The sequence below is a fragment of the Mustela lutreola genome, chromosome 3 (genome assembly GCF_030435805.1).
Source record: "Mustela lutreola isolate mMusLut2 chromosome 3, mMusLut2.pri, whole genome shotgun sequence".
Lineage (NCBI taxonomy): Eukaryota > Metazoa > Chordata > Mammalia > Carnivora > Mustelidae > Mustela > Mustela lutreola.
The window spans coordinates 135,618,018-135,690,106 of record NC_081292.1 but is presented as its reverse complement, the minus strand read 5'-3'; positions in this window follow the sequence as shown (position 1 = coordinate 135,690,106).

Sequence of the window (72,089 nt, the reverse complement as noted above, 5' to 3'; positions counted from 1 at the left end):
AATAAGATCTTCATGCATTTCTCTCTATGAAAATTTGGCGTACAGATCTGATATTTAGCTAGTGCTTTGGCCTCTGGCCCTTCTGTGACTACTTGGATTGTGCTCGTCTTCCAAGGCAGTTCCTCCTCAACTTTTTGCTTGATAGGCATGTCCTGGGCATTTCTCAAACACTGAACTGTAGAGCTCATTTGTTAGAAGTTGTAGATGTGTATCCCAGGCAACAGATGCAATCTACCCTGTTGTCTTAGCAGCACACACATTTTAAGTACCACATTACTTTAAATCCTGTTAAGATCGTCTATTTTGGCACTGACCGACAGTAAGTACAATAACATGAAAAGATGCCTGTTGGCATTGCTTTGGCTTTACAGTCAAAGAAGACAAGGAGATTACCTTTCAGGCATTTGGTGCTGGAGTTGTTGATCTAATATGATCTACACAAGGGCTCATATAGGGCTGAATGTTGTATTAAGCAGACATCCGGAGCTATCTGGCTAGGAGAAAGCTATAATAAATGAGAACAATTTAGACAAAATTAGCATAGTTGTCAAAATGGTGCCGATACAGGTACAGTATTGGTTGAATGCTAGAATGTCACATAGCAACATAATCATACTAGTAAAGGAAGACAGTTACATATACCTGGTGGGAGATAGGAAATATCAGTGTTTATGCATCCTTTGATTGAATGGAATTTACTTAAATTACTTAATAAAACCCACAAAGTTTCACTTCAAGTATTTTGATATGTCATGGATCAGAGCAAGTAAAACAAAATGAGAAATAAAATGCAGTTTATAAATTTTATTTATGGGTTTCTGTTTCTGTGCTTCAAGTCAATAAGTATTTATTCATTTTTACACCTGTTGCACTTGCTTTCCTGTATTCATATATTCAACAGTATTTATTGAGAACCTCCTACATACCAGACACTGTGTGAGGGGCTAAGAAGCTTGCTAGCAAGCAAAACCAGGCATATTTCCAGCCTCTAAGGAGTTTTTAGGCTCTTTAGGAAGATAAGTAAATAAGCAAACAGTATTACAATTGAGGTAAGTGCTATGTATTGGGTACCTAAATGTTCATTAATAACACTGCATTACATGGGAGTTACATGATAAACAGTTTACTTGCCTATTTTACAGCTTACCATGGTTACTCCTTATGAGGTAGCAATCTGGGTAACTCCTCATGAACAGCAACTCAAGGATACAAATTTCTTCTATCTGTGGCTCCTTTTTCTTCCAGACCTTCATGTTTTCTCTGTTTAGCTGATGTATGAGGGCAAAGAATGGGTAGTTTTGTGTAGGACAGTTTTAGGGATCCGGCTTAGATCTTCTTCTATATACTTACTTCTATATACATTCTATTGAAACTTAAGTTGCATGATCATCTCTAACTTCAAGGAGAGGACAAAGTATAATTTAGAGGAAAAGGGAAATTATTAGTCTACAAAAACTTGTGAATAAAAAGAAAAGTATGCTTTCAGATGCAGGAAAGGGAAAAAAGTATAAGACATACTATGGAGTTCACTTCTGTTGGTGAAATATACAGATGAGGTATTAAGACTTTAATGAAATTTGTACATGAATGAAAGAGCATTAGAGAAGGAATCATTTGTCCTAATTAAATCTAATTTCTTTTTTATGTAAACAATGGAAATCCAAATCTTTTCAGTCTATGAGCATGGTGTATCTTTTCATTTGTTTGTATCATCTTTAATTTCTTGCATTAAAATCTTACAGTTTTTATTGCAGAGACTTTTCACTTCCTCGGATAAATTTATTCCTAAGTACTTTTTGTTGCTACTGTGTATGAGATGTTATTTTCCACAGATTTTGTTGTTACTATATAGAAATACAACTAACTGTTGTTGTATACAAATCCTGCAACCTTACTGAATTCATTGATTAGTTCCAATCGTTTTTTGGCTGACTTTGGCATTTTCTATAAATAAGGTCATATCATCTGCAAAGATAGTTTTACTTTTCTAATTTGGATGACTTTTATGCCTTTATCTTGCTTGATTGCTCTAGCCAGGACTCTTTTAGTACTATGCTGAGTAAGAATAGTGATAGTGAGTCCTCTTCTTGAAGTACTTGCTAAGGAAATTGTTATGGCTAGTTAGCATTACAGTTGGGTCACTTATTAGAGAAGTTTGTAATGCTCAGTTGTCTGTATGCCTCTCCCCCACTTACACACAGAGTTGACTATTTCCTTTTTCCTATCCAATAAGCCAACATAGCCAGTTAAAGATGGTTATTCCCATGATGAACTTTTTTTGGAAGAATCTGATCAAAAGGGCCTGGATCTACAGCCAAATCACTGCCCAGATCTAGCAATAACTGTTGATCAGAGAAACCCAAACATGAAGTCACACTTTGGTTATTTGGCCTGGCAGGTTACAGTCAAAACTCCTCCACAGATTCCTAAAACCAACCCACACAAATACATTTCAGAGCTTTCTTTCTTGGGGGCTCATGTGTTAAGTGGACTTGGAACTTGACTAGAACTAGAGCTCTTTGTGCCCTCAGGTCCCACTGGTGGTAGATGAAGCCTGGGCTAGCTTCAAAGTCCCTCCTCCATAGAAGAGTTGGCAGCCTTCATTGCATAGCATCATATATTGATAAAAAATACTTTTATGTCAGAAAAATCAGATTTTGGCTGGTTTCTTTCATTGTCAGTTGCTGGTGTGAGGTAGAAATAACTGGAGATAGGCTAGCAGAAACTACCAATCACTAAACAAATTTGTGCCTTTGTCTTTTCCAATATCTTACTAGGTTTTCTGAAAATGATATGAATAATATGTAATGTGCATATGGAGGAAGTGAATAATTGAGGATGGGTGCAATTTTTATATGATTAACATTTAGGGAAACAATAAGGATTTAAATAGTATCTTTCCAAGCATACTTTGCAGATGTCCTGCTTCCTAAAATCCTAAAGTGTCTAATAAAATGCATACTTCTGGGTCATTTCTAGGTTGAAGAGGGGAAACTCTGTGCTTTTGATCTGGGAACGTGCATGTTAAAGGATGGCTGATGGAGAGAAATGGAGAAAAATCTCAACAATGGTATTGAAATATATATCATCAATTTAATGTGCATGTTAAAGGATGGATGATGGAGAGAAATGGAGAAAAATCTCAACAATGGTATTGAAATATATATCATCAATTTAACGTGCATGTTAAAGGATGGCTGATGGAGAGAAATGGAGGAAAATCTCAACAATGGTATTGAAATATATATCATCAATTTACTTCCTTGTGCTTCCTAAAGTAATATGTCAGTTTACAAAATGAAAATTTTCCTAATTCCAGATCTGGATCTAATGAAAGACCATCTTTGTACATGAGGAGATCAAATATATAACTCATTCTTTCTTCTTTCTAACAACTAGTCAAAAATAATTGTCTACAGTGATTGCTGTTAGCTAGAATCAGGTGACATGAATTGTGTTTGGTATGTCAGAGGTCTTGTGAGAATCAGCTCTCAGGTATGAAATAGAATTGTACAGTTGCTGTCGGTCAAAGGGGAAAGTTTTTGCACATGGAATTTTGACATTGCTTCAAGTGTTGTATAACTAGTTACATTTAACATAGGTGAGGTTCAAGGGAAGTCTCATTAAAAAATACCAAAGCATTGAAATATCTCTAGATTATGAAAGATGCATATTGTGAGTAATTGTCCTTCAGGTGATTAGGAGATAGACAGTTGTCATGTAAAATCCTGATCTGATTTTATTAAGGAATTTAGAGGGGCTTATACATGAAACCCTGAATTTGTTGAAATTCTTGTAGATTCTGGGTAGATGCTAAGAGGTTGGTGACATTGATTTTTTTTTCCATTGGCTATAGATTATAGAAAGAATTTAAATACTTTTTGAATCAATGCTCAATAAAGCATGGCATGCTATCAGTAGTGGGCAGTTGGATGCTGAGACTTTCATGTTATTAAATGAAGCATTTAAAAAATTTGATGATTTTACATAGCAACACCACTTTCTGGATTCTCTTGAAAAATCAGATCATTTGCCACATTCCCTATGGCAGCAATCAGAAGTGACTTCTCCTCTGGATGATGAATTACTGTCCAGCAGGAACCAGCTTCACTCATGTATGTTACCTCCCTCTGAATTTGTGAACCCTCAAAGTCTGAGGGCTCTTATTAAAATGGTCTGTTTCCCAAAAAATAAATAAATAAATAAAGTCTGTTTCCTTCCTTCTAAACTTCTAGTGTCCTTCACTAAAGATCCTCTCAAGATGACAACTTAATCTCTGAAGGAAAACAATTTGACTACATCATTTTGTGAAGATACATATGCATAAGTAATACACAAAGGAAGATAATTACAGGCATATGTAATTCATATGGATTTGTCAAGCTTAGAAATTATATTGCAGTTTTCTGATTGGGATAAGGAACCAGAGTTAAGGGGCACCTGGGCGGCTCAGTGGGTTAAGCCTCTGCCTTCGGCTCAGGTCATGATCTCAGGGTCCTGGGATTGAGCACTGTATCAGGCTCTCTGCTCAGCAGGGAGCCTGCTTCCCCCTGTCTATCTGCCTGCCTCTCTGCCTACTTGTGATCTCTCTGTCAAATAAATAAATAAATAAATAAATAAGATCTTTAAAAAACAAAACAAAACAAAAAAAGAACTAGAGTTAATAAAATATAATAGGGGTGAAATGTGAAGTCCTAAATATATTTATGAATACACACATAAAAATACTTAAATACAAAATCAATTAGGAAATGGAGGTGAGAGAAATCTGATTTTTCAGTATTTTTATGAAAACACTCGAAGTAGGTGAGAAGTTCAATATACATCATAGTGATATGACCACTTTCTAAAAGATGTAAAAAGAGGTGCATTAATGGAAGTTAAATAAATATACAAATGATGGAAAATGTGGACTTTTTATTCCATTAAACTAGGTATGAAAGAATGTTTTCTTGAAGTTTTAAAAAGGCAGTGACCTTAGAGTGCCAAGAAATGAGAACAGATGACTGTGAAGAAGATGGGTATAAGAATGAAGTCTTAAAAGGAAAGACTGATGAAGCCAAACCAGAGAAGATGAAAGCAGGTAGAGGAAATAGGCAACATTTTTTTTTTTTTTTAAGATTTTGCTTATTTGTCAGAGAGAGAGAATGAACACAAGCAGGGGGAATGGCAGGCAGATGAGAAGCGGGTTCCCCACTGAGCAAGGAGTCCAATGTGGGACTCAATGACAGGACCCTGGGATCACGAGGCTTAACTAGCTGAGCCACTCCACTCAGGCATCCCTAGGCAACATATTTAAATTGTTTAATGGCTTATGCATCTCACCGCATATACTTGCATTCTGACATTCCAAGAAACAGAAAATGATAAAGAGTTGTATATTTTTTTTGGAATGTGGAAGAAGGTAAACTGCAGATCATTCAAACTAGTGACACTGACCATTGTGTATGGAGAACTAAAGAAATCTTCATGAATACATGGGTTTGGGGCCCCTTCCTTAAGGAGATGGAGTTTTCAAAGAGATCAGATAGACAAAACAGATTTGACAAGGTAACTTAATTTCTTCTATTTAAAATTTTACAAGTTTCTAAATAATCAAAAAATAGAAAAAAATAAACTACTTTAAATTCTATATTTTAGAAGAAAAATCACTGCCATCATTTTTGGGATATAAGCTTTCAAATTCCTTGTGAGAAATTATACATACAACTTTTATCAAAATAAGAATTTACCAAAAATACTTCCTATAATGTTTCTATTTCCACTTCAAAACACATTATAAAGGCTGTGTCTTTTCAAATCAGTAAATGTATGGTTTGGGGGTTTACTCATTTAGTTATTTGAGAGAAAGAGCACAGGCAGGAGAGGGAAAGGGAGAGAGAATATCAAGCAGTCTCCATGCTGATGCATAGCCCAAAGAAGGGCTCAGTTTCACAACCCTAAGATCATGACTTGACCCCAGACTGTGTTAGAGACTTAACTAATGATGCTACACAGGTGCTCCAATACATGTATGTTTAAATTATTATTTTAAAATAATAATATACTCTATAATATTTTTATATCATAATTAAAAACAGTATTCTTTTGTCATGAAAATTTGTGTAGTTTGCTATTATGAACAATAATGAAGTGATAAAATTATTTTGTCTAATTACTTATATATTTTTTAAAAATGGGATAATAGTATCAAAGGGTATGCATTTTTTTTTAGGAACTGTGATACATACTACAAAGTTCTCTCCAAAAAAAAATTTTTTTTTTAATTTATATTCCCACAATCTAGAAATGGAGACCATTTCCAAACATCTATATTAAATTCAGTGTTATCATTACATACGATTTTTCCCACTTAAACTTTCCCTTTTTTTTTATTTTTTAAATTAAACATTTTTTCAGTGTTCCAAAATTCATTGTTGATGCACCACACCCAGTGCTCCATGCAATATGTGCCCTCCATAATACCCACCACGAGGCTCACCCAATCACCCACTCCTTTCCCCTCCAAAACTCTCAGTTTGTTTCTCAGAGTCCACAGTCTCTCGTGGTTCGTCTCCCCCTCCGATTTCTCAACTCACTTCTTCTCGCCATCTCCAACATCCTCCAAGTTATTCCTTATGCTCCACAAGTAAGTGAAACCATATGATAATTGACTCTCTCTGCTTGACTTATTTCACTCAGCATAATCTCATCTAGTCCTGTCCATGTTGATACAAAAGTTGGGTATTCATCCTTTCTGATGGAGGCATAACAATCCATTGTATATATGGACTGTATCTTCTTTAACCATTTGTCCATTGAAGGGCATCTTTGTTCTTTCCACAGTTTGGCGACTGTGATCATTGTTGCTATGAACATTGGGGTAGAGATGGCCCTCATTTTCACTGCATCTGTATCTTTAGGGTAAATACCCAGTAGTGCAATTGCTGGGTCATAGGGTAGCTCTGCTTTTAATTTCTTAAGGAATCTCCACACTGTTCTCCAAAGTGGCTGCATCAACTTGCCTTCCCACCAGTAGTGTAAGAGGGCTCCTTCTCCACATCCTCTCCAACACTTGTTTCCTGTCTTGTTGACTTTGGCCATTCTAACTGGTGTAAAGTGGTATCTCAATGTGGTTTTGATTTAACATTTTTTCATGTGTTTGCTAGCCATTTGTATGTCTTCTTTGGAGAAGTATCTGTTCATGTCTTCTGCACATTTCTTGATGTGATTGTCTGTTTTGTATGTGCTGAGTTTGAGGAGTTCTTTATAGATCTTGGATATCCACCCTTTGTCTCTAGTGTAGTTTGCGAATATCTTCTCCTATTCCATAGGTTGCCTCTTTAGTTCATTGACTGTTTCCTCTGCTGTGCAGAGGCTTTTGATCTTGATGAAGTCCCAAAAGTTCATTTTTGCTTTTGTTTCCTCTGCCTTTGGAGACATATCTTGAAAGAAGTTGCTGTGGCCAATGTCGAAGAGGTTACTGCCTATGTTCTCCTCTAGGATTCTGATGGATTCCTGCCTCACCTGGAGGTATTTTATCCATTTTGAGTTTATCTTTGTGTATGGTGTAAGAGAATTGTTGAGTTTCATTTTTCTACACATAGCTGTCCAATTTTCCCAGCACCATTAATTGAAGAGATTGTCTTTTTTCCACTGTATATTTTTTCCTGCTTTGTCAGAGATTATTTGACCATAGTGTTGAGGGTCCATATCTGGGGTCTCTACTCTGTTCCACTGGTCTATGTGTCTGTTTTTGTGCCAATACCATGCTGTCTTGGTGATCATAGCTTTGTAGTAAAGCTATATTACTGAAATCAGGCAACGTGGCAATTTGGGGTCTCTTCTGGTTCCATACAAATTTTAGGACTGTTTGCTCCAGCTCTTTGAAGAACACCGGTGGAATTTTGATCGGGATGGCATTGAAAGTATAGATTGCTCTAGGCAGTACAAACATTTTAACAACGTTTATTCTTCTGATCCATGAGCATGAAATGCTCTTTCATCTTTTTGTGTCTTCTTCAATTTCTTTCATGAGTGTTCTGTAGTTCCTCAAGTACAGATCCTTTACCTCTTTGGTCAGGTTTATTCCCAGGTATCTTATGGTTCTTGGTGCTATAGTAAATGGAATCAATTCTCTAATTTCCCTTTCTATGTTTTTGTTGTTAGTGTATAAGAAAGCAACTGATTTCTATACATTGATTTTGTATCCTGTCCCATTATTGAATTGCTGTATGAGTTCTAGTAGTTTGGGGGTGGAGTCTTTTGGGTTTTCCATATAAAGTATCATGTCATTTGCAAAGAGAGAGAATTTGGCTTCTTCTTTGCCAATTTGAATAACTTTTTTTTTCTTTTTGTTTTCTGATTGCTGTTACTAGGACTTCTAGTACTATGTTGAACAACAGTGGCAAGAGTGGACATCCTTGTTGTGTTCCTGATCTCAAAGGGAAGGCTGTCAGATTTTCCCCATTGAGGATATTAGCTGTTGGTTTTTCATAGATAGATTATATGAGGTTGAGGAATATTCCCTTTATCCCTATACTTTGAATCATTTTAATTAGGAACAGATGCTGTATCTTGTCAGATGTTTTTCTGCATCAATTGAGAGGACCGTGTGGTTCTTCTCTCTTTTTTTATTGATTTGTTCTATCACATTGATTGTTTTGTGAATGTTGAACCACTCTTGCATCACATGGATAAATCCCACCTGGTCATAGTGGACCCTGCTTAAGAATGTTTGGATTAACCAGAAAATCAAAAAAGAACTTAAACAATTCATGGAAACCAATGAGAATGAAGAAACTTTGGTCCAAAACCTATGGGATACAGCAAAGGCAGTCCTAAGAAGGAAATACATAGCCATCCAAGCATCCCTCAAAAAAATTGAAAAATCCAGAATACACCAGCTCTCTGTACACCTTAAAAACTGGAGAATCAACAACAGATTAAGTCAACCCCACACCCAAGAAGGGAAATAATCAAGATTAGAGCAGAGACCAATAAGATAGAAACTAGAGATACAGTAGAACACATCAACAAAACTAGAAGCTGGTTTTTTGAAAGAATAAATAAAATTGATAAACTATTGGCCAAACTAATCCAAAAGAAATGAGAGAGGACCCAAATGAATAAAATTATGATTGAACAGGGAGAAATCACAACTAACACCAAGGAAATAGAAATAATCATCGGAAATTATTATCCACAGTTATATGCCAATAAGTTAAGCAACCTAGGTGAAATGGATGCATTCCTGGAAACCTACAAACTTCCAAAGCTGAATCGGGAAGAAATTGACAACCTGAATAGACCAATATCTAGTTATGAGATTGAAGCAGTGATCAAAAAACCTCCCAAAAAACAGGAGCCCAGGACCTGATGGAGTCCCTGGAGAATTCTACCAAACATTCAAAGTAAAAATAATGCCTATTCTTCTGAAGCTGTTTCAAAAAATAGAAACAGAAGGAAAACTTTCAGACTCTTTTTTTTTTAATTTTTAATTTTTTATAAACATATATTTTTATCCCCAGGGGTACAGGTCTGTGAATCACCAGGTTTACACACTTCACAGCACTCACCCAAGCACATACCCTCCCCAATGTCCATAATCCCACCCCCTTCTCATAAACCCCCTCCCCCCAGCAACCCTCAGTTTGTTTTGTGAGATTAAGAGTCACTTATGGTTTGTCTCCCTCCCAATCCCATCTTGTTTCATTTATTCTTCTCCTACCCACTTAAGCCCCCATGTTGCATCACCACTTCCTCATATCAGGGAGATCATATGATAGTTGTCTTTCTCTGCTTAACTTATTTCGCTAAGCATGATACGCTCTAGTTCCATCCATGTTGTTGCAAATGGCAAGATTTCATTTCTTTTGATGGCTGCATAGTATTCCATTGTGTATATATACCACATTTATTGGCGTAGAGTTGCTCATAGTATATTCTTATAATAGTTTGTATTTCTTTGGTGTTAGTTGTGATCTCTCCTCTTTCATTCATGATTTTATTTATTTGGGTCCTTTCTCTTTTCTTTTTGATAAGTTGGGCCAGGGGTTTATCAATTTTATTAATTCTTTCAAAGAACCAGCTCCTAGTTTCGTTGACTTGTTCTATTGTTTTTTTGGTTTCTATTTCATTGATTTCTGCTCTGATCTTTATGATTTCTCTTCTCCTGCTGGGCTTAGGGTTTCTTTCTTGTTCTTTCTCTAGCTCCTTTAGGTGTAGGGTTAGGTTGTGTACCTGAGACCTTTCTTGTTTCTTGAGAAAGGCTTGTACCGCTATATATTTTCCTCTCAGGACTGCCTTTGTTGTGTCCCACAGATTTTGAACCGTTGTATTTTCATTATCATTTGTTTCCATGATTTTTTTCAATTCTTCCTTAATTTCCCGGTTGACCCATTCATTCTTTAGAAGGATGCTGTTTAGTCTCCATGTATTTGGGTTCTTCCCAAACTTCCTCTTGTGGTTGAGTTCTCCCTTCAGAGCATTGTGGTTTGAAAATATGCAGGGAATGATCCCAATCTTTTGATACCGGTTGAGTCCTGATTTAAGACCGAGGATGTGATCTATTCTGGAGAATGTTCCATGTGCACTAGAGAAGAATGAGTATTCTGTTGCTTGGGGATGAAATATTCTGAATATATCTGTGATGTCCATCTGGTCCAGTGTGTCGTTTAAGGCCTTTATTTCCTTGCTGATCTTTTGCTTGGATGATCTGTCCATTTCAGTGAGGGGAGTGTTAAAGTCCCCTACTATTATTGTATTATTGTTGATGTGTTTCTTTGATTTTGTTATTAATTGGTTTATATAGTTGGCTGCTCCCACGTTGGGGGCATAGATATTTAAAATTGTTAAATCTTCTTGTTGGACAGACCCTTTGAGTATGATATAGTGTCCTTCCTCATCTCTTATTATAGTCTTTGGCTTAAAATCTAATTGATCTGATATAAGGATTGCCACTCCTGCTTTCTTCTGATGTCCATTAGCATGGTAAATTCTTTTCCACCCCCTCACTTTAAATCTGGAGGTGTCTTCGGGCTTAAAATGAGTTTCTTGGAGGCAACATATAGATGGGTTTTGTTTTTTTATCCATTCTGATACCCTGTGTCTTTTGACAGGGGCATTTAGCCCATTAACATTCAGGGTAACTATTGAGAGATATGAATTTAGTGCCATTGTATTGCCTGTAAGGTGACTTTTACTGTATATGGTCTCTGTTCCTTTCTGATCTACCACTTGTAGGCTCTCTCTTTGCTTAGAGGACCCCTTTCAATATTTCCTGTAGAGCTGGTTTGGTGTTTGCAAATTCTTTCAGTTTTTGTTTGTCCTGGAAGCTTTTAATCTCTCCTTCTATTTTCAATGATAGCCTAACTGGATATAGTATTCTTGGCTGCATGTTTTTCTCGTTTAGTGCTCTGAAAATATCATGCCAGCTCTTTCTGGCCTGCCAGGTCTCTGTGGATAAGTCAGCTGCCAATCTAATATTTTTACCATTGTATGTTACAGACTTCTTTTCCCGGGCTGCTTTCAGGATTTTCTCTTTGTCACTGAGACTTGTAAATTTTACTATTAGGTGACGGGGTGTGGGCCTATTCTTATTGATTTTGAGGGGCGTTCTCTGAACCTCCTGAATTTTGATGCTCGTTCCCTTTGCCATATTGGGGAAATTCTCCCCAATAATTCTCTCCAGTATACCTTCTGCTCCCCTCTCTCTTTCTTCTTCTTCTGGAATCCAAATTATTCTAATGTTGTTTCGTCTTATGGTGTCACTTATCTCTCGAATTCTCCCCTCGTGGGTCCAGTAGCTGTTTGTCCCTCTTTTGCTCAGCTTCTTTATTCTCTGTCATTTGGTCTTCTATATCACTAATTCTTTCTTCTGCCTCATTTATTCTAGCAGCGAGAGCCTCCATTTTTGATTGCACCTCATTAATAGCTTTTTTGATTTCAACTTGGTTAGATTTTAGTTCTTTTATTTCTCCAGAAAGGGCTTTTATATCTCTCGAGAGGGTTTCTCTAATATCTTCCATGCCTTTTTCGAGCTCGGCTAGAACCTTGAGAATTGTCATTCTGAACTCTAGATCTGACATATTACCAATGTCTGTATTGATTAGGTCCCTAGCCTTCGGTACTGCCTCTTGTTCTTTTTTTTTGTGGTGAATTTTTCCATCTTGTCATTTTGTCCAGATAAGAATATATGAAGGAACAAGTAAAATACTAAAAGGGTGGCAACAACCCCAGGAAAATATGCTTTAACCAAATTAGAAGAGATCCAAAATCATGAGGGGGGAGAAAGGGGATAAAAAGAGGTTCAAAAAGGAAGAATGAAAAAAAAAAAAGAAAAAAGAAAAAAAAAAAAGAAAAGAATTAAAAAAAAAGAAAACACCTAAGAAAAATGTAAAAAAGAAAAAATATATATATTAGATAAACTAGTAAAAAATCGTTAAAAAAGAAAAAGCTAACAGTTAAAAAAAAAATTTTACCGGAAGGTGAGAAAAAAAACAACAAAAAATGAAAAATAAAAAATTAAATTAACTGCAAGACTAAAAAAAATCACAGTGAAAAAGCCATTAGTTCTGTGCTTGGCTTTCTCCTCCTCTGGAATTCTGCTGCTCTCCTTGGTATTGAAACCGCACTCCTTGGTAGGTGAACTTGGTCTCGGCTGGATTTCTTGTTGATCTTCTGGGGGAGGGGCCTGTTGTAGTGATTCTCAAGTGTCTTTGCCCCAGGCGGAATTGCACCGCCCTTACCCGGGGCCGGGGTGAGTAATCCGCTCCGCTTGGGTTTGCTTTCAGGAGCTTTTGTTCCCTGAGAGCTTTCCGTAGAGTTCGGGAGGATGGGAATACAAATGGCGGCCTCCTGGTCTCCAGCCCGGAGGACCCGAGAGCCCAGGGCCGCACTCCTCAGTGTGCCCTCAGAGAACAGCGCCCAGTTACTCCCGTCTGCCTGACTCCGGCCGCGCTCCGAACTCACCGACCCTGCGACCGGTTCAAGGTAACACCAAGCTGCGAGCTTACTGTCAGCTCTGTCTCTGTAGCCAGCTTTCCCGTTCCAATACCCGCAAGCTCTGCGACACTCAGACACCCCCGATCCTTCTGTGACCCTGCGGGACCTGAGTCCACGCTGACCCCGCGAGGGCTTCGCTCCGGTTTAGCCTCTGGAGCGATGTCCCTCAGTGGAACAGACTTTTAAAAGTCCTGATTTTGTGCGCGGTTGCTCCGCCGCTTGCCGGGAGCCGGCCCCTCCCCCCGGGGTCTGTCTTCCCGTGGCTTTGGATTCACTTCTCCGCTGGTCCTACCTTTCAGAAAGTGATTGCTTTTCTGTTTCCAGAATTGCTGTTCTTCTTGTCTTCGATCTGCCGATGGATTTTCAGGTGTTTGCCATCTTTAGATAAGCTATCTAGCTGATCTCCGGCTAGCTGAAGTAGTCTCAGCCTGCTACTTCTCCGCCATCTTGAATCCTCCCCCCAGACTCTTTTTATGAAGCCAGCATTACCCTGATCCCCAAACCAGGCAAACACCCCACCAAAAAGGAGAATTTCAGACCAATATCCCTGATGAATATGGATGTCAACATTTCTCAACAAGATCCTAGCTAATAGAATCTATTTAAAACTTTCTTTGCTTTAACATATTTTTCTTATAAAAATTTTTATATTTTCACATATTTGACATTTTTTTTTTTTTTTTTGCTTTTCATACATTTAACTCATTAAAAAAAATTTTTTCCCCCTTAGGGTTTTTTTAAAATTTTAATTTAGGCTACTGACCCATTGTCTTTCATATAGTTAAGTATATTTTCTTTATCATTTACATTTCATATTTCAGACTTAATGATATTATGTATGTGTTTTGTGTGTGTTTAATAAATAACTGTGAAGGGTGCAAAATTTTATCCTGCTTGTGAGCTAATAAGTTAGGTTGCCACAATTTCATGGATGTTGGCAGAAGACATGAGACCTCTAGATCAGAGAAAAAGGATAGTTCATTTTTCACAGCAATAGCAGTATCCAAAATGTCAGCATTTTCCTGGGTTGATTTTTCTGAAACCTAATTGACAAGGGCCAGGTAATTAATGTTTGCACATGTGGTAGGTTTCATTACAGAATAGTACCCCAAGCTTAGAACATGGCAGTATTTCATAACAGCCAACAGGAAAATCTGCCCAATATTTGCCCTATAGAGAGCCATTATTATGCTGGACAGCAAACATACCTTGTCTTTATTTCCCAAAGCTATTGCTAAATAAATGCTCTTGAAAAGATGATTCATGAAAACTTGTCAGACCTCTGCTACCAAGACATGCAAAAATGAGAGACCTATGGAGTATTGTCTTATGCCATAAGAAGTTAAAATTTTACAGTAAAATTGACCATTCTTAAGTTTTTTTTTAATTTTGTTTTTGTTTTTTGTTGTTGTTAAAGAAATTATTTCCTCTTTGGCAAATGTTATTAAACTGCCGAATTGGAGAATTCCTACACCAGTGTTTCTCACATGTTACTACTGAGGTGTTGCAGTAAAACATGCCTGCTTCATGAATGAATTTTTAAGTCCCCCACTTCAGTTCATATTCAGGCAGGATATTTTTTTTTGTACTCAATAAAATACTTGTCTTAATGTGTAAATAAGTTTTCTCAAATCATCCAGGAAGCTGTTTTATTCATCTTTTAGCTTTGACCATTCTGACACACCATATTATTAAGGTATATTTAGTACCAACTATGTGTCAGAAATTGTTCCAAGTGCTTTTCATTTAGTCTTGGAATTATTTAAGGTAGGTACTATTTTTACACTATTTCCAAAATAGGAAACTGAGGCTAGGTCAACAAGTAATTTGCTCAAGATTAAATTCCCAGCTTTGATAATTATAATCATAATTCACCTGCATTCAAGAAATTTTTTCCTCTTGCTTCATGTTCTTAGAAAACATGGATGGGGTGCCTGGGTGGCTCAGTGGGTTAAAGCCTCTGCCTTCAGCTCAGGTTATGATCTCAGGGGCCTGGGATCGAGCCCCAAATCAGGCTCTCTGCTCAGCACGAAGCCTGCTTCCTCCTCTCTCTCTCTGCCTGCCTCTCTGCCTACTTGTGATCTGTCAAATAATAAATAAAATCTTAAAAAGAGAAAACATGGATAAATTTTCTTACTCAGTTGATCAGAGGTGATCTGAGGCAATGCTGACTTTGTGTATATCTATATTCCATCTAAGAATGTTGTAAAAGCAATACATCTTCTCACGAGGAGGAAAGATGCTCACTTGCAATCTCACTCATTCACACATACCCATATGTAAAATACCACACATAATTTCAGGGGTTTTAAAATTATATATTTTACTTATTTATATTTTATCAACATTAATAACCTGTTAAACTTAGTTACTTAAAATATTTTTACTTAATCCTTTAGTACCTTAAAAACTCCAGGCAGAAAATATTTTTTAAAAATTTTTATCCAATATACTTATGTAGAAAATGGGTAGTGAGAAGAAAACCAGAGCTTGAAAGAACATGGAAGACTGGATTATTTGGCTTTTCCTCCTCTATCACAGGGAAACAGAATGAAATCTGGTTAAGAGGATGAAGTTTGGAGTCAGGCAGCTGGGATTCAAATCCTGGCTCCATGAAAGAGTTTTTTTTAATGACTTCAAGCTATTATACAAGTTGATCATGAAGAATGACTAGAAGAAGGAAGAAAACGTATGAAGGAGAGTAAAAATAGTTATTCCAGAGAGAAGATTTTATCCCAACTTAAGAATTTTCTAAGAAACAGAACCATGAGAGTAGAATAGGCTGCTTTCTGAAGAACTAGCTTGACCTTGGGAGGTGGCCACTCGATGATGTAGTCATGTTTTCTTGGCAAGTGGGGTACTTAGAAAATTGCATTTGAATTATCACCTGCTAGGAATGTTGTTAGGAGGATTCTTGATTAATGGGAAGATGTACTAGATGAATTTTAAATCTTCCAATCCAAGGTTTTATTATTTGGGTTGTTTTTCTTGGTCTTGTATCGAAGTATAATTTGTCTGACTTACTCCATATTTTCTCAAAGCCCACGCAAGAAGTGTATATATTTACTAAAACCAAGTCAATATTACATGAACCAAACATAATTGCAGTCTCAGAAGTTCTTTATTGCTTTTACCAAGATGCTCAGTTTACTTTGATTTCATTATTCATAAATTTTAGTGATCTTTGCATTTGCTTAGAGGAGAAAGATTTTGCTTGTTTATCCCTGAATCTTAGAAATGTAGAAGATAAATAATAAAAAGCATTGGGACTTGACATACTTGTTGGTATTTGTGTTTGAACATAGATTTTTCTCTTAAAAATAAGTGAATTGTAACTTTTGTAAGGGATAGCATAATTATCAATTATTACAAACTTTTTTTAAAATTTTTTATTTTTTATAAACTTATATTTTTATCCCCAGGGGTACAGGTCTGTGAATCGCCAGGTTTACACACTTCACAGCACTCACCAAAGCACATACCCTCCCCAATGTCCATAACCCCACCCCCCTTCTCTCAACCCCCCTCCCCGAGCAACCCTCAGTTTGTTTTGTGAGATTAAGAGTCACTTATGGTTTGTCTCCCTCCCAATCCCATCTTGTTTCATTGATTCTTCTTCTACCCACTTAAGCCCCCATGTTGCATCACCACTTCCTCATATCAGGGAGATCATATGATAGTTGTCTTTCTCTGCTTGACTTATTTCGCTAAGCATGATACGCTCTAGTTCCATCCATGTTGTTGCAAATGGCAAGATTTCATTTCTTTTGATGGCTGCATAGTATTCCATTGTGTATATATACCATATCTTCTTGATCCATTCATCTGTTGATGGACATCTAGGTTCTTTCCATAGTTTGGCTATTGTGGACATTGCTGCTATAAACATTCGGGTGCACGTGCCCCTTTGGATCACTATGTTTGTATCTTTAGGGTAAATACCCAGTAGTGCAATTGCTGGGTCATAGGGCAGTTCTATTTTCAACATTTTGAGGAACCTCCATGCTGTTTTCCAGAGTGGCTGCACCAGCTTGCATTCCCACCAACAGTGTAGGAGGGTTCCCCTTTCTCCGCATCCTCGCCAGCATCTGTCATTTCCTGACTTGTTGATTTTAGCCATTCTGACTGGTGTGAGCTGATCAATTATTACAAACCTTTATAAAAGTTTAGTTAATACTATCGTAACTGCTTCTAGCTTTTTAATTCTATACATACAATTTTTATAAATAAAAAATTTCCCAAAATGATCTAAATTATAATAAAGTCTATTATAATAAAGTCTATGGTTGCCACTCACATAACACCAGGAGTATTAATATTTATTATGGTATGTAAAACAATTGGGATAAGGTTGATTAGTATTTTTTGTAATGCAGTTGAAAAAACTTTTTAATAATTCTGCTATATAATGCCAGATATATGATATAGATCAAAAGATCCTAAAAACTAGTTATTTATTATTTGCTCATGTGAAGTTGACATTTCAATTGGTTGTCTTCAGTGTGTACTATGTTAGTCACAGTATTTACAACCTAGTTCTCTTGCACCAGTTTAATTTTCAAGTGAAACAAACTTATGTATTTCTAACTAAAATTGATTCTTCTGTAATTGTCAATCATGACTTGATTTTCCATAGAGAGTCTCCTTATTTCTTGTTTCAGTCAAAAGCTACAAAGAGCTATTGACTAGAAAATGACTCGAGCTCCAAACTTGTAATGGAACAAGGGAGAACTTAAAGGAAAATATTGACAGAAAGAGGTGTTAGAAAATTCACACTTCTGTTGCTCTCATACTAGTGGTTTCCCAAAAAGGGTCTGTGTGCAATAGATAAGAAATTTGTGGAAGAGAAAAATAAGCATGACCTATATAAGTTGGTGACTTCACTGCTCTGCAGAAGTGATAATACTATCTTCCAGACCGGGTTATTTTAGGGGAAAGACTAACTGTGAAGATATTTTAATTTGAACTTTCTTTAGTTCTCATAGCTGTCTAACTAGTGGCACATAATAAATGATATAAAGAGATGCCTTTGGCTGACAAATTTTAAGTACTTAGATTTTTAATATAATGATATTGGCCTGATAGAAATCACTGTAACTTGTTAATGTCTTCTAAGTTAGGAAGGTCTAGGAATCTTTCCAGAAATGATCCATATGCATTATACTATGTTGGGTAAATACTAGAAATAGTCAAATGGGTCCACAGATCTATATATCTACATAGAACTAGCTTGTTAATTTGGAACACAAGCAAACTGATTTTTCATGACTCAATGAAAAGTCAAATATGTGCATTTTCAAATACCCAGAAACTATGGGCTTGGGTATACATGTGTATGTGTGTATATAAAAGAATATGTCCATATTTTATAGGGTAGATTTGAAACTAAAGATGACTCAGACTGTTTTTCAAAACTGCTTTATTATAGAACTCATATACCAGAAAATTTATGCTTTTTAGGTGTATAACTAACTGATAGTCACAGAACTATATAACTGTCACCACTGTCTGATTTCAGAACATTTCATCACCCATTAATAGGCATTACCCATTCCTCCTCCCTGAGGCCCTGGAAATTACTAATCTACTTTCTATTTCTGTGGATTTGCCTATTCTGAAAATTTCATATAAATGGAATTATACAATATATAGCCATTTTTGCCTGGCTTCTTTGATTTAGCCTAATGTCTTAAAAGTTAATCCATGTTATATAGCATGTATCAGTACTTAATTTCTTTTTATGACTGAATAATGCCACATTTATGGATATATAATTTTATTTTTTCATTCACCAGTTGATAGACATTTCAGTTGTTTCCATCTTCATGGATTCTGTTGCTATGAATGTTTATGAACAGGCTTTTATGTGGACACTTTGAATTATCTTGGGTATATACCTAGGAGTAGAAGTGCTAGGTCAAAATTACTTTTTGTTCAACAATTTAAGTAACTGCCAAACTGTTTTCCGAAACATTTTTAGTGGTATATAAGGGTTCTAATTTCTCTAATTTCTCCACATCTTCACTAACACTGGTTATTCACTCTCTTTTGTAGTTAGCCATCCTAAGGGTTATAACAGTTTTTGTTTAGTTTTTGTTTTGCCTTTTGCTAGTGACTAAGGATTTTTTTCTTCAATGTGCTCATTGAAGAAATGCCTATTTAAATATTTTGCCTAGGTTTTAATTTGGTCATTTGTTTTTGTAAGATCTGTGTTATAGGAGTTCTTTCTATTTTGTTGATAACAGTTTGTTACATGACAGGCTCTGAAAAAAAATCACTTACTTGAAAATGTCCTTTTGAAGCATAAAAGTTTTTAATTTTTTTTGAAACACATGATTCATTATCCTCAGTGCTCTGAGAATCAAATGACAAGCAATAATGGGTTTTTTTAAAGGCCGACATCTGAAAATGCTGACTGGGGCAGGAGGAAGGTAACAGGCTAGAACAGTGCTTTGCACGTAGTAAGCACTATGACATTTGTTCAACTGAAATGATTTGAAGTTGAAGATCATAATATATTTGAGACTTGATAAATCCAAGTTAAACTGAAGCTTTAAGCAATTCTTTTTGGCTGGCTTCTATTAAGTCACCTTGTTTTCTTATGACAAGCACCCCCATACTTTAAAAATCATTTTTAATCCATTTGTGTGGCTTTATTTGATATACGTAGTCTTATTCATGTACTGTCAAATATAGATTACAGTAAATTACACATTTTATTACTGCTTATTTTTATTTGAAATACTGATAAGTCAGAAGGATTGAAATACTCTCATAAGATGGAAAAAAAAAAAAAAAAACCAACCCTCAAGTGTTTAGTAGACACAGGTCAACTTCAAAACAATCTTAGTTTTCAACATATTTAAAACAAAGCTTATTTTAAAAAAATAAAATAGGTAAATTTTTTATGTATCTTTTTGGAATCTCAGTTTTTAGAATTAAGCAGTTTAAACCAATTAAAGCATAAGTGATGGTAGTACTGGAGCATCTTGTGGTCTTTGAAACTGACTTCATTTTGCTCTTTTTAAATGGGAACAGCATTATTGTGGAGAATTCTTAATTTTGACAGTGCTGAAAGACTGATCTTGTTTTGTACTTGAGATCATGCCTTACAGCCTGATATTTTCAAGGACTGCTCCTATGTGGAGATGCAGATATCAAACCCTTTAATGCTCAGCAAGGATTGGAGTGTTTTCACAGGTCACTGAGCCACATTCTCCCAATAGGTAATCTACTTTGGACATGTTTGCATTAAGCATGTGTTTTTCCAAGCCACCAGGGTTAGTATTTAGTGTGAGTATTGGAATTTTTGCAGTGAAATTGTAGTGGTTTGAAATAATACCAAAAACTAGACATTATTTAACAGGAAGAATTGGTTCAATAAGCATTTATTTAATCTCTAGTTTATACCAGGTCCTTTCATATAATGCACTCAAAAGATTTTTTTAATCTTCACATAGCCCTCAGCAAGACATTATTAAATCTGTCTTGCAGATGAAAAATTTGTGCCTGTGAGAGGTTAACTGATTTAGCCCAACTCCCATTTATGAGCATTGAACCTGAATGGAGGGGTTCCAAAGACACTCCTTTTTTCTTCCACATCATGCTTACTCCTGGTAAGGGAAGGAGTTAATATGTTTGCAAAAATACCTAATATACACTGAGTGGTAAAAATGAAGGATCTAATCAGGGTGCTAAATCTTCAGTGTTGGCAACCTTGGTTCCACTTTCATGCTGCCCAGTCCAACAGTGTCTAGGACTCTAGTAGTTGAACTGCTTTACTTAGTAGGCAGAGCTGATTTCCTTCCATTGTCTGTGTTGCCCTTTGTCACTGATTCAATTCCAACAATTTCCCATGTTCACAGTTCCCAAATACTACACAAAAGTTCAAAGAGCCAATGACTAATAAATACTGGTCCTATATCACTCTTTTTCATGCAGTAGTGTCTCAGTGTTGGGTTTTAAATTTTGTTCAAATTGCTACAATTGTTTTCCTTGTGGTGCAAACTTTTAAGAGTAGGTCTTAAAACTTCCAAATACACATTATAATATTGAGGGGCACCATTTTATAGAAAACATCTCAAGAACTTAGAGCTGAAAGTTTGGACCTTTTGACCATCTTCATGAATTTTTCCCATTCCCCACCTCTGACAACAACCAATCTGTTCTCTGCATATGTTTGTTTTTTTGTCTTTTGTTTGTTTGTTTTTTTGAAGGAGTTCTTGATATGTTTTGGATATTAACTCTTTATCAGATAAGTGATTCGCAAATATTTTTCCCATTTAGTAGTTTGCTTCTTCATTAGGTCGATAGTTTCCATTCTGTATAGACGCTTTTGGTTTGATACTGGTTTTTTTTTTGCTTTTATTGCCTCTGCTTTTGGTGTCCTATCCCAGAAGTATTTGCTAATACCAATGACAAGGAGCTTACCACTTACCTTTTCTTCTGGTTTGATGTGCCATTCAATGCCTCTTTTTCTTATGGAATATTTATCCATGAATGTAAGTGGATATTAAAATCTGTTAATTTCTGTTTACATCTGTTAATGTTTGCTTTATGTATTTAGGTGGTCCTATGTTAGGTGCATAAATATTTATAATTATTAAATCCTTCTGTTGGATTGATCTTTTTATCATTGTCATCATTTAATGCCTTTCTTGGTCTTTTGTCAGAGTGTTTTTGTTTTTTTTTTTAAGATTTTATTTATTTATTTGACAGAGATCACAAGTAGGCAGAGAGGCAGGCAGAGAGAGAAGGGGAAGCAAGCTCCCTACTGAGCAGAGAGCTCCATGTGGAGCTCCATCCCAGGACCCTGAGATCATGACCTGAGCTGAAGGCAGAGGCTTAACCCACTAAGCCACCCAAGTGCCCCAGGTGTGTGCTATAAAGTCTATTTTGTCTGATACAAATATTACTACCCCAGCTTTCCCACCCCCACTTCTATATTCATAGAATATCTTTTTCCATCTCTTCACTTTCAGTCTGTATGTGTTTTTAGGTCTGTATGTGTTTTTAGGTGAGTCTCTTATAAGCAGCATATTCATGGTTTTGTTTGTTTTATCCATTCAGTCATACTGTGTCTTTTGATTGAAGCATTTAGACCATTTATACTTAAAGAATTTCTAGGTATATACTTAATACTTTTTTTTTTTTTTTGAGCTTGTATCTCAAAAAAGCATGGTTTCTCTTTTTCTTTTTCTGCTTAATTGGGACAAGATGGCTATAGACAGCTAGAGTTGGGTATTTTCCCTCCCCAGTTCAGTTAGGCTCTGATAATACTCCAGCAGATGAGGCTCTAGGTAACTGGCTTCCCCTGAGGGCAGGCCTTGTTAAGAAAATCAGAGTGCTCTGGTGTATGTAACAATTTTCCTTTTCCCTTCCCCCTTCTATTAGTAGGATGGGGGTTTTCTTCAGTATTTGTGAGAATCTGGTCATACCCCTGGAGCAAAATCTCAATGTTGTGGCTACCCCGCATATTATTGCTTCCTCCTTGAGTTTTTAACTCATACTTGTCCACACTGAGCTTCCACAATTTCACAGTAGCATTTCAAGTTTTCCTACCCTAGCAGTGATTCCTGTGGTGGCTTCTTCTTGTGAGTTTCTTTTCTGGTAAGTTGGTTCTCCCTTATATGCTCCTGTCCATCTCTAATCTCGGAGGCAGTGATTTTCCCGGAATCCCTCTCTTAGATTCTAGGAGAGTTGTTGATTTTTTATTCTGTTTAGCTTTTTACTTTATGTTAGGATGGAGTGGTGACTTCCAACCTCTTACATATCAGAAACTGGAAGTTCTTTTGTAATTTTTTTTTAAGATTTTATTTATTTATTTGACAGAAAGAGATCACAAGCAGGCAGAGAGGCAGGCAGACAGAGAGGAGGAAGCAGGCTCCCTGCTGAGCAGAGAGCCCGATGTGGGGCTCCATCCCAGGACTCTGAGATCTCAACCTGAGCCGAAGGCAGTGGCTTAACCCACTGAGCCACCCAGGCGCCCCCTTTTGTAATGTTTAAAATTAGGAAGTGTGAGTCCTCCAGCTTCATTATTTTTATCAGGATTGTTGTGGCTACCTTTGGCCTTGACTTTGGATATGAATTTTAGAATCACCTTGTCAATTTTTACAAACAAGCCTGAAGGAAATTTTGATGAGAACTGTGTCGAATCTATAGATACATTTAGTGACTATTACCATCTTAATATAATTTGATTCATGAAAATGGGATATATTTCCATTTATTTAGGTCTTTAAGTCTTTAATACTTACTAATATTTTTCTGCTTTTACTGAGATGATGCTACTGCTTGATTTTGCTAATGCCCAACCTCGCTTCTTGAAATAAATACCATTTGGTTATCAAGTATAACTCTTTTAATGTTTATGGGTTTGGTTTACTAGTATTTTGTTGAGAATTGTGTTTATACTCATAAAACCTGTTGGTCTATAGTTTTATGGTGGTGTCTGTTGTTTATCAGTGTTATACTGGCCTCATAAAGTAAGTTGAGAAGTTTTCCTTTATCTTCTATTTTTTTGGAAGAATTTATGACAATTGTTATTGCTTCTCTAAGTGTTTGATAGACTACCAATAAAGTCATTTGGGACTGGGCTCTTCTTTGTGGGATGCTTTTATTAGTGTTGTTGTTATTACTATTATCTCAATTGCTTAATCTTTTTGCTTGTTAAAGGTCTATTGCGATTTTTTTTCCTCTTAAATCTGTTTCAGTACCTATGCCTTAGTAGCAAATTTTTTATTTCATCTAGGTTATCTGATGTTTTGGCATACAATATGTCATTGCATTTCCTTGTAGACCTTTTTATCTGTAATGTCAGTAGCAATAACCCTTCTTTCATTTCTCATTTTAGTAGTTTGAATCTTAAGCCTTATCTATACTTGGTATGTCTTCTCTTTGGTAGGTCTAATTAAATACTTGCCAGTTTTGTTCATCTTCTGAAGAATTAACTTTGGGTTTTCAGTTTTTCTATTCTCTACTTCACTTATTCTACTGGGATTTGTATTTTTTCTCTTGCTGTAGATTTAGTTTGCTTTGCTTTCTCTAGTTTCTTAAGATGAAAGTTTGCATTATTGATTTGAGATTTTCTTCAATAGCTGCAACTCAGTCATTTTTACTGCAACTAAAAGAAAGTGTTACAGAAACTTCCTGGTAGATCTGGAAAAAGTGTTACTCACACTAAATGATGGAATAGTTTGTCTTGGGCAATATGATTACATATGAAAACTACAAAATGTAAATATGGAAGCTTCTAAATCGGCACTATGCAAATCATAAAACTGGTTGATTACATTTGCTTCCACAATGCTCCTTTAGGTAATACAAATATAACTGAAAATTACCTGTTGTCTCCCTTACTATTTATGGTATTGGCAGTTTCACATTAAACCTACAGAAAAGAGGGGCACCTGGGTGGCTCAGTGGGTCAAGCCTCTGCCTTCAGCTCAGGTATCCCAGGGTCCTGGGATGGAGCCCCGCATCAGGTTCTCTGCTCAGTGAGAGCCTGCTTCCCCTTCTCTCTCTGCCTGCCTCTCTGCCTACTTGTGATCGCTGTCAAATAAATAAATAAAATCTTTAAATAAATAAATAAAACTACAGAAAAGAATGGTTTTTGAAAAATTACTTTAGTAGAGAAATCAGTCTGTTGGCCAACAAAGTTGAAATGATCCTAAGCATTTATTTTAAAACTCTTGCTCTTTTCATTGTTTAATCATTTTTTCCTGTTTAAAGATTTTTTAAAAATATTATGGAATCAGAGTATTAAAAATTGTGCAAGGGATTAGTATTTGAATATGTTGTTCTTCACATTTTTTCATATCATAGGTATAAGAAGTGTGAATGATATAGGAATAAAACTTACTGCATTAGCCATGACTTTAAATAGCCTCAATGTACATACTCAAATTTTTAATATTTAAATAACTGAAAGCATACTTTTCATAATCCAAGAAGACATTCTAGAACTTAGACTATAGTAATAAGAAGATGAAGTGTAATTTCTCAGGTATGATATATTTACCACATCAATATTATTTGAGAACCAAATATGGGATATCAATTAATGGAACAGAGGACAAATTTAATTATTTGCAAGTGAAATAGAATAGAAAAACAATGGTGTGCTTTTCAAATAGTCTTGATTTAAGCTCTAATAAAACTAAAAAGAAGGGGGGGGGCGCCTGGGTGGCTCAGCGGGTTGAAGCCTCTGCCTTCGGCTCAGGTCATGGTCCCGGGGTTCTGGGAACGAGCCCCACATCGGGCTCTTTGCTCAGCGGGGAGCCTGCTTCCTGCTCTCTCTCTCTCTCTGCCTGCCTCTCCACCTACTTGTGATTTCTGTCAAATTAATAAATAAAATCTTTGAAAAAAAAGAAACTAAAAAGAAGGGTATTTGTGGTCACATGACAATAAGTAAAGTGATCTTTCACATAGGAATGATAACAAATGTACAACAGTAAAATGCAGCCTCATCGATGTGTCAGTTTTGCAATCAAAAGATCGTTTTAAAAATGTGTTATCCTTTAATTTTTGACAGTGAAGATAGCACTGGCCTACTAAACTCTTAGTGAACTGCAAGATAACATACATTTATTATAAAGAAAAAGAGCTGATGAGTCTGTGCTTAATTCAGTAGCCAGAACAAAAATTTACTATTGCTGGTACTCTTTCAGATGAAGAGGAGGTAATCAATGGAAAAGAAGGCAGATTTGTATATAACACTATATGTGAAGTTTAAATCTTCATGAAACTACAGACAAAGGCCTACCACAGAATGTATATACTTTGATTTATATCTTTTTTTTTAAATTTGGGCATTTACAGCTACAAATTTTCTACTATGTGTTACTTTAGTTGTTGTCCCTTTGTTTGGCATGTTGTTTTTGTTCTTATTCTTATCTAGTTATTTTCTAATTTCCTTTGTGATTTCTTCTTTGACCCAATTATTTAGGCATATCTTATTTGATTTCCAAATATATGTGAAGTTCTCAAATTTCCTTTGGTTTTGATTTCTGATTTCATCCATGTGATCAGAGAACAGGTTTTGAGTGATTTCAAACATTTTAGGTGTATTGAGGCCTATTCTAATGGCCTAATAAAATGGTCTGTCCTAGAAAATGGCCCATGTGTGCTTGGGGAAAAAATGTGTATTTTGTTGCTGAAAGAGTGTTTCATAGAGTTCTGTTTTATTTGATTTACAGTGTCATTGGACTTGCCTATTCCTTGTTCCTTCTATTAAAACAATGTAATAGAATACTTATTGAAAGTGGGATATTGAAGTGTCTATTACTGTTGAATTGTCTATTTAATTCTATTTTTGTTTTATACATTCTGAGACTCTAGGTGCATATTTGGTTAAATTATGTCTCACTAGGTATTGACCCTTTTATCATTATGAAACAATACTTCTTGTCTATATTAATTTTTATCTTAAAGTATATTTTGTCTGATATTAATATAGCCATGTTAATTCTTTTCATTACTGTTGGCCTGGTATGCCTTTTTTCATCCTTATTTCAATTTATTTGTATGTGTGGTTTTCTTCTCTTTCTTTCTTTCTTTTTTTTGGTTTGGTTGTTTGGGGGGGGGGGGTTGTATTTGTATTTGTTTTTGTTTTTTCTTTTTATACAGAGGGAGAGAGAAGTAGGGGAGAGGCAGAGAGAAGGAGAGAATCATAAGCAAGCTCCATGCCAGTGTGGAGCCTGATGCATGGGGCTTGATCTCACAATCATGAGATCATGAGCTGAGCCGAGATCAAGAGTTAGGTGCTTAACTGATTGAAGCACCCAGGCATGCCAAACTATTTGTCTTTTAAAGTTTCCTTTTTAACAACATATAGTTGAATAATACTGTTTTTTTTTATCTACTTTCCTAATTTGCTCTTTGATTTCTATATGCTTTTTTAAAAATCTGTTCTTACATGTTTTATGTTAAATATTTTCCAGTGCATCCTTTTAATGTCCTTGTTTTAAAAATTTTTTTCTTAGTGGTTGCCATAAGAGTTGTAATTAACATGTTCACTATAATCTAGTTAAAATTGATACCTGCCTTATAGCAATTTTATACATAAACTTTGCTTCAGTATGTCTATATTCCCTTTACCCTTTGTGCAGTTGTCATTTTCATACATTAGTTTTTTGCACATCTTTGTGCATTGCAAACATCAACAGTTTTATGATTGCTCTAGTTAGTTGCCATTAAATAAGGTAAGAAAATAAAACAAAAAATACACTTACTCTTTTATCTATACCTATATATTTAATTATCTATATATTTACCTTTTCCTATGTTCCTATTTTTTGTTGTAGCTTCAAGTTTCTTTCTAATGTCCTTTTATTTCAGCCTGAAAGTCTCCCTATATTTCTTGTGAGACAGGTCTACTAGCAGTGAATTCTTAGATTTTTGTTCACCAACAAATATCTTAATTTCATTTTCGAAGGGTAGTTTTGCTTATACCAAATTCTTGGTTTCAGCATTTTGAAAATGTCATTCCACTGCCTTCTGGACCTTTAAAGTTTAAGATAAAATTTTTTTATTTTACTATAGGTCCTGTGTACAAGATTTGTCATGTCTTTTTTGTTGCATTTGTGATTTTCTTTGTCTTCAGCTTTTAAACATGTAACTATGATGCATATAAGTGTGGGTCTTTTTGACTTTTATTCTACTTCAAGTTGGAGTTTTTTGGATAGGTAAACTAATATTTTTAATCAAGTTTGTGGAGTTTTATTTTCAAGTATTCTTTATGCCCCTTTCTCTTTCTCCTCTTTTTTATGACTCTCATTTTCATGTTGTCCCACAAGTCTCTGAGTCTTTGTACATATTTCTTTGTTTCCTTTTTATACTTCAGACCAGAGTCTCAAGTGACCTGTCTTCAAGTTTGCTGATTCTTTCTTTTGCCATCTCCTATCTGTTGTTGATCCTCTTTAGTAGTTTTTATTTTAATCATTACTTTTTAATTCTAGTTTTCTATTTTTTTAAATGTATACCTCTTTATTGTTTCTGTTTGGTGAGACTGTTTTCTCATATTTCTCTTCATTCTCTAGACATAATTTCCTTTGTTCCTAGAACATATTTAAAATAGTTGATTCAATGTGTTTGTCTATTAAGTCCAACATCTAGGCTTCCTTAGGAACAGTTTGTATTAACTTCCTCTGTGTATGGGATATACTTTACTGTCTCATTGCATGTCTAATAATTTTTCTGTTGTTGAAAACTGGACAGGTTTAATACATTTATTCCAGATATCAGATCCCTCCTTCACTAGTTATCTATTTGTTTGTCCTGAACTAATTTTACACAGTTGTCCCTGATTGTTTTAGCTAAATACCCCCAAAGAATGAGTTCTTCTCACTGAGCAAGTTCTAAGTCAGGTCAAATAAAAGTAAGTCCTGTGAGTACTGGTTTTCAGAGTACTGCCAGATTATTCAACTGACCATTTTCTGAGAATGGGACTGTTTAGGGAGCTCCATAATCTATTCTTCCCCAACAAGTGGCTGCTGGGCTGTTGGTTATCACAGTGGATTGGAAGGCTTTTAGACTTCATGTGGATTATAGAGATAGAGAAGATGAAAACAAGGCAAATTAAAGATATCACAAAGCAAAAACATAAACAGGAAACCTCACAAAGCTTACTGCTTTTACCAAGATGCAGCCAGTTTTCTTGAATAAATGCTCCCTGGATTATTGCAAACTATTGGTTCATTTTCAGAGTTCTAAGAGTTGATTTTGAGTTTCTTTTCTATTCTGATTGATTTTTTTTTGAAAATTAGAGTTGGAGATCCTTACTCTACTATTCTAGAAATGCTTCCTTTCACAGACATTTCAAGTAAAAATATTATTTTTTAAAATGTGTCACAATATAGTAAATGTTGAATTTAAAATATTGCTCATACAATTGACTTGAAAACTTAGAGACCTAATAGACTATAACACACAGGAATTTGGTATATAATGAAAGTGACATTTCTAATCTGTGGAGGTTAATGAATTTTGTGATAACATTGAAACAGTCGGATACCTAACTATAAGAAAATAATACATTATTCTGATCTTACATTCTTTATCAAAAATAAAATATGTGCTTTGTACATACTAAAATGAAAAGTGAAACTATAAAAGTACTAGAAAACTATGGGATTTAAAAAAATATTTCTGGCATTAGAATACCTTTTTAGGAATGATCTCCCCAAAAACCAAACAACAACAGAACAACAAAAATCAGAACCCATAAAAGATTGGTAAATTTAGTTATCCATGCATAAATAAAAATCACCATAAATTCTAAAACTAGTACTAAATTAAATACTTTAATTCTAAAATTAATACTAAAAACAGTGGTTGTTCTCTGGAGTAACAAGTGAATGACTAGGGGATAAAGATGAGAATTACATGCTTTCCAGTAGAGATACTTTCATGCTTTTGAATGTTACATAAAATTGGCTACTGCCTATTTTCTTAAATAAAACAATTAAAAATTCATAAAATTTGCTATTTTTTGTCACTGTGCTATTTTGACTTTCTTCATATTGATTATATGTATGACAGCAATATTTTAAACATTTTCACATGATAGGATTATTTCAAGTTCAATTTTCCTCTTTTAATCTATTCACTCATATATCAGTTATAGGATCATATATAATGCATATATTTTTATATCACAAATATATTTTGTGTCATGTGTTCAAGTAAGGGACTTAAAAATATCCTTGTATACAGGGTATTTATCTTCATTTACATCTTTTTTTCCCTCCTCTTTCTCAGTAAACTTTAAAAAGGAACAGATAAGCTCTGTTGATCTACTGTATACCAGGAAGTATGAAAAATCTTCCCTCTAACAGGGAGGTGAGCAGTATGGTCTCTTGACTCAGATTAGTTTTTGTGAACTCATTTGAGTTCTTCAGAAATATCCTGGTGGTTCTTCCATGCCCACAGAGGGATGCATTTCTCCATTCCATTGGAAATTAAGTGTATCCTTATGACTTTGACCAATGAAATGTGAGAAAGTATATGTTATTCTGGTCAGAAGCTTCAGGTATCCTGTTCCCTTTTTCCTGCCTCACTGATAGTGGACACATGGCAAGACAGCAACTTCATTAACTAGGTCTCTGAATGACCACCAAGAGTATGCTATGCCTGCTGACATGTAGTATGAGTCAGAAATAGACTTTTAATATTTTAACCCACTGTAAATTGGAGGTGGTTTTCCCAGCATAACTTTGCCTATCCTGATGGATACAAGTTCAAATCTCAGTTCTTCTGATAAGTAGCTCTGTGACCTAAATGCAAGTTGGTCTGAAGCGGAAGACACAAAGTAGAATTATTTTATTTCACTGTCCTCTTTTATTAGAAAATTGAAATTGAGGCTCAAGACCATACAGCTACTTAGTGGATGAGCAAAGACTAAACGCCAGGCCTGTTCCCTCCCAATCCAGTGCTTTAATACCTATTAAAAGACATTTAGTGACCTTAGTAATGCCAAATAAGTGTCAGAATCTTTATTCTCAGCAAGATTGAGGCAAGATACTCTTCACTCATTTTTAGTGCTTCTGGAAGTTGACAATTAATCTAAGGCTACACAAGAACAGTGAGAATTGTCTATTTATCTCTGCATTTTATGATTCACTAACATTCAGGTTTTATGTTGAACAGTTATTAAGATGATTCTCAAATATATGTTTCCACTTGCTGTTGACAAAGTGAAATTTCAGTGTTGTCAGCTTGTGAAACTTCAAATCCTAGATGTCAGGCAATGCATCAAAACCTAATTCAAAAAAGACAGATATTGCTTCTTGTATCAAAATGTGTTTAAAACCATTACATACACTACAATTTTCTCCAAAGAGTTCAAATTACTCCTATTTCTAAAATGACATCTAGGGGTCATTCTGTTTTATCCAAAACACATATAAACTCTTGTAAATTTTTGCTTATTTAAAATACTAAAAATTAGACGAATTTAAATATGATACTTTGGTCATGATTTTAATTTTTGACTTGTACTTAATTGATGTGCTGTGGGCATTATATTTACTGCATTATATTTTGTCTGCTCCCACCTTAGGGTAAAATTTGCTTAAATATAGGAGGTATTATAAATGAATGCTTATTTTCAGTTAACTACAAACAGCATAGATATACTAATTCCAAAAATATAATGCTGAAAAATAAGTAAAATGACAAGAGCTTACAAAAATTGAGATTATACTTTTTTTTTTTTTTAAAGATTTTATTTATTTATTTGTCAGAGAGAGAGAGAGAGAGCAAGAGCGAGCACAGGCAGAGTGGCAGGCAGAGTCAGAGGGAGAAGCAGGCTCCCTGCGGAGCAAGGAGCCCGATGTGGGACTCGATCCTAGGACGCTGGGATCATGACCTGAGCCGAAGGCAGCTGCTTAACCAACTGAGCCACCCAGGCGTCCCGAGATTATACTTTCTAAGTGATTCCAGGCTGAATATGGAGACAAGTTCACTTAGTAATTTAATACTTGCATGGCTAATACTCCAAGCACTATTCTTGGCACTAGAATAGAGCTAAGAACAAAATATCAGCTCTGTTGTTATGAAGTTTATATAATAGTGGAATAAACAGATCCTATAAAAGTATATTAAATTAATTAATAATAAACACTAGGAAGAAAATTATAGAAGAGTATGGGGATAGAGAAGGGTTGTTTTTTGAATTGTCTCTTAGGAAATGGCATTTGGGTAGGGATATACATGAAGTGAGAGAATGAGCCATACTATTATCTGGAGGAAGATTGTTTTAGGAAGTAGTGAATATGAAGATCCTAAGGAGGAAGAATATTTGAAACTTGCAAAGGGACCAATGAAGTTTCATGAGCAAAACCAAAAATGACAGAAAATGGGAGGAAGATGATAGCCAAAGCCAGCTAAGGTAGGATCTAAAAGGCTGCAGTAAAGATTTAGGAATTTATTTTGAGTGTTAGAAACCTACTGCAGGTTATCCAAGATCTGAGTGATAGGGCACAATTTCCATTTTAAAAAAGATTTTTCTTTTGCTACTATGGGGAAAAAAGACTACTGATCGACTAGAGTAGAAGTTCTCTTGGAGAACCAGGTAATGAACCCAAGAGAGAGATGGAGATCATTTGGGTTAGTTTGGAACAGGAAATTATTGGGATGTAGTTCTAACTGGATTCATAAGATGGAATGGAAGAAAAATTATGAGACATATGGAGGAATCAAGGGTGGCATCAAGGTTTTTACCTGAGAAATTGGATACTTTATGGCAATAACTGATGTTACAGGGACCTTAAGAAGAAGAAGTTTGACAATGGCAGATGAGAGAATCAAGGCTCAGTTTTGGATTTGCTAAGATGGAAGTGCCCATTAGACATCCTAGAACAGTATGAAGATTCAGAGGTAGAGTTTGCTCTGAAGATACAAATTTGGGAGTCATCAGCATTAGAATGTGGTCATTGGGATGGATGAGATAAGAATAAATGACACTGCAGAATTTTAGGGTTGGGGAGATGAACAGGGTCCAGTAAAGGGGACTGAGAAGTAGCAGCTATATGAGCAAGGAAAAAAATCAGGAGAATATGGTATGCCAAATTCCAGGTTTAAAAAAAAAAAAAGATTTTTAAAGGAGGAAGTAGTGATGGGCTGTACTAAATGATGCTGAGAGTTTAAGAAGGTAAAGCAAGATCAGAAGTTTAGGAAGAAAGGAAGATTGGAAAGGGATAGGGTTAGAGAGGAGATTGGGGGCTTCCTTGGACAGATCGATAGCACGCTTTTATGATAAGAGAGAGAGGTTATGATGATGTGATGAGGGAGAGGAGAGGAAATAATTGCATGAGAAAATCTCTGGAGTAGGTAAACACAGGCCCCAGTATGTGAGGCAAGATGGCCTGTAAAGGACACAGTGAATCCTTAGTGTCAGCATGGAGGCAGAGTACACATGGCTACAGATGCTGGTGGGGCAGAATTTTCAGTGGCAGAAGCATAAAGAAGACCTCTTCCTCCTCCTATTATTTACTTATATATTTTTGGTGGAATTAGAAGAAAAATCATTAGCTTTGAGTAAACATTTTGACTTCCTCCTGAGATTTTTATTAAAGTTGGAATCATGTCTTCTCTATCTTCTTATCACACATCTGACCAAGTGTCTGGCACACATTAAATACTTCATGAATAACTATAAAACCAAATAATGTCTAAAATAACTTTAGTCTTCATCTTCACTTAATATGTAATTTCAACATACTTACATTTAGGTTTATTTCATTGGAGTAGAGTTAAGGGCAGAGTTTATGGAAGGTTGATGTTGAATATCTGACTCAAAGCCAGGACCTCTGCTGACATTTATTTTACTTTAGAAGTAGAGGAGAATTGATTGTCTCAGGGTAGTTACAGATTCTAGATAAGGAAAACATTCAGAGAAATATACCCAAATAGCCAGTATTTATCTGTTTTACACTAAGACAAATGTTTAAGTGACTGAGAACATTGTCAATGATGGCCCTAACTCATAAAAATATATGAACAATTTTCCAGGTGAAAGATGATGGAGTCTGAAAATTTCAGCCATTTTGAAAAGAATCTCAAAAAAGAGTGAGTAATCATTGTATACATTTTTCTATGTTGACTTTTTTGAGTTCTCTAACAAAGATTTATTAATCCACACTTGATATTTTGGTCTGGATAATCCTTTATTGTGGGGAAGATTGGAGGGACCTGTTCTTGGCATTGTAAGGTGTTTAGTGGTTGATTGGCATCAGTTCAGTAAATGGCAGTAGCACCTCTCTCCCAAATGTGACAATCAGCATCTCTAGACATTGACAAATGTCCTCAAAATGGGGCAGGGGATGATGGGCAGTTTAGGAGAGAGAATTGCCCAGGTTTGAGAACCACTACTAAAACACACAAAGACAACTTTCCTCGGGCTTTTGGCTGGTTTATTCTAGATATAGGTTATTTTTTCTGGTGTGTGTGTTGGGGGGGGGTTGGCAGGGGAGGTCTTGACAGTTTTTATCTAATTAGCTTGTTGCTGTGAAGCTATTATCGTAGGAACGGCAATTGAGACTGTTAATTCTCATTTTGCATGCATAGAGTACCTTCATCCTGGGTACATTACAAAATATTTGAAGCTAAATACTCATCAGGAAGAAAGTAGTCAAAACTATCATGTGGAAAGGGATTGCAATTGCCAGAAATACACTTTCAGAACTCAGAACTATGACCAATGGTGCTAATTATAGAGAGACATTTTGATTTGCGATAAGGAAGATGGTTCTAATGATCAGCAGTCTAAAAATGAAAACAAGCTGCCCCAGAGTTCCCTTTCAATAGAGTCAATCTATCCAAAGACATATGGTAATATTTTGGGAATATTGCAGAGGGAATTAAAGTGCTGGTTGGATTTGAGGTCCTTTTCAATGTTGGGAGTTCAGAATGAGTGGGAGGGCCATGGAAACACCCACAATGAAGTTGCATCAGACAAAAGGAGAGAAGAAAAGGTAGGTGAGCAGTAATGGGAAGCAGTGAAATTAAATTAGTTTCTGATGTGTAAGATGTTTATCTGTGGGAGGTTAGTTCAGGGAGGATGAAGGTAGGTAAAACTGCATGAGCATCCTCATTTTTGAGATTCTCTGCACTCTAGACTTAAAACATGGGGCCATGCTTTGAGCTGTCTTGATGGTACCTCAGGACCCTACTTTAAATCCATCCCCACTCCTTTACGGCAGCTTCTACCACTCTCAAGAGTTAGCAGTATGGGCATAAGAATCCCTTCGAGTGCTTGTTAGGCACACATAGTTATAGGAACCACATGCAGAGATTCTGGTTCCTTAAAGCCTTTGTGAACTAGTGATTCTGCATTTTAAACAGGCACCCTTGAGTATTGCAGTGCAGCTGGGCCTTTGGACAACATTGTTTTGGAAGGTGTAGTTCAGTTTGCTTTCTGACTCCTACCCAAGCCCTGTAGATTTTGTAGTCTTTCCCAGGAAAGACAGATTTCAAGGAGAGTTAAACTACCTTAAGTATTGAACCTCTAATCTAGCCTTTACTGGTGGTATGATTTTCCCAGAGTTAAGCTAGAACCCAAAGAAATGGAAAAATATATTCTTTCTATATTTTATTTTTTAAAAATAATATATTCTTTTATATATTTTTTTGATCTGATGTGTTTCTTTGGGCATAGAGGAGGGGAAAAAAAAACAGAAACCAGAGTTTATTTTCTGGTAATAAAAAAATATTTCTGATACTCTCCCTCCTGAGTCTATAAATTCCCAAACTCAAAAAGGCTGATAGTACTAAAAGAAATAAGTCAGTTTAATTTTAAAAATAATTTAAAAAATAAGTCCGTGTAATTAACTGCAGTCCCACTGAGGCACTAATGACATAGCATCTCCCTAGCTGGGTTCCTCAATGATAGTCTCATTTGAAAGAAATTTCTGGTGAATCCACCAGAGTGTCAACTAAATTGGAGTGATTAGAGGTTTATGTCATAGTTTAACAACTTAGACCAACACCAGCACGTCTTCTATTTTTATATTCCTGGAGTGGACAATTTCTTATGTCTTAGGCAATGTGAGTTTGATACCCAGGTATTATCAGAAGACTCCAATGGAGAAAGCATCTCTAGATATAGTCCTTCTGTGGTTTCACGCCCAGTGATTCTGAACTGTGATCATTGACTTGTGATCATTTTCCTGTGACCCTCCCTGTATCTCCATTAGAATTTCAACTTTGTTACCCTGTTTTCCTGATTAAACTTAATTTTGACCTTACACCCTGATCGTTGATCAAGCTTGAAGAGCTGTAACCTATCACTGAACTAGACTTAACATACTTTTGTGATACAAATGGAAAAAGTGAATACAGTTACTGTCTCTTATTTTCATATATCATTGATTCAGAGACAGACTTACCACGAGGCTAATTAAGCTTCAGCTCTAGGGCTCTTATTTGCTTGGGCCTTTTCTAGGACTGTAGTGGCCTTGGTAGTGTTTGTATATGGCCATATGGTTTTATAATATTGGCAAAGAAAGATATTTTGACATCTACCCCTTTCAGACTGTTGACTCCTTCCACTAGAATGCTCCTAAATCCATTCCCTCTTGTATGACAGTGTCTTTGTGACTATGGAAATTTTGGAAATGTAGATGAGATGTAGAGTCATGAATACATTTAGTTTGGATAGATGTATTTTTATTGTTTGTAGTTGAGGGTATGTATTTGAGATATAGTTACATCCATGACTCAAGATGGCACTAGCTTCTAGAAGTTACCCATTGAACCAACATACCTGGCACTGTGTCAGGAAGGTGCAGGTCCTATCACAATATGAGCAGGTCCCACAGAAGCTGTCATAGTACTTATGTGGGTGGCTTAGGATAAATAAAATTAGATGTGCAGAGCCAGAAGCAGTCTGTGGTAAATTTTTCCAAACAGCAGATATGTAAAATTGGAAACAGAAGATTCAGTTCTCATTGACATCAAATCTAAACAGAAGTTCTTTCCTGTCAGGAATACTCTCAGTAATGAATACATACAATCACAAATGTACTATGCATATAATATTTCAAAGAGATCACAAAATTTATTAGAATCCCTGATAAGAGAGCATAAATCTGAAACAGCAAACAAAGAATACATCTAAATATGAAGGACCATGTTTTATACACTTCTATTATAAATAATAAAAAACATTACAATCAGCTATGCTAGAGGAAAGGCTAAATTGTCATTGTGCTTTCTCTATGGAAATAACATAAAATGATGGCTATCTAAAAGGGTAATAAGAGTATATATACAGAAAAAAAATTTGGAAAAATGTCTTTAACTTCTATGTCAAGCACTTACAGCATTTTCCTGAAACGTGTATGCTTGTGTTGTCAGGTTTTTTTTAACTTGTAATTTATTATTATTTCTTTCCTTAGTCTAAATATATTTGTATTTTATACTAAATTATGTACTTATAATTTTATATTCTTTTTCTAAAAGAGGTATCCAAACTGTAAGGTTTTAGTCAAAACCTAGATATGTTTTCTGGTTGTATTTTCTGACAATTTTCTGACTTAGTTTCTTATAAAGTAAAAACTGCTTGCTCACCCCTGAATGGTACTTGTGCTGCTAATAAATATTAGCCATGGAGAAAATCTAGATGCCTCAGGAATTTTCTGAAAACAATCATTTCAAATGTCCTTCTCTAAAGTTCCACCAAGACTAGGATTTGAGTGCCACAGGAAATTGTGGCATTTGCGTTAATAATTGTGTATGAAATTTCATTTATATAGGGCTTTATAGTTGATGGACATTTTTATTTACTTTGTATCACTAGATACTCAAAACAACCTGTAGAATACCACAAAATCAGTCAAGTATGGAGCACTTCTAGAATCTTGGTTCCTAGCCTAAGGTGGTGATTTCCACCATAATAAATAGCAAGGGGCACACTGAAATTTTGAACAAATCTGCCAGTTTTAGTGACAAAGTGTTAAATCCTTTCCAAATGGTATCAAGTAGATCTACTTCTCATGTCAAGTGTGATCCACTTCTCTGGCGTAGATACCAATTACTGTGAATCTCTGACATTATGTCTATAATCATGACTGGGAGGAATCTGTTGACATTTTATAGGTGAAATCAAGATTGTATGATTTGCATAAAAACACATGTAAATAAATACTTCATGGGGAGAAGATGATGCTGTATAATGTTTTATAGCATTAGAATGTCTTCCCTGTTGAATCCTTCAGTTGCTTGTGGGAATGCCTGTGTCTATGAGAACAAGATGGAGGTGAAGGGATGAAATGGAGGAACAGAATATACCAGGCCCCTAACAATGTCTCGGACCTTTAATATCCTTCTGCTTTCCAAATCACATAGTAATTCTTTTGCAGTGTGTTGATTATCCTTGGTCATGGAGATTTTGCATAGCATTGTCACCTGATAGTAGCCCCCTCACCTTTCCCCATCTTCCCTGGGGAGCTATCTCTCCGTGCACTTTTTTTTTTTTGGCACACTTGAAGGCAGTTGATAGTATTGATGTTTGCATGTTTTTATCACTTGTACTTTCTTGTCTGAATCTCAGGGAAGATGTCTACCCCTTAAGAAGAGTCGAGCTTTCTTTTTCTTTTGAAATACCACACAGTGTCTATGAGCTTAGCAGGATTTAATCTACCATGCCACTAACCAAACTGAGTAAAATGACAGATGCTCCTGATAAGTGAAGGCACGGAAGAAGAGAAGAGAAAGCATCAGGGTGGCCATCTATCTAAAATACTAAAGAAAAAAAGGCATGTAAAAGTCAATCTGATGAATGTACTAGTAAAAATGGTTGCCCTGTAGTATCCCAAAGTTGTGAGATTTCTGGAAAGCTATCACTTTCTCCCTGCACTTCCTGTTCCCATTATGAGACTTAATCTCTGCAAGGAGATTAGATGGCTCTTTTCCCTCCAAACCTATTGTGTACTCTGTGACCTGGCCTCCCACTACTTTCCCTTGTCTTTTCTCTGCTCTACATACTTTGTTCAGGTCAACTTTCCAAAATTACTTCCCCATTCACCTATTCCCCTGCAGAAAACAGCTCCTCATTGATGAACACTTTAGTGATTATACTTGACAGGCCTGCAAGATCTCAGTGATAAAGTACCACATCTGTCTTGCTTAATCTCTTTAATTTCACCATATCATCCAACTAAAACTGGAAACTTCTGTTCTTTGGAATTTTCTGCCTCTCCTCCCACACCCAAGACTTTGCCCCTTCAGCTGCCTAGAATATTCTGTGTGTCTACATTTCAGACAACCTTGTCATTCAGGCGTCTTAAATATTGCTTCTACTAAGAAGTATCCTTTAAAGTCAAATAACTGTTGGTTTCTCGTGCCACAAGACACATTGTCTAGCTTTGGAGATATCTGTGTACTTGTTTTATTTCTATAAGAAGACTGTAAGAGTAGGGAATATTGGAATATTTGTATCAGTGATTTATAGAGTACCATGTGAATATTGGACATTCATTATTATTGATATATTGTTTACAGTTAGCTGTGAAACATGAACCAAATGACTGGGGCAAATCTGAGGAAAGGAGGCTGCTCTACCAATTGCTGTTAATTTAGAAAGAAATAAGACAGTTAAAAACAATCAGAAAGATGAAACAGGATTAACTAATGCTGTCTAAAAATACTTTACCCATTTCTTTTTTAAATTTATTTTTATTTTATTTTTTTTATTTTTAAAGATTTTATTTATTTATTTAGCAGAGAGAGAGAGTGATCACAAGCAGGCAGAAAAGCAGGCGGGGGGTGGGGGTGGGGAGTAGGCTCCCCACTGAGCAGAGTGCCTGATGTGGGGCTCGATCCCAGGACCCTGAGATCATGACCCGAGCTGAAGGCAGAGGCCCAATCCACTGAGCCACCCAGGTGCCCCACTTTATCCATTTCTTTTCATGCACATTCCTAATAATCACTCCTTATATTCTGATACTTCTACAACTCCTTTCTTGCTGCCTTTACCTTTCAAATCCACTTTGCACAGATTTTACCCCTACAATGTGGGAGTTCACAGAAAGGCAGCTGATATAACGAATTGTTATAGTACACACTCCCCCCACCCACCCACCAAACACACACTCGGCACTGGAGGTAATCCTGCTTGATCTGATGTGGTAATTTTTGTACCCAGTGGGTATATTCAGTAAAACGTCATTCGTCTTGAACTGCTGGTCAGCATAATCCAAGGTCAGGAAGGGCAGCAGCTATGGAACATTTTCCATAAGGGACCAATGCCACATATTTAACTGAACTTATAAAGTAACACTATGGCCTAGAAAAGCAAAAATTTCAAATTGCGATTAGCTTCAACCTTCTGTTTCATATCCTTTACCAGATAGAACAGATTTCTGAAGGTAATAGATACATTCTAAGACCTCACACTGGCATGGGCTATATAAATTTGTGCAGGTCAAAGTCATATTGTTTATAGTTTTATATTTAAGCACACCCCCTCCCTCAGTTAAAGAAGCTTTTAAGCCCCAAAAAACAAGCTTTAAGCCCTAGACTCTAGGTCTGCTTATATGCAAGGTCCTGATACTGCTAATCCTCTGAATTTATAATAATTGGAAAGGAGTTATGAACCTTAAGTCTTTATTTTAATTGAGCAAAAGTTCCCATGGGCTTCCCTTTTAAGGTTTTTTATTCCCCTTTTGTCAAGGCAAAAATACAACAGAGGTAAAAAAAGGACACAGATTTTCATAAAACATCAATTAGACAATAGCGGTTTTTGTTTTGACTAGGAGCAAAGTAATAATTGTATTCAAAATTTGGGAAATTATTTCCATGTGATTATATTGAATTTAACATTAGAATAGTACACATCAGGCTGAGGACCAGAAGAAGAAGGACAGACAAAGGCAAGATATAATTTCAGATACAGGTATTGTCTGGACCCAACTGGACATCGTTGTGGACTTGGAGGCAAGAAGACCTGACACAGATGTTGATGATCATGATGCCTCTTGCGATGTCAGAAGGCATGCCCTTTGTGTTGGCCCAGGCATCTTGTCTTCTGCTGACATCCACAAAACTACAGTAAACTGTTGGCATGCAAATAGGGTGAAACTTGAGATATTCACAGCCCTTGACACTATTATACCCTGACCATGTAAAACTTAATCATACAACCAAACAGAAAAGGCAACACCTAATAAGTAAAGAGTAGAAAGTAAAATATAATTCTACTAACTTTACATCTTAACTAGTTAAGAAATTTAAAATAGAATTTTTTTTTACTATCAGATTTTCAAAAACTAAAAATATCAATGAGTTGAATGTGAAGAAGAGCTGGAGAAATATCTAATCTCCTACATTGCTGGTGGGTGTAAAATAAACCATTCAGAAAGACATTGTATTAGTTTATTTGGCCAACCATTCTACTTTTGAAGTCTATCAATAAGAATAAAGTCAATAAATGGGCAGGAGACATGAACAGACACTTCTCCAATAAAGACACACAAATGGCTAAGAGACACATAAAAAAATGTTCATCATCACTAGCCATCAGGGAAATAAAAATCAAAACCACAATGAGGTACCACCTTACACCAGTTAGAGTGACCAAAATCAACAAGACAGGAAACAACAAATGTTGGAGAGGATATGGAGAAAGGGAAACCCTCTTACACTGTTGGTGGGAATGCAAGTTGGTACAGCCACTTTGGAAAACAGTGTGGAGATTCCTCAAAAAATTAAAAACAGAGCTACCCTATGACCCTGCAATTGCACTACTGGGTATTTAACCCAAACATACAGATGGAGTGAAAAGAAAGGGCACATGCATCCCAATATTTATAGCAGCAATGTCCACAATAGCCAAACTGGAAAGAGCAGAGATGCTCTTCAACAGACAAATGGGTAAAGAAGTTGTGGTCTATATACACAATGGAATATTATTATTACTCAGTCATCAAAGGATGAATATCAACCACTTGCACTGACATGGCTGGAACTGGAGGGGATTATGCTAAGTGAAGTAAGTCAAGCAGAAAAAGACAATTATCATACAGTTTCACTCACATGTGACACATAAGGAATAGTGTGGAGAACCACGGGGGAAGTGAGGGAAAACTGGGAAGAAATCCGAGGAGGACAAACCACGAGGGACTCTGGACTCCAGGAACCAAACTGAGGGTTATAGAAGGGAGGGGGGTGAGAGGATGGGGTGACTGGGTGATGAGTATTAAGGAGAGCACGTGTTATGATGAGCACTGTGTGTTACATGTAACAGATCATTGAACACTACATTAAAAACTAATGATGTACTATATGCTGGCTAATTGAACATTTAAAAAGTCCCATGTATGTGCATACATACCTATATTCACATATGTAGACCTATACACATATATGTATATATGTGCATCTATTAGTGTGTATGCATGTGTGTTCATATGTAGAGACTGTTTACAATTGCAGTGTTTATCAGAGCAAAATCTGGAAACAACCTGGATGCCCTCTAATACAGGAATGTGTGGATAAAGTGGCTTATCCATTTCCTGATGTAAGATGCAGTTATGAGAAAATGCAGGATCAGTATATGCTAACTTGGATGTTGATGAGATATTAAGTTAAAAAATATGCATGACAGGAGAACTCCAGGGGTGCCTGGGTGGCTCAGTCCGTGAATCATCTGCCTTTGGCTCAGGTCATGGTCTCAGGGTCCTGGGGTCAAGCCCAGCATTGGGCTTCCTACTCAGCAGGGTGTCTACTTCTCCATCTCCCTCTGTCCCTCTCCACTGCTTTTGTGCTCTCCCTCTCTCTCAAATAAATAAAAAAACTTTTTTAAACATTTTTTTAAGAAAGGGACTCCATTCTTACTTTAAAAAAAAAAGTATAATTATACAGTTACCTTCTTGTGACTTGTCACAATAAGCAAGTAAAGTTTCAATTTTATTTAACCCAGAAGTGACTGCATACTTTCTTTCCATGTTATGCAGGAAACTAATAGTTTACAATGAGTTAGCTTCTCAATTTTCAGAGCAGCTTGGTCCAGGCAAGAGTTTAGCTTTGGAATCTGACAGACCAGAGTTCCCATCTCGACTAGAGAGCTGACTGAGGGAAGTTGAAAAAGTCATTTGGTCTTGCTTAGACTCAATTTCTTTAACTGTAAAAATAGAAATAACAATAGTGCCTATCTCACATATTTGTGAAAAATAATTTTTAGAAAGTATATATCTTAGCACAGTCTGTCATAGTCCATGATGGTGTTGATGATGAAATGGAACACTTAACTTTTATGGTATGTTTGGGCTCAATATATGGGAGCTGTTTCTCTTGTCTTTTTTTTAATGGTAGATTGCTCACCTTGCTGACTATAAAGGGATGATGGTATCTCAGATTTTCATGTTATTTCTCTATGCAAGCCCAAACAGCAATTGAACCAAGCAGGGCCTTGGGGTATCTGTAAAGCTGTATGCTCATTTTAGTGGTGCTTACCTTCAGTGAAGGATATTAGAACTGTAGCCAAAAGGTGTCTTAATGTGTGAGGAAAACCTCTAGCAATGGGGCTCAGGGAATGAATATTAGCATGTTTACAATTCACTAACTAAAGTAGCAGTTCTATTTTGCAAATGAAAAATAATCACCCCACACCTTCCTTGAGTAAAAACTACAGTTTCATGTCAAGCTAAATGCAATAAGTCTCTTTAAAAAAAAAAAAAATTTAAAAGGCAGTCAGCCAAGCCTTTACTGCAAGAACATCAGAGAAATGAAGCAGCTGAGCTACTTATCCTCTGCCTAAATTTCTCAACGATCGAGTGCTCTAGCAAAGAAGCTATTTATAGGTTCTATGTCTCTTTTAAATTTTTACTTCATAGGGATCGGGCCATTTTGTTCAGGATTGCATAAGCTGCCAGTGGAACATGGCTTTGCATTAATCAGGCATCTGATTATAATCCTGAAACTATTTAAGTATTAATGGTTTCCCTGTCAGAATTTAATGAGCATTTCCTTTGGATTGATAGTCTCCGTTGCTTTGTTCATTTACTTAAAGTTTTCGATCACCAGTTTAGGCAAGATGTGAGTATTTGTTTTAAGGCTATTGGGATGACAGCTGCAGGGGACAATGGAACAATTAATTCAACTTAAAATTCAAACCTGGAAAGTTGACGAGCTAAAGTATGAGCACAGAGGTGCCCCTGGAAGCTCTGTGTGGCAGGGTGCTGAACTTCCTGTGACACTGGGAGATCCCGGAGAGCAAGGATGGTGCCACAGGCACTATTCTGTCCTTTCAGTACCTAGAGCAGGCCTGAGGTTCTAGCTCCAGAGGAGGAAAAGGGAAAAGGAAATCCCTTCAACATGCAGCAGAGCAAGACACTAGCTAAAATGTTCATTTCATGCTAGAAACAAGCTGTAGATTCATTAAAGTGCCAGAGCTTTGATCAAACCTTTTCTAAAATCAACATATACACGATGAGTTAGTTCATACAAAATAGAATGTCAGGTGTGGATAGAATTAGCACGAGTGTCCTTTTTGTCTTACCCACTTTCTTTCTTAATCCCTCCAGGGACAATTTCAGCAGATATTGAAAGGGAAGGCACATGTGCACAGTGCTAGAATATTTCTTATAAGGGGCTAAGAACGTCAGCAGGGATTTCAAGGTCAGATATGCCTTCTTCCATTTTCTGGGGACACTGAGTGTAAAACACGGTTTATAAAATGCACCAGTTTTCAATGCAGTGTTTTGCTTTGGAGGTGTACCACCTAAGCTTTCTAAGGGAAAATGCTATATACTAAGGCCAGCTTTCCTGCATTTTTAAAGATTTTTGAATATAGTAAATCTCAAAGCTTCTATTTTCAACATGAAAAATTTAATTAAAATATTTTTCAATACACAAGGCTATATGAGATGCCTGGAGAACCATAGAAATTTCAAGTTCTGTGGTTTAAATGGATATAGAGGCGGAGGAAGAACCAACAGACAGACAAATTTATAAATAAAGTAGCATCACATGGCAGTTAAGGCCACAGACTTTTGAGAGAGAATGGACACTTACAATATATCTGTTCTCAAATTCCTTAGCCTCTCTGTGTCTTCACTTTTCTTATTTATACAATCTGAGTAATGGTGGTATATTTTCTTTGGGTTGCTTTATTTATTGTTTAATTACTGTATAAAGGTCTTAGAAATATATCTTTATATTAAATAAATCTTAGTTACTGGAAGAGAAATAAATGTTAGAAATAAAGACAAATATCAAAATGGCAATTGCTTATTAAATGTGCTGAGTTTGTCTTGCCTCTAACCTCCTAGAAGGAGAAGATGCTTATAGTTCTTCCATAGGGCAAGTCAGAAGGCCCTAGATGGGTAACTGCTGGTGCAGATTCAAGGACTTGAACAGGTACAGGATGCGGAAGTCACAACCATCTCCAGGGATTTGGTGTTGCGATGCAGCAGTCACTCTTGGGAAATGCCTGACTACTCTCCAGAGTCACTGTGCTAGCCACAGCTGTAGCCTGACTCAGGAAAGGAAAGTGCTGGTAGTTCTCTTGTGTTTTGTGGCAGTCATTTCCCATCTCCCCTTCTCAGGAATATCTCCAATATGACAAAGCAAAGCATATTTTTGTCTTCAGTTGATTATAGATTCGGTAAATGTCTACCACAGTGAATGTTGAACTGAGCAGACCCTAAGAATGGACAGAGAGTGAGAGCTGAGGTTTCCACAGTTCAGAAGCATGGCTAGCTGCCCCCAAAGGAAGTCAAGTTTTGTTTACGCTTTGCCTTGTGAGGAAAACTCAAAGGGGACAGATTCAGACAGTGACAGGGCTAAAGGGCAGTGTGGTGACTTTGAAAGGCACGTAAGACCCTGCTATGCAGTAGTTGGGATTAGTTATCATTGTTGACACCTGTTGATGTTGTTTGAAGATTTTTAGTCCCCTTGGGTATTTCTTCCTCATTTTCACCCCAATTCTAGTTCCTGAGTGTGCCAGAAAAAGACTTGGGAATCACTAGAGTGAGTGCCAAAGATTTCAGGAAAGGTTTCTAGGTCACAAAGGAATCTGTGGTATGTGAATGTAGTCTTTCTGCACATTGGTTGGAATATATGATGTTTTAGTACTAAAACACCAAGTTTGAGGTAAGAGCCTTTAATATTCTCTGAACCATTTACAAAAGAAGTAGTAGAAAAATAATTATAAGCAATTGTACAAAGGTACATAAAAGCTCAGAGATGTGGAAATAAAGGAGGGGTGGGCAGTTAAGTAGTTTCCTAAAATCTCTATTAAATTTTTGTCCTAGGTAATTTTCAGTTAATAGATTAAAGGATTTTTAAAAATATACCTATGCCCAACTCATAAATTTTTATTAATTCTGGTAGAATAGACAATGATACCCATAGGAATGAATAGTACCACTTAGCAATTATTATTTTAAGTTTATTATTATTATTATTATTAGTAGTAGTAGTAGTAGTAGTAGTAATCTCTACACCCAACATAGGGCTCAAACTCATAACCTTGAGAACAAGAGTCATGTGTTCTTCTGACTGTGAGGCCAGTTACCAGTTATGTTTTAAATGGGATTAATGGCAGACATCCATTAGTTGACAAACCAGAGGCCTTGCATTTGCCATAATTTTGGGGAAAAAAAATGTCCTGAACAAAATTGTGGTTATTTCTTCTTCAGTAGAAAGCTTAGTATTGAAATTTCTATTTATGTTCCCAAATCTAAATTTCCCTTTGAAAATTCCTAAATAATATCTTTTATTAATATAAAACTGTAACTCTGTTAGAAACCTGAAATATATATACGGAATATATATGTCATAAATATGAAAAATGGAAAAAGATGGTGTGTTTTATAGCCATTAGAAAGATAATATATGAGAATATATTTATTGCTCTCAGAGCAGAAAATAATGACATAGTAGGTGGTAGGGATTTGAAAGGATGGAAACTGCAACTAGACAGCAGAAGGGCTAGTCAGAAACTTAAACCTAAGCAGGTCATTAAACTTCATTATGTTTCAAATTTTACCTGTGTAAATGAGAAGGCCAATATCAATTCAGTCATTCCCCTGATTCAGTGATAGAAAATATATGACCACACTCTATATGACACTGTTCATCCAAGCGTGATCCTTTGGGATCCAGTTCTTACCTTGATATTAATATTTAGGTTTTAAAATTTACTTTATTACACAAGGGATATCTGAAAATATGATCATAGAAATTCAAGAATTACCATACTATACAGAGAACAGAATGGAAGACCCTAACTCCCTTACCTCCAATCTTCCTTTCTCTTCAGTGGTATCACTATGAACAGTTTGATTTTCCTTTTGGAAGTTTTCTAATCATATTTGTAAAAATGTATAAGAAATGCAGTTTTATTCCATATAACTTCAATCAAAAAGTTATATTTCTAACTCCCGAATTCAGTTTACTGAAACCAAAGTTTGTTTGTTTGTTTTTTTATCTCTGTCTTTCCTCCTAGGAGAATGTGACATAATTAGCCCACCAGTTGTCTCAGGTAGAGGATTGATTGTGAAAGGTTAAAGGAATCTGGGAAAGATGGAGTGTGTTTTTAAACTCACAACAAGGACAACAGCCATATACAAATGAATGTATTTCAGTTGTCGTAGTCACAGAACCCCATTGTGTTAACAAATGGGAAATAACACCTCATGGCAGCCAATCTAAAATAATCTCTGCATGACGAGTACCCCTGGCAGATCTGCCAAGATGCACCGATTCTCAGTGTGATCACATAGATTTCATCGGTCACAAACAGAGCAAAGCACATGATTGCACCACAAATGGTGACTGTGCTGCCAGCCCGGAGAGCGAGCTCAGGCACCACGATAGCGAACTATCACACCTGCCACTTGACAGGTGTGCACTAAAATTTATGAAAAGCTTTTCTAGCCAAGCCATCGGGCTGCTGAAAAGAATGGTGGATGCCTTGAGCCTTGACATTTATTACAGCTTTGCCAGCATATCTGTCTTGTAGAGTGTGATTTGAAAAACGATATGTCTAACCATGATCTTAATAAGCTCATTTGTTCAGGATCTCATTGTACTTGTGCTTGCTGATAGAAGAGGAGAGGGCCAACAATATAAATAACAGGCTTCCTTGCGAATGGCTTTACTTATTTCAGTGTGATGTGTAACATTGCCAGTTGCCTATACCAAGTGAGGAGTTACAAGGCTGCTTGGAAATGTTTCAAACTGAGACTCCGGTTGTTTAATAATCTTAATTTCAGTCAGTATTGTCAAAAACATGGAAATGAAAGCACATGATAAGTATTCTGGTATAGATGCAAATTTATTAATATTAACCAGGAAAGATCTATTTTTCAATAAAATTTAAAAGAAAACTACAGTTTTCATACTATCCTATCCATTTATAAAGATTCAAAATACTTTCTGTATTTCCTCATTTATTAGCAAAATAACCTTGAGTGATAAAGATGGGGCAGTGATCTTCCTCAGTTAGGATTAGCAAGAAGATTGATAAAACACTTAAAACTAGTTTTCCCAGGTCTGTACAATAGTGAGCACACACATTTTTCCATTTTTAAGTATACTTTTCTCTCGATAGGTATAAGCCTTAAATTACACACCTGTATTTGAAGACCTTCAGTTTGATCATTGTGTTTGCATATTAAAATACAATACTTATTCAAATGGGGTGAGTAAAATAGTACTTCAGAAAGCATTATTATGTTAACATGACAAACAATATTTCTTATCTTGTGGAGGAGCCAGTCTTGTTTTTCTTTCTCTGCTCACTCTTATCAAAAGATACATTTCAATTAATGAAATGATTACTTTCCTTTTCTTTTCCTGCCTGCCTCTGTGCCTCCAAATCCTAGTCCTCTTGGGGATCAGCTCTCCTGGTAAAAATAAACCAAGAAATTTTTAAGAGCCCCAATTTTAAAATACATAAACAGAATTAGAACAATGATATCATTGTTAGAAAAGAAGTCGAAAGACTGCAAGGAGAAAAAGAACTAAAGCTCTATGCAAATTCTAAAATTTCAATAAGACAATGTCTAGGAAATAATACTCTAATGAATTTTGGAAGAAGTAACAAACATCAACAGAAAACTGAAAACCCTATTAGAATTTTCAGTTACCTTAGAGAGAAGGGGTAGAAAAAAAGGATCCAAAGTAGAATAGTTTTACTGGGGAATTCTTCCATATTATCCAAGGGACTGAAGATCACCTTGGTAAATTCTACCAGTATATGCAAAAGGATGGAAGGCTACATGATTCATCTTATGTTAACCTGATAATAAAAATCTATAAAGATCGTACACAGAAAAGCACCCATCAGTTTTCTGGTATATACATGAATAAGTATGCAAAAGCCCAAAATACAAGCTGAATCCAAAATAACTTTTTGAAACATTTTTTCTTATAGGAATATGACTACTAAAAATTAATATGTAATTTTATCAAAAGAAGAAAACTATTTTAACCTCAAAATACTAAAAGCATTTGATAAAGTCCCAAAGTCCATTTTTAAGCCCAGCTCAAATGCTTTCTCTTTCAAAAAGCCCTCTTTGATTCCTTTGGCTGAAAGTAATCACTACTTTGAAATCTATCACTGTATTTATTTCTTGCTTGTGACACTTTTCATCCTCTACATTGTATTATAAATAACTGTGTGTATACTCCATGTGATTTACTTATCTGTAATTGCGAATGGTAGAGAATATAGAGAATATAGAGCTACCCTATGACCCTGCAATTGCACTACTGGGTATTTACCCCAAACATACAGATGCAGTGAAAAGAAGGGCCATCTGTCCCACCACCCTGACATCATGACCTGAGCTGAAGGCAGAGGCTTAACCCTCTGAGCTACCCAGGCACCCCTTCTGCCCATTTTTTGACATGATTATCTGTTTTGTGTGTGTTGAGTTTGAGGAGTTCCTTATAGATCTTGGATATCAACCCTTTGTCTATAGTGTCATTTGCGAATATCTTCTCCCATTCTGTGGGTTGCCTCTTTGTTTTGTTGACTGTTTCCTTCGCTGTGCAAAAAAGCTTTTTATGTTAATTAAGTCCCAAAAGTTCACTTTCGCTTTTGTTTCCTTTGCCTTTGGAGACCTATCTTGAAAGAAGTTGCTGTGGCTGATGTCTCAGAGGCTACTACTTATGTTCTCCTCTAGGATGCTGATGGATTCTTGCCTCACATTGAGGTCTTTTATCCATTTCAAGTTTATCTTTGTGTATGGTGTAAGAGAATTGTTGAATTTCATTCTTCTACATGTAGCTGTCCAATTTCCCCAGCACTATTTATTGAAGAAGTTGTCTTTTTTCTACTCTATGTTTTTTCCTGCTTTGTTGAAGATTATTTGACCATAGTGTTGAGGGTCCATATCTGGACTCTCTACTCTTTTCCACTGGTCTGTGTGTCTGTTTTTGTGCCAGGACAATGCTGTCTTGGTGATCACAGCTTTGTAGTAAAGCTTGAAATCAGGCAACGTGCTGCCCCCAGTTTTGTGTTTCTTTTTCAGCATTTCCTTAGCAATTCAGGGTCTCTTCTGGTTCCATACAAATTTTTAGGATTGTTTGCTCCAGCTCTTTGAAAAATGCTGGTGGAATTTTGATCAGGATGGCATTGAAAGTATAGATTGTTTTAGGCAGTATAGACATTTTAACAATGTTTATTCTTCTGACCCATGAGCATGGAATGGTCTTTCATCTTTTTGTGTCTTTAGTTTCTTTCATGTGTGTTCTGTACTTCATTGAATACAGATCCTTTACCTCTTTGGTCAGGTTTATTCCCAGGTATCTTATGGTTCTTGGTGCTGTAGTAAATGGTATCAATTCTGTAATTTCCCTTTTTATATTTTCATTGTTAGTGTATAAGAGAACAACTGATTTCTGTACTTTTTTAAAATTAATGCTTGCTTTATTTGGGAGGACTTTGAATTCAGAAAATCATTCTGTGTACAGTGCTTACTGGGTTATGTCATTTCCTATTGGTGATCATCTAAGTTTATTCCTAGTATGATCTTAAGATGCTTTCATATACAGTTAACTAAATTTTATTATACATAAACCCAACAAGGTAAGAAATATTAATTTAAATGAATTAATCTCTAAACTTTTAAAAATGCTTTCTAAAATTTTCTAAGTGTTTTATGGATAGCATTAGTAACTTTAATGTTGAATGCTGTTGAAATTGACCTTATAAAATTATATTTGAAAATTTGGAGGCTCCTATTATCCTATTATCAAGGATAATTAAGCAGCAACAGAGCAAACGTCTGGTATTTACATTCAAATAAAAAATACAGTATGGGTATGAGGTTGAGAAAAACCTCATTTAAGAACTAAACTCACTTGGTTACATGTTAGAATCACTGAAGCACATAAAAATACCTTTACCTGGGCCTTGCCTCCAGAGATCCAGGTTTATTTGGTTGGGACATAGACATCAGTATTTTTTTTAAAAGTTCCTCCAGGTGATTTTAATGTGCAGCTTGGTTTGAAAACCACCGACATAGTGTTTTCTTTTAAGTCATTGTGATATAAAAGGTGATGAAATCTTAGGCTTTATTTCTAGAAGTACAGTGACCAGATCAAAGGAGGTAATCAGAACCACTGCAGTAGTCAGGTGGCTTTATGTCCTATTCCAGGTGACACACTGTGAAGTATGATGTTGACAAAGGAGGGAGGAAGGGAGTTCTGGAAATCAGGATGCTGAGATAGTTGTAAAAACCTGAAATATTTATCTTGGAGAGCTGACGTGGGAAAATTATAATCCATTTGCTTTGCTAACACACGGAAAAGGCATATAACTTAGTCTGTGTTTCTCTAAAAGACAGAACTAGAGCCAAGAGGAGGGAGTTAGGATGGCAAATGATATCAACTCTGTATAAGGAAAAGCATTCTAATAACAGAAGCTTTTCAATCACAGATGGGCAATTTGCAAAATGCTCATGCAGAGGCCAAGTGATCTGTCATGACCATGGACAATATGATCTTTTCTTCCTGTACAAATAACCTGAGAGATTATACTGAAGCTTCATGAAATTTCTCAAGTTGTGTCTTGGGGTTTTGGAGCTAGAACAGAAGAAACACCTGACTGAGGGAACTCACACAATTAACTGGAACCAATGGCATCTGTAGTCCTGAGCTGTTTCTTCTTTATGTGATTGCACTAGGTCTAACATGACTGCCTAAACATTAGTCCAGTCTCTGGATATAGTATACTCTGGGGAGAAACTGGTTATCTTTGTTGTTAGAAATTGTACTTGTAGATTTCAATTGAACAATTGATTGGATATTTTTCACTTAACATGGTTTTAATAATTCACTAAAAATTTTCATTAACCCAAGTAATATGGGTTTTCAGTAACCCAAGCATATGTTAAAAGTATTATGTGGTAATAGAAATGATGACTTACCTGTGATAAGAAAAAAATATTCAATGACATTTGTTAAAGCACAGGAAGGCAAACTTTATTCACTGCAATGAAATTTTGTGGTGAAAGAGAGAGACTGGACTCAAGTTGGAATATAGCATGGTAAAGTAAGAATTTATAGGCAAGGAGCAGAGTGTGTGTGCTTGGAGTTGCGGCGGGTCAGTAGTTGTGTCAGTAGATGGAAAATTCCTACAAGGAAACATCAAGGACAAGGAGGGTAGATTCTGGCTAAACCAACCTAATAGGATTCTTGAAGTTTACAGCCGGCCAAGGTGTTAAGACATCAGTTAGGGAAGAATAGAGGATTAGAACCCTGATCAGATAGCAAGTGTGATCAGAAATCGAGGATGTATGTATTGGGGGAGTGGGGTTCCTGCTAAACTGCATTTTACAAGGAAGTTTACAGGTGGAAAATAAGTGTCCGTCAGTGGATGAATGGATAAATTGTGACACATATGTATAGAGTGGAGTATTATTCAGCCATAAAACATGAAATCTTGCAATTTGTGATAACATGATGAATCTTGAAAACATTATGCTAACTTAAATAACAAAGAAAGGTAAGTATTCTATGATCTGTCTTATATGTGGAAACTAAATATATATAAATGTGTATGTATATAATACCTAAGCTCATAGATAAAGAGAACAGATTAGTGGTTGCCATAGCCAGAGGGTAGGGGGTGGGAGAAATGCATGAACTAGTTTTGGGGTTTTGTTTGTTTGTTTGTTTGTTTAGGTAAAAAAAAATTTTAAAGTATTGCATTAATATGTAGATACCAAAAGTGAAGTTGGCTCATTCCCCACCTAGGTAGTTTGTATATACTAAGATCTGATTCTTAGTTCATGCCTTAGCAAAATTATTATTTTTTTTTTAAAGATTTTATTTATTTATCAGAGAGAGAGGGGGAGAGAGCGAGCACAGGCAGACAGAATGGCAGGCAGAGGCAGAGGGAGAAGCAGGCTCCCTGCTGAGCAAGGAGTCCGATGCGGGACTCGATTCCAGGACGCTGGGATCATGACCTGAGCCGAAGGCAGCTGCTTAGCCAACTGAGCCACCCAGGTGTCCCCTTAGCAAAATTATTAATTAAACATGCCACAGATGTTTAAGATCAAGGGTCACAACTTTAAATATAAATCATATCATATGTTAAGGGCTATCTGCCACTATTCTGTAATGAAGACAAAACCTTTTTCACACCTTTACCTAAACTATCCTTTATGACTCCCAATAGTATCTCTGTCATGATAAACATGACTGGAGCTTTCAACACTGGGAGGAATGACAGAGACTATATATGCTAACAACCTTTTTTGTTACTATTTTTTGCATCTATAATGTAAAAAAACAAAAAGCAAAAAACAAACAAACAAAAACCCCCAAACCTTGAAAGTGACAAAGATTCTTTGGTTGACCAAACTTTAAGCTCCCAAACCTTCTGCAAGGCCTATCTGTAAATTTCCTGGACTTCATCTTGAAGTTGGGGGGAAGCACAGCCTACTCTTCCATTCATCTTCCCAATCTCACTTCTGGATCATTATGTCTTTTGGAGTTGGAGCCTGGGATGAGGGAATAAGAAAGTTGGAAAAACATAGGTGTTTCTTTCTTAGTTGTCGTTGTGGTTTTTTTCTTGGTTTTGTTGCTTCTCTGGAGAGCCCTGCCTGGCTGTTATTGTTTTTTTGCTATCACTTGTTTTAATACTATCACTTTCATTGAAGGCACAGTTGGGTTCTTCTGGTACACTAGAGTGGCATCTTTATTGCTGATGATATTTTTCCACTTCCCTTTTACATATATGTAAAAGGTACCCCATAGCTGCTTGTTATGGAAATTATTCCTCCAGCAGCCAGTCACCTTGGTTAGGGATCCAAGGATGTGCACAACTCAGGCTAAGTTTTGTTGTATCTACTTGAGCCACAAACTTTTCATGTCAAGTGATGAAAGTGCAGAGTGCTCCACAGTTGAGCTCTTTTTCTTTTAAAGATTTAACTTATTTATTTGACGGAGAGAAGGCACACACAAGCAAGTAGAGTGGTAGGCAGAGGGAGAAGCAGGCTTCCCATGGAGCAGGGAGCCCAATGCAGGGCTTGATCCCAGGACTCTGAGCCAAAGGCAGATGCTTAACCAACTGAGCAACCCAGGTGCCCTGGTTGAGCTCTTCTTAGCTCAGATAAAATCTGCAGAGTTGTTGCAGAAGTATTCTATTGCTGAATAAAATACCAGTCTTCCTTGTACTACCAGCATTCCCAACCTTTGTAAATAGATTCCCTTCTAGAGGGATTGCCTTCCTCTTGACTATCTGAAGACCTTTCCTCTGAATATAACCATTGTCTCAGGACTCCTATAATTCTCTTGTGTCTCTCTCCTTCTTATGTAGTTCCTAGCGTATATAGCCTGGAGTTAGGAAGCTCTGGGATGATAAGTGAGGTAGACGAGCCACCTTGACTGTTTTCTAATAGTTTGAAGTGATTTTCATCCTTCTTCTCTAATTTTTCTCTCTTCAGAATATCTGGTACTTAACAAATTTTTGTCTTAAACTCGGGATCTTAGTAGCTAGTTGTGGTAAAATAGGAAAGAACCTATGACCATTCTGTTAGTTCCTAAAATAGTTATGTTTTCTCTCCAAAATTTCAAATCAAAATAATTAAATATTAATTTAGTGCACAGATTTTTTTTTAACCTTATAAAATAAAGGAATATTGAAGAGATAAAGGGAACTCCAAGAAGAGCAAAATTTTTTTTTAAGATGTAAGATTTATTTATTTTTTAGATTGTGTATGAAAGCTCGAGGTGAGGAGGGGCAAAGGCAGAGGGAGAGAATCTCAAGCCGACTCCCTACTGAGCATGGAGCATGATGTGGGACTTGAGGGACCCTTGAGATCACAACCTGGACTGAAACCAAGAGTCAGTCACTCAACTGACTGAGCCACCCAGGCTCAGAATTTCTAAAAATCCCCTCCAATAAATCACTAACTATTGAAGCCAGGGTTGGTAAACAAAATTAGTTGAAGCAAGTTGCTAAAGCAAATGAAAAATACTAAGATATCATAACCTTAAGTAAATGTTGATTGGCAGACTATAGGTAAAACCCAGCTTAACCCTAGCTCTTCTTCCAGGTGAAGCATGTGTTCTTTTGAGAGAAAGAGCAGTCTTTCCAAACTTAGTACACAGAATGGCCCATGTAGCCCATGGGAGGCGTTGGGACTTTCCAGTGTAGCTCCTTGTGCTTCCAAGGATCCACACTAGGATCCACTGAGCTGTTGCAGCAGGAAAAGATCAAATTCATGGCTAACCCAAATAGAAAGCCTGTCATTGGTAGACTTTTATGTGAGATTTTTTTTTTTTTTTGAATGACAGTTTCACCTGAATCCAGTGAAGCACCTTCCTGAACCTGAGGGATAATTGTCCAGAGAGATGGGGCCTTCTCTACCTTACACATAAAAGTGCCTCCCAAAAGGCCTGAATTCAATTTCACAAAAAGACTGAAAGTGTTCATAAAGAAGCGTAGATTTGCTCTATTTCATTACGGGGAAAATATCACATAGGATCCCATCTATAAAACATTTGCAAAGGTATAATCTGAGTGTTAATAGTAGTTATTATCGCAAGATAGAATACCATTATTTTTCCCATATGTATTTCCTCAGTTTGTAAAATAACAAATATGCACAGTTTGATTACATGCCAATTATTGATTCATTATTTTAATGAATAGGAAGAATAGTTTAAATCCTATACTTTTCCTTTAGGAGTCAGTTTTATTTCTTTGATTTTTTTCCCCAATTAGGTGACTTTTAACTATGCTATGTTTTCTATAGGGATATGAAGATCAAAGTTACTGAACTGACCAATACATTGAAGAAGTTTCCAGAAGGCATAATTGTAAAAGTGATTTTGTCTCTCACAGTCTCTTTAAATCTACTCATGGGGTATTGTTCCTACTTTGACAACTGGATTAAGATTTTTCTGATTACTCTTAGGTAATAGAAGTCACACACACAACTCATTTTAGTAATTAAAAGTGCCCAGTCCCAGATAATAAACCTTTGAGACTGACAGCATGCACAACCCAGATAAGGGAAAATTGGTCTTTCCTATTTCCTCCCTCATTGTTACGGTGTTGGTAGTTTGCCCTCGTGTTCCTAACTGGGAGAAATGTAGAGATAGGAGAGAGAGAATGAAGCAGGATGGTAGGAAAGTTAGATGATTGGGTTTTTTTGTTTGTTTGTTTTGTTTTGTTTTTTTCCCCTCAGACACTTGAGGGAAACACTTGTTTACTGAGCCTGCCAGATTTTAAAGCTGTCCCTTTCCAGAGAACACATTGAGAGTTTCCTCAAATACTTCCGCCAGGAGAATTGCCCTGCAACTTTCTGTGATGCAGGTGCTGTGATCCCCTCAGGATGCAGTTTCTACCCTAGTCTTTGATTCTTTAACTGTCCACTGCTCAGAGACTTTGCTCTGGGGGATCACAGTAGTTCACATCCTATAATGGGTTCTAGGTCATGATGTGATGTCTTGCTACTCACTTAGGGATAGAGCATCTATTATTTTCTTATTCAGTTGCAAGAAGCAAGAAGCCTCATTTTAATATTATATCACATATGGTTTATATTTTCTAAACATATGTAAGTTGTTTGTGAAGGGAGGTGATCTAGTTCATAGCTAACGGAATAGTGCCAGGTTGGGAATCATTGTTGCTACCAAATATATGAGAACATTCCAAATTCTTTGCACTTTTAACACATTAGCCCATGTTTCTCCCCAGGCTACCATAAGTACTTTCAATCAAGTTACCATTTATTTTACCCTTCCTCCAAATATCTTATTTCCTTCCAAATGTAGACTCAGAGATTTTATTAACACTTGTTTACTTTAATTCTTTTAAAATTCGTTTTCCCTCAACTTTCCAAAAATCACCTTACATTTTCTTACAAAAAGTAGCACATAAAAATAATCTCTTACACTTCCTGGGAAGGAGATGTTAAAACAGCTGGCCAGGGTGATGGGATCCATTCTTTCCCTTCAGGAGGTGGAGGTCCCCTAGGGAAAGAAAAGGCAGATGACCCAATCTAATCTCTTTGTTGAATGGACCTCTAGGTAAATAGACTAATGCTTTTTGCTTGAAGGAAGAGACCATATCACTAAAATGCCCTTAACAGGAGTCCCTGACTAAAAATTGCATTTAATAAATAAAATCCAGGGTAAATGACATGGCTCCTTGGAGAATGTCACAATGGCTATGAAACTCCATTGGGTATAAAACTGAGACATTTCATAATTTAAACATGTACCATTATGTAAGGAATCCAAGAGCTTTCCTTTCTTATCTTTGCTCCTGGGCTTTTGGTATATGTCCAATATGGGAAGAAAGGACCTAGGGACATACTGTTAATGTCCTGGACCTCATTCTGCTTCATCCATAATTCCTGAATGCCTTGTATTCTTACAATTATTTAGTAAAGTTGGAAATTGAATAAAAATCTGAGTCATTTGAATATTTTTTAAAGATTTTATTTATTTGAGAGAGAGCACAACCAAGGGGAACAGTAGGCAGAGGGAGAAGCAGGCTCCCCGCTGACCAAGGAGACTGATGTGAGGCTAGATCCCAGGATCCTAAGCTCATGATCTGAGCTGAAGGCAGGTGCTTAACCAGCTGAGCTACCCAAGTGCCCCATGTGAATCTGACTGGACAGTCTGATCCTGTGTGCTCCTTCCTTTCTTCATCTTTTTTTTTTTTTTTTTTAATTTATTTGACAGAGATCATAAGTAGGCAGAGAGGCAGACAGAGAGAGAGAGGAAGGAAAGCAGGCTCCCTGCAGAGCAGAGAGCTTGGCACAGGGCTCAATCCCAGGACCCTGGGATCATGACCCGAGTCGAAAGCAGAGGCTTTAACCCACTGAGCCACCCGGGCGCCCCCCTTTCTTCATCTTTAGAGGGTCATCTTGGATCCTCCTATAATAATAACAATGAACTCTTTCCAGGAATTGTGTTCCTACTTCCAAAATATGTCATGCCAATAGATTCTTGACCTTAATTTCAACTTACTTATGACTGGGATTATATTCCTGTTTTGGGAAACGCATTCAAATGCCATTTTATAATTAACTGATTACAAATGTTTCTAACATATATTCTATACCCATCGATGTTATTTGGACAATGAATGAACTATTCCTAATAAACTCTTAATTTATCCTTTTTTTTTTTTTTGCAGATTTGTCATTCTTTTAAATACTCAGAATTTTAAATTTTTTTTTTCATTCTCCTCGATTTTTAAATTTTATTTGATTTTTCTGGTATTAAGTCCTATACACAAGGTCCTTTCCCTTTTAGGCTTCTATGTGTCTAAGTGTAGTCCAGGTGTTGCTCTCTGCTCTTATTTGGAGATCCTACTCCTTTTCTTGATTGGTGTCCACTGACTATACCATTTGGTTCTTTTGTCTTTAGTTTTCTCTGTTTCTTGCCATTTTAAGATGTTAATAATTTCGTTTTTTTCACCTAGATTCTCCTTCAGGAACAAATCACTGAGCCACCTTAATACAATCGATAACAATACCTCTAACGACTACCACAATGCTAAGTGTTTGAAGTTTTGGCATTCATTTTTTATTAGGTCTAGTTATAAGCAAACTAGATATGAAAGAGGTTCAAGAAACATTCACAGCACTGTTCTGGAAACTGGAAAGTACAAAGATTGTACTCTATAATGATTTTGGTAAGGACTATATCATCATATAAACCCAAAAGAAGAAATGAGAGAAGTAGAAGACACTGTGGTTGGAGCTGAGAGGATATTGCTGGGCATGTGAGAGAGACAGTTATGCTATAGAAGGGTCTGCAAATGCCCTTGGAAACACAAGCCTCTGCCCTGCCCAGTTCCTCCTGCCCCAGATAGCCAACAATTTAACTTCTACTTATGTAGCTTTGAGTAAGATAAATAATTTATTCAATAGGGTTTTCCTCCAAGGATCTCCTTTAACATGATAATAGGCCAAAAGTTTATAGATTCTTGAACATTTTGTTATTCAGTACTATACTGGGACATCATCTAAAGCTTCATCAATAAAACATTATTTACAGGGCAGTGTTAAGTGTTAAATTTCAGAAATATGTCTCTTTGTTCTAACAAAATAAGCAAACAGACAATAAAGCTTATAGATAGATTTAGAACCATGATTCTTATAGAACATGGCTTATAAAATGGAGGTAAAGACATTTTAGAATCACAGTTTTCACCAAAAAAAGTACACTCCTTAATCTGGATCTTTGGGAAACCTTAGGTACTAAAGAATTTGACCATCTGTCACCAGCCCTGCTGCCATCATCCTGGACAAGTCCCCATCACTTCTCACCTTCATCTAGCTCTGAACTTGTATCCCTACTTCTAATTTTGCCTCACTTTAGTACTTATCAGAACTGGAATGATTCTTTTGAAACCTCAGTGAGATCCTGCTTTGTTCCCTGTGTTGAACACTCTCCAAAGACGTCACTTGTCCCTCAGGGTAAAGCCAAAATCCTCCTTGTGACCCTCAAGTGTACATGACCTATCACTTTTCAGAACTCTTCTCTGGTATTTTGCCCTCCTTCATTCCTCAGCACTGGCCACTTTGCTTTTTTTTTTTTTTTAATAAGGTCAAATTCTGCCTCAGGGACTTTGTAATTGCTATCTCTACTGTGGGTACTCTTCCCCCAGAGGAAGCCTGACTCACCTCCTCACTTGAGGTCTTCACTCAGGACACTTTCTCAGTGAAGTCTTTCCTCATCATAGGATCTAAACTTTAAATTCTTACCCCTACCTCTTACCAACAGTTTATATTTCTCTTGACTGTTTATATGTTTAGAACTTTTTACTATTTAACATACAACACATTTTATTTTTTGTTTTCCTTTCTGTCTCCCTTAGTAGAATGCAGTCTCCATGAAGGCAGGAATAATTGTCTGTTGTGATTACTCTTATATCTCTCCAATGCCTAAGACAGCTCCTGGCACCTTTTAGATGACCATAAATCTTCCTTGGATGAATAAATAAATTAATTTTACTCATAGAATCCCTGTTGGCATATATTTTGTATACTAAATTATGAATGTAGCACTTTGATTTTTTAATTCATTATACAACTTGGGAAATTATTATTCAAAAAAATTTTCAAGTTTTGTAATTAGAAGTTTTGTAGTGTTCCTTGGTGTAAAAAAAATGTTTCAGAGATGGAAACCATTTCTTGAAATTTAATTAAAAAATTTTAAAGTATTCTAAGGAAGTCAATATACAGCAGAATTCCTCCATCTTGCCTTCTGACTGGAGTGTTGATGTTGTAACAATTAGGAACTTCATTAGTGACCATATGGCTGAAATGATCTCACTATGGACCTTTGAATTAATTTGCATTTTCATTATAACTGTTCTTCTAAATTGCATGTGTTATGTTTGATCGTTTGTATACTTTCAAAAGAATTGAAGAGTTCTTATTTCAATGCGGAATATTTATCTTGAGGTAGAACCAAAATAGTCTGTGTATTCTAAATTTAATTTTAAAAGATTATTTGATTATTAATAAAAACAAAAACAAATTATTGGCTTCATTTGATGTACCTGCCACCACTCTCCATGTACTTTTGTGAGAGACCCTTTCATTTGGTAATATCATTATTTGTTTACTAAGTAGGTTTGTAGAAATTTTAAGACAACTGCCATTTGAGTTAGTTGTAATTCTATTTAGGTTAAATTACTAAGTGTAGGGTAGGCCTCTTAATTAAAGAAATGTGCCTGAGAACTTCTCCCCAGTTTCTCTACTGTCTCCACAATTAAAAACCTTTTAAATATAAAGTCAGGAGGTAGCTTCTAACGTGGAAAGTATAACAAGACCATTTATGGCATGGGGAGACTGGCTAGCATCTGTTGGCCTATAGGTTTGGTCAGTGGGGAGGAGGTAGTGAATTAGAAAATGGGACTTAAAATGTCCTGAGAAGACACTCAGCAGTGATAGGAAAAGAAAGAAAGCACCTCCCTCACCAGTTCCCTCAAAATAGAGAGAGTTTGGGATACAAGACATTTTAGGGTTCAGTTTTTATGAGAGGAAGCAGGGCAGAGGTAGGAAGGACCAGAGGAAGAAGTTGGACTATAATGCAGACCTGACAATGCTCAGGCCAACCTGACAGGGAGCCTGTAGACAAGTGTTACTACTATCTGTGACCCACACTAGAATGAAGTGGGTGGGTCCTTCTCTCTGCATTATTTATTCCCTGGATGTGGGCTGCCCTAGAAAGGGTATGACATTGGGTCATACTTACACTTTCTCTTGGATCACTTATCCTGGGGATGCCAGCCATCATGATGTGAAGTAGCCCTTCAGAGAGGCTCATTTGATGATAAAGTGAAGGACTGTGTTGGTGATCTTGGAAATGGACCCTTCAAACCCCTGCCCCATTCCTCTCTCCCCCAATAGAACTGTCAGATGAGACTGCAGCTCCAGCAAGAAGCTTGGCTACAACCTCAGGAGTGGCCTTGAGGTACTCAGGCCACATGCTGGTACATGACCTGAAAAAACTTGAGATAAAATTTTTTGTTTTAAGTGGCTAAGTTTAGTAGGTTGTTTGATAGCAGCAATAGTAACTCTTACAGCTGTGGTAAACCCTGAAGGCAGCAAGTTCTTCTCTGAAGGAGGATTTGGGTGGCACATTTCATATTTGTCGCCATTCCCCCTTCTCTCATTTGTATACACTTCTCTGTATGTGTTTGGGGAGCTGGATTCTCTCGGATTCTAGTGGGCCTCTTTTCCTGAGTGGAAATATAAAGGAGGGAGAGTAACAGAATCAACTCCATCTCCACTGCTGCAGTTGATCTCAAGGCCACAGTTACTACTTTCTTTCACCCCCAACTACTCCCTTTAGATTCCTTGTATCTTCAGCCACTACCTCTGCTAGACCTGGTGTCTTATCTGATAACATCACCCAGACTCTCATTGAGGAGACACCCTATCTCTTGGTCACCATGCTCTTCTCAGGCCTGCATAGCTCAGTCTGCCTATTTCCATTCACTGTTGGGCAAGGGAGTACCACGAGGCCCTCTGGTGGCATAGCTCGGTCCTACATGTACTTCTAGCCCCGTTGTGTAACAGCAGTCCTATCTCTTCCTGAGGATCGAATTAAGTTATTCCTGCCAAGATGATGATGACTCTTCTTGCCCCAAGTCTTCAGACAGCAATCACAGATTGTAGGTCTTTGATGGTGTCACCCTTTCTACATTAGGACCTTTAACCCTGCAAAGCACAGAGTTGCAGGGACAGAGAGCACATAAGTTCTATGTGCCTCATTTGATAGAATAGTAACTGGGGCATTTCTTGTTTCTACTTCTTGTTTCTTGGGTCCATGAATTCTTCCTGTACACACTGCTATATAAAGTTCTTCAATTCATTGTAAATACTGAATTCTGCAGGATAGTAGGTCTTCCTCACAGAGTTTTGCCTCTCATTTGGAGCTTCCAGCTGTTCATTCAACAGGGCATTCCAAAGCTCTACTAGGCCAGTAGTGTCTGTATAGAGTGGTTTGTGATATAACCAGTGAATGTCTTGGGAGTTGAGCCCATGGTGGCACTTCCTATCTTGTAAAGTGGTGTCCTAGTCAGAAGAAATGTTGTGTTGGATTCCATCCTAGTATATCAGCCATTGCATAATCCCTCAGAGTGTTGGCTGAGGCCTCTGGGTGAAGTAAGCAAACTTATGTTTAGAATAATGTTATATCTAGTCATATGAATATAAACTAATGATCCTTCTAGGATAGATTTGGCTCATTTGGCTGAATGGACTCAAACAATAGTGCTATATCAGGGGCTTCACATTAATGTGTATTGCTGGAAGGTTGGAAATTCAGTAGCTAAACTGGCCTTCATAAGTGGGAGTCCATGATATTGGTACATTCATGGTCTTCTTTTCTGCCACTATGACCATTTTATTCATGTGTTTCTCAAGCCAGCACTGATGTGGCTGATGACAGAGCTGGCTGACATTAACTGGCCGAATTATTTTGTCTACTTGGTTGATTACTAAATCTTTAGTGGGCAAGAACTTATACACAGATATTCATTCATTCCACAGTATTCACATATGTCCATCTGATAGATATTCCATATGTCCAATCTGACCTCCTTGTACTCCACCTTCTAATGTTCTTTTCACATCCCTGCAGAGTTTATCAGGACTTTCACTATTGTCCGTAGATCTGAATATATTATAACCTCACTAGTTTCAGCTAAAATGAATGACAAGGTGCATTGCACCTAATCTGTCCATTAGGAGGATTTCCTCCTCCTTTAGCTGGCTACAAAATTTCCCCATACAGCTATATGAGTGAGCTGAAGGAGGACTATGGTATAACCATAGTTGATTCCAATCCTACTTGTGCTCAGTCACAGATATACCATTTTCACCTTATGATGGATTGCTCCTGGGTCCACAGTGCCTTCTAGTTGGTGAGTCTTGGAAGACTTAACTCATGATGGATAGCTCTGGCCATATGTTCACTTGCTGAGTCATGGTCAGGCATTCCATCTTTACTACAGGCCAGTGACATGCCAGAAGCTATTTTTCAAAAGATGTGTAATTCTGTATCGCAGATGGCAAGACCTTGCCCCCAAATTTCAGGGGACCCATTTTATGATTCTCCCACTGGAACTTGCCATATGGCATCTCTTCCCACCACTGACACCTCCCACACCCCAGGGTGCGCCCAGTCCTATAGTCCAAGTGTGAGGGCTGCCTGCACTGCAGCCAAGACCTGAAGCAGAGCTCTTTCCCACTGGGCAACCCACTTAAAGCTGACAGTCTTATCATCCTGGTTATAGAGGTAGAATGCACTGATTCCAGAGATGGAAGAGGCCCACCGGTGTGACGATGCTTTATTCATGGTAAGATGCACAAGATGTGATCATTTGGTTTTTACTTTAAGAGGATGTCTTGGCACACCCTGACCATTGGTCTCCTAAAAATTTATCATGGCAGCAGTCTTCTGTATCTTAATAAAGTTTATTTTCTTACCTCTGGCATGCATGTGACTTACCAAGACCTCGAACATGCTAGCCATTTCTTACTCATCTGACCCCTCCAACAAAAAATCACAAGTGTAATGGATCAAGTGGTATTTTGTATGACAATTAGATGATCCTACATACATGAAAGAGTGCCAGATAATTAACATAGTTCCGGGGCAAAACTGAAGGCTCTCTTTGCCTACTCCTATTTGTTTTTTCTTTATCTTTCACAGAAGTTTCTCCCAATAAATCTCTCCCACTTCTATTTCCAATTTAGCAACTCTTTCACACATGCCCCCAACTCTTCCAAGGAGACCTTGACATTTTAGGTCTTCAGATATCTCCAGTATTAACTCTGACCTCATGTGAAAATGCCCTTAAAATGTCTGTGTATCTTTTTCCTACAAGGTACAGTTGTATGAGTAAATGGCCATAGGTCCCTTTGGGAAAGAGATGAAGGAATATCTGGGTAAAGTTGATATATTTCCTTCCTTCTAAGGATCAGTCATCTCTTCAGTGATGGTGTTATGGGTGTGGGAAATAGCTCAGGTCTGAAAAATGGAAGTGGATCATTACTTTTTATTGACACAGCAGTCCTCAGCCCTCTGGTCATTCATACTTGATTTCTTCTACTGTTACAATGGAGAAGCACCTTTGATGGGTACATAACTCTATGACCCTTAGGATATTGTGCTCTGTTACTTATTTCTATAGCATTTTGCAGCTTGGTCTCTTCACTGGAAATTAGACCTGTTTAGTCATTATAATGATTGCAACTCCTTGGTTTCTGGAAGTTAAGTGCTATTACCTAGCTCTATGGTTTTAGGATCCTATTCTCTCTTTTGCCATCAGTAAGCCAGTTTATGTAACAACCCTTTTATATTGTCAGCCCTGACCTGAAGAGGAGATACCACTATACTTTTTGGTAGTATTCTTACCCCTGTCACCAATGCATTCCTATGGCCTTAGTAATTAGTGTGTAATCATCTGGGCATTCTTACGGAACGCGATCATCTGGTGGGTCTTCCAACCTTACATGATATATTCATTCCTAGATACCTACTTCCCTGAGTCCTTTATTCCTTTTCCTTTTTTCACTAGCTGCTACAATTCTGGCACTTCACCTTTGCTCAGAATGAGCCGTCACTTTTTCTGTGTTCCTAGGAGCTATCCTGATAGCAATTTCACCCTATGCCCTTGGGGTCTTTTCCAGGTGGATCTGTATAGGGAGATAAAAGTCAGTAGACTCTTCCCTATCCAATGCAATGTTCAATACCCTCAAAATTCACTTCCATACTATTCCCCTGCTCCTTTCAGTTCATACTGGCTAGGTCTTATAGCAGTTTTCAGGTTTTTCCAATAAACCCACACATTTCTTTGAACTACAGATAGTAGACTTGTCTTGGTTTTGTGTTTAATCTTCTTTGAAATGAAGTCATTCATACTATTAGGTAGTCCTAGTCTTGGTCTGCAACCTTCTCTGCCCTCCCCTTTGAATAACTAGAATTTCTTTGTATGTATGTCACCAAAGAGTTTCACTAGCTTTCATATCTGGATTTTAACTGCCTATTACTTACCCTTCACTGTACAATACCTTTCTGCAGAGCATCAGTGGACTTAGAAATAGTCATCTAATCCTACTACCTTTATAGCTACTATTTCCTCTATATGTCTCAAATGCCTGATAGGCTATACCCAATGCACTCCTTTTCAGCAGTACACCCACCTAATTCACCTCCAGTGAAAGTTTTAAAACTGGATTACCACCTTGTTCTAGGCCTTATTTGTGGTTCATCTCTGCCATTAATGAGGCAGGCATTCATTGCTAGCTGGGCATAAGTGATCCAACCTTAAAACTGTCTTATTGCCTGCTTCCCCAGACCATTCTTAAAAACAGCCAGGACTCTTAAGATACTAAGATGGAATCTGAGGTGTGAGATGATTATTAGAGATTAACACATGTAAAAAGGAAGGAGAAGGAGCAGTATTGGAAAGAGGAAAAAGCCAAACTGTGAAGCAGCCTAGCAAAATCTCAGCCAACCCTGAAGAAAGTTCTGGAATAAATATTGCCCATCACAGTGTCTGTCAGATCAAAAGGTTGACTCATGGCTCTCTCAGTAACTGGATATTGGTTATCCAAGAAATATGGGATTCTGGGGAGGCAACTCTTTACAGCTGAGGCAAACCCTAAAAGCACTGAGAGTTGAAGGCCATCTGTTGACCAAATTCCCTTCACTGGGCAGCCTATCTTTATCTGAATAGGATTTGTCTTGCAGACCTCCATATGTACCACAGAAAATCTAGACTGTTGACAAGAGCTCAGTTGTTAGGTCTTGGTGGATGGTGAATTTATGTCTCATTCAGGCAACCTGGCATTAGGATAAGGATTATATTCTGGAAACAATGGTTGAGCTTATGAATTTAAAGCCTGGTGTCATAATCTAGACTGCCTAAGAAATGGAGCACCTAAGAAGTTGCATTCACCTTCCTGAAGACATCCCTATGATCTGTACAGATGCATGGACCCAAAAGGTTACTACTGAAGCCAATGGATAGGAAAGCATTAACATTTGTTGAACAACGACTCTGTGAGTGTGCTAAAACCATTGAACTGTACTTTTTAAATAGGTGATTTGTAGTATATTTGAATTATAGCTCAAAGTTATCAAAAAAATCATAGCACAAAGTTTCAACTCATGATCTGCTAATAACCAAAAAAAGCAAATCATTCTCAATCTGGCATTCTCAGAGATTTGTTACTACCTCACATAATCACCTCACTTCTGCTTCAGAGGAGAGTTGGTTCTTTCATGTTGCGTAAGCCTTTCAGATATATTGTATAAGCATTTAGGTAAGGTGAAGAAGAGAGAAGGGAGAAATACTAGAGGACCTGCTATTTTTAAGCAAAGAAGGATTTCTAGCATTTATTTCAAGTATTAAAATAGATAAGAAATTTTATATCCTGGGCTGGCAAAGAGGGTCAACCAAGTACATTTGCTTGGACATTAATCTTTTTCAAGGAACTTCCTTGGAAAGTTGGTCTCTTCCAGGATGGCTTCTAAGGTTCTACTCTGGACTTCTTGAGGATTGTGAAAACATTGGTGCTTTAAGACCATTCAGTCGTCATTCACTTAAAAATCATTTTTGTGTGACTACTAAATGCTGGACATTAAGTTGGCCACTGTGAATACAGATTGATTGTGATGGTTCCTGCCTTCACAGAGTGAAAGATATGAAAGCCTAGAATTATAATATGTTCTTCTGTGTTTTATAATGAATGCACGTAGAGAGTGCTGTGGGGGACAAAATGAGTAAGATCTTTTTGCTCATTTGTTAAATCACTTTTAACAAAATTTATACTTGCAAAAATTGTATTTGGCTTATAAAACTTAAATGATTTCTTATGCATATTTACTCTTCTTTTCCTTTATCTCACTCTTTCCTTCCAGTTTCCTTCTGGGCTTTTGTTTTAGATTTTTTAGCTCCCCTTAAAAACACAACAACAACAACAACAATAACAACACAAAATCTGCTTTATCGGAAAATATACCAACCTAAGTACACACTATTAGGAAACTACCAAACTAAATAACCAAAGGAAAGGTAGCAATGTTGTGCTAGTAGCTGCTTCTGATTACTTCTCATTGGGTTGTTGTGATCGTTAGGAGAGTATGCATGCAAAACACTTCAGCAAGAGTTTGCCACCTAATAAGCTCTCAGTATGTTTAATGAGGAATTGTTGTGAGGGTTCTGGGAAATAAATTTGATTTTGTGTCTGAACGTATATATCTGGAGTTATGGAGGATTAAAAAGTATTGGAAGGAAGTTTACAGATCTACTATTATTTGTTCTAAGAAATACGCAATGCTTACTGGAAGAGAAGAGGTGATATGGGACTTGCTGCATAAGAGCACAGGGTTTAAACCATGGAAGGGTTTTGTTTCTACCTCAGGCACACCATGCTGACTCCTTACACCCATGTATAGAGGCGCTTTTATCCAGGTTGGCACAGCAGCAGATGGACAGTGTCAGCAGTGAAAGCAATTCTTATTTGGGATTTTATAAAGTGACTCAGGCCTGGTCAGAACCAGAAATATCTAACTGGCATTCCAGTGTGATCTGTGATCTAAAACTTGCATAAAAATAGCATCAAGTGCTTCAACACTGAAAGGATAATTATTAATAGCTTTTTAGATAGATGTTAGAGTACTTTCCTTGTGGAGTGCACAGATGATTTATTTCCTTTTTCTTACCGAATATGAACTGTATTTAATAAAATCTATTTCTTCTCCAGTCCTGAACCACGGATGCAATACTTGTGTAATGCAGTGTAATGTGGCTTGCAGTCGCCAGGGGCCATAAATAATGCACCTCAGCAAAGCACTAGGATCGGGTTGGCTGTTGCCTGTGGGCTGCTGCAGACCAGTCTGACACCAGCTGCAGGCTATTTCCACTCGGTTGTTCAACGTGCTGGGGATGTGATGCCAGGTTTCCTAGGGCAAACCAACAGGTCAAACCTAGAATCTGTGGCCAGGATTTATTATTTATTTATTTACTTATTATTATTTATTATGAAAGTTTAGTGGACATGTAAATAAAAGAGAACATTAGTTAACAATCATGTACACCACTTCAGAAATTAAGAGGATCATAGTTATTAAAGTTTTATAAAAGGATATTATGTTCTGCTTCAATATTTTGGAAGTAGTTAGGTAAGCCTGTTGCCTAAGGTTGTGAGGGTATATAACTGGATTTCTCTTTGGTCCTTCTCTGAATTCACAAAAATCGTTAAGACAATAAATGCATTCACGTAAGAGCATATATAAATGTTTTTGCTTTTTGAATCATTATTATCAGACAGGAGTTAATAACATGTATTGGGACATATACAATTGAAAATATGATCACAGCTTATGGAGAACAGACTTTATGAAACCAACTTTCTGATATTTTGCTATTTATCTTACAATCAGAATAGCCATCAGTCGCAAGATTCATAGTTCCTGAGTTTGATTTTCTCCCTTTTGTCTGATTACTTGGTTAACCTGGTTGAGGACAAAATTATTTACTGAATGTGACAGTGCCTTGACATTTTTGCAGAGACGCTCTCTGGGGAAGATGGCTCTACTTTTGGATATGATAAGTGACCTCCTTTCAAACAATAATTTCACAAAATATTTTGAGGATAATAGCTATGTGTTCTATAATGAATGCACGTAGAGAGTGCTGTGGGGGTCAAAATGAGTAAGTTCTTTTTGCTCATTTGTTAAATCACTTTTAACAAAATTTATACCTCCAAAAATTGTATTTGGCTTATAAAACTTAAATGATTTTAAGATGATGGAATAAAATTCACCCTTTCATAACTTTTAAATGATCACTTCTGAGTGTTTAAGAAGTAGATACAGGGGTTAGCAGGAAAACAGTGTAATTTTTTTTCAATTGCTAAATATAAAATGTTTGAGAATTGAAAAAAAAAAAAAAAAGAAGTAGATACAGGGGTGCCTGTGCTGCTCAGATGGTTAAGTGCCTGCTTTTGGCTTAGGTCATGATCTCTGGGTTCTGGGAGCCCTACATCAAGCTCCCTGCTCAACAGGGAATCTGCTTCTCTCTCTCTCTCTGCCTCTCCCCCAAACCTGAACTCATGCTCTCTCTCTCTCTCTTTCTCTCTCTCTCTCAAATGAATAAATAAAATCTCTCTCCCAAAAAAGTAAAAGTAAAAAAGTCTTGTTAGATAAATACACTTCATGTACCTTTCTGCTTTCCTGGAAATATTATTATTGTGTGTTCCAGTATCTTCATTCCAGTTAATGATCAGAAGATGTAATGAACTTTCTTGGCCATGCGTTTATATATGGTTGAGATTTTAAAATAATGAGTATTATAAATGATGGTATAGAACATTAAATATCTCAATATGAGCTTTATGAATGATGTGATACGACCTTATTTGCAGGGAGAGAAATCAAGGTATTGGATGCTCCAGAATCCTTAAGACAGTTTGTCATGATCTCACTTTCCTTCATGATTTTTGCTTCTCCACTCTTAATTCATTTTCAATGTATTTTATTAGACAAAATCTTCTGGCTCTTTCTGGCCTCAGCCCCAATTTGTTTTCACCTCTCTCTCCCTTGCTGTCCTGTTTTCCTTTCCCTCTGTCCTCCGCTCCTCCACAGCTCTCACTCTTCTACCTCCCTTTCTGGGCTCAGCCACAATCCACACGTGTTCAGAATTAGGTAGACATCAAAACTGTTAGAGAACTGGAATTGAGAATATCTACTTCACCCTTCCTTCAAAATCACACCTGTAAAGGGGCATCTCGGTGGCTCTGTCAGCTAAGCATCTGCCTCTGGTTCACGTCACGATCTTGGGGTCCTGAGACTGAACCCTGCATCAGGATCCCTGCTCAGTGGGGGAGTCACCTCCATCCTCTCCCTCTGCCCCTTCACCTGCTCCTTCTCTCCCTCTCACTCATTCTCTCTCAAATAAATAAAATGTTTTTAAAAAACTAAAAGAAATCATGCCAGCATAACTTGAGAAAAGGAAAAAGAACATTTGTTTTTGCCCATGTGTTTGTTGTTTTTAATCTGTTTTTATTTCACCTTGCTCAGATGCAGTGAAAAATTAATGCCACCATTAGAAAAACAAGTGGGAAATACCATTAGAAAATTTCCACCTGTTCAATTTATGATTCCAAGATAGGTGAGTTTCTGTTGAAATGATAAAATAATCTCAAGTCTACTTTTTTTTTTTTTTGGAGTAAGTCTTTTGAATTGTCATGCTGGGTGGAAGATATTAACTGCAAATCAGTCTTTGACTTTCTTACAATGTGTCAGTGTATTGTTCTGTTATGAATCAACTGAGAAAATTCTGTTTTAAGCTGTGCCTTGGGTAAAAAGTTCACTCTCACAAGGAAGACCTGGAGGCAAATCAATTTTTTTCCTGTTAATTAAAGGTGAATTCCTCAAAATGATAGTAGGAAGTCAGTTTTCAAAAGATTTCATGACCCAGTTATTTGGAAACCTGGATATTTAAAGGTAACCTGAGAGTGCTGTTAAGAATCAAAGAAGGCACAATTAATTCAAAAATAAAGCTTCAATGTTGCCATAAAAATTTTAAGGAGTCACACTATAGATTTTTTTTTTTCTATCAAAAGCTGAGGACTTTGGTTGAAGAATATTTTGCTACAATGATTGATGGTTGTATTCGTCATTGTGTGTTTCCAGACTGTGTTTATAGATGGTATATTTATAGGCTGTAACATGAATGAAGTAAAATGACACCCCAATTGTGAGCTAACCTTTTAGAATATGTATTACTTAATTCTTATTCTTAATGTCACAACAGTTGATCACTTACCCTACTGACATTTTATTAACATTTACAGTCATTTATTAAAAGAAGTTTTCTTTTTTTTCTTACCATGAAGCAAATATTCACTCCCACTGCTCTTTTTTCCTTATTTAGAGCCCTTTACCTCAGCTTATGGTGTGGCTGAAGAGACTAGATAAAGCTAGGTGCTCACTGTAATTTTTAGGTTCTTTTAAAACTCCTCCCATATCAGGTGACTGTTACTAAAATATTCAAACCGTGCTTTGTTTGGTGATCTCTCAGAGTCCTAAGTTAAGTGAAAGCCACATTTGCATAATAATGGCAAGCATTAATACAAACTGTGTTAATGTTGTTGTGAATTTATCACAGTTCATAGTCACGTGAGACCTATGAACTTGACAAATACATACTGCATATGGACAACTTTTTATTGTCCCCGTGGTCCTGTTGCCCAAGAGTTCGTTGTCAGATCAGTATGATTTTAGGATCCAGTTCAAAAGACCATGAGATTTTTAATTAGCCTCATGCACTTTTATCATATGCAAATCTGACCTTTTAGACATGATGCTCCAAGAAAAAGTATGTTAATGGTTGTCAAGTTCATGAAAAACCATATCTCATAGCTGATAGGATCAAGTCAATGTGAACACCTAATGAAGAGAAGAGGAGGAAGATTTGTTGAGGGGAACATTTTAGTAGGGTGAGTAGGCACTTCTGTTTTAGAGGCAGACAGAGCAAGTTCTCTGGCTCTGAGACCTTGAGCGTATTATATAACCTGACTGTGTCTTGATTTATTCAACTGTAAAATAGGAATTAACAATAACTGCATCTTACAAGGCTAATATTAAGT